Below are 72,089 nucleotides of genomic sequence, written 5' to 3' on the forward strand. Positions count from 1 at the left end.
AGGCAGGGGGCATTGTCAACAGTAATTTGGAAGGAGCGAGAGGCTTGGCATCTTTTTCACTCGCAGAATGGATGAACGCTGGTTTCAAAAGCAAGTTTAAGGATTACAACTCTGCTATCAGTAGCAACAACAATATCGGAACTGTAGATGAGCAGCTTGTGCATCTTGAAAAGGAGATTACAAAGTACAGGAAATTACAACTTGAAAATAATTACTTGCGTGAGTGTGTACGAAGGGAGCATATACCCAAGGGTTTGAGGACATGGCGATTCCCTACAGGTACTGTTTATGGCTCTGAATTTTACAATGACTTAATTGCCATGTTTAACAGACATGGTTGTGAACTAGTTGAATCATTAATGAAAGACAACGACAGAAAAATGAATGTGCTTAAAAAGACTATTGATGATTGTGATGCCATACTCAAAAGTGACTTGTGTTTTCCTTTAAAAATGGACAAGTATAGGGCAATGTTTGTTAATGTTGATAGGTATGTGGATGAGTTAGTTAACAAAAAAGGTAAAAAGTTGAACAGGGATAGAAAGGAATAGGAGTCTGGTAAGGCCTACCCCCTACCTAATGGTAATTATAGAGGACAACAGTTCAATGAAAGGGTTAATGTCAACCACGACGACTATGTCAGTCAAGAGGCCATGGGTGATGTGGACGACATTCACCCCGAGGTGTCAGTCCCTTTAGAGGTTCCCTTGAGGAGGTCAGAGCGCCTCCAGAATCGAACAAGGCAGTATACACATGACACGGAAGTGGAGAACAATGGGAACTACAGGAATTCGTTTTCCAACAGGGGTCATCCCTACAGAGGTCGAGGGAGGGGGGGAGAACAGGTGGTGAATGATTTGAACACTCAGATGTCAGCCAATATTATCACCAATAGTGATGGTGATTTCAAGATTTTTAACTTAAGTGATGCCAATGTGGATACACAATGGACTGAATTGTTTCAAAAAGGGCTTAATTTTGTTCCCACAAGGATACCCTCCATTGAAACTGCTTTATTGGAGTTAAAAATATTTGTGAGGAAACTCAATCTCAAAGTGTTTTTTGAGAATGAACTTAGTCCTACACAATGTATTCAATGTAAAAAATCTAGTATGTTTAATCCCCCCTTGTACCCTATATGCTGCAAGTTTTTGAAAATGTATGTGCTAACCAAATTAGAAAGTTGGTTAAGCGCAGGAAATATGAGTATATTTCCAATCTTACTAAAGAAGAAAATGATTTACTTAAGCAGATTTGTGACAACAAAAGCATTAGGGTAATGAAACCAGACAAGGGGGGGGTTGTGGTTATGGAACAAAGGGTCTATACAGAAAAAAATGTTGACACATTTATATAGTGAAAGCTATGAAGAGACATCAGTCAATGAGCTCAATATAGCATATAGAAACATTGACATCCCTTTGAATGACTTGTTAATGGATGGTCAAGTTACTATAAGTGAATTTAATTTTTTACAGCAAAAAACACCTCGGATACCGACAATATTCGTTATCCCTAAAATTCACAAAAATATTGTTGACCCCCCCCCCCCCCCTTTGAGACTGATTGTTGATGCCAAGGCATCAGAGACATTCAACTTGGCGAAGTTTGTTGATTTTCATTTAAAAAATGTGTGTTGGAAAAATATCAGCATGTCCTTAGGGACTCATGGGACTGTCTGAGTAAAATAAAAGACAATTTGTATAGTGAACGGTTGATTTTTGCAACCATCGATGTAAAGGATTTTTTTTACCGTTATTCCCCATGACACAAGTACATTGTGGTTCTACGATTTTTTATGTTCCAAAACCAATTTGGGGCATGATAGGATTTTAATGTCCAAAACGCTTATGGATTTAATTCTTGACAACAATTTCATTGTGTTTGATAACCAATATTTCAAACAAAAAGTTGGAGTAGCAATGGGGGCAGCGTGTGTCCCCTTATTTGCCAACATTGTTTTAACACAATGCGAATGTAATGTGGCGTTTAAAAACGATTTATTCAAGTTTTGTAAATTTTATGGCCGATTTTTGGATGACATCCTTATATTTTGGGAAAGTTCACAAGAAGGTTTAGATATGTTTTTCGACTTTCTGAATTAAAGTGCAACCTTCTTGTCCTTCACTATGGAGGCTTCTATTGATAATGTTTATTATTTAGATTTAAAAATCAAGAAGGGTGTTGTCAACAAATGCTTTACTTCCACCATCTATAGAAAACCCACTTTTTCTAATACCTTATTACATTTTGACAGTTGCCATCCCCCTCACCAGAAAAAAATCACTTGTGAAGGGACAGGCTGTGAGGTTGGCAAGGATGGTGAGTGTTTTTGAACAATTTACAGAGGAAATTGGGACACTGAAGTCTAGGTTATTAAGAAGGGGGTACCCCAATTAATTTATTGACCCTATATTACAGGAGGTCACCAGCAAAATAATGGAAGGGCATTTTTTTCCACTTTTGGGAACTAATGTGGAAGCCACAGTTCCTTATAATGCAATAAGTGTTGGTACCAACCAGGATTCAGAGGCGGTGGAAAGGGGTTTTAACCGGGCCATGATTATCACATTTAGTCCCTTATTTAAGGACATTAAGGAGGTTATCAACAACAACTGGTGTATATTAATGGATGATGAGGAACATAAAGAAAAAATGGGACATAAACCATTGGTTGTGTATAAAAGAAATAGTAACATCAAAAACATATTAGAAATTAATACTTAGAGGTGGGGAGGTAGTATGAAAAAATGTGGACATTGTTCACAATGCTGCCACATCATGGAAACAGACTCTATTAACATTGAGGGGTATGGTGAAGTAAAACTGAGACAAAAGTTCAACTGTCTGACCAAATGTTTAGTGTACATAGCAATTTGTCGGGAATGTGCAAGGTTTTATATTGGCAAAACCAAAAATGCTATCAACAAGCTGATATATCAACACATGTATGATATACGTAAAGTAAATTTGAGTAACGCTTTGGCTAGACATGTGTTTGAATGTAGTGGTCACTCTCTCAGATTTTCAGGTCTAGAACAAATTGTGGACAAAGATATGAGGGGTGGGCCAAAAGATATATTTTTGGAATATAGGGAATTAGTGTGGCAACTCCGTGTTAATGCCACGGCCAACCCCGGTCTTAATGAGACCATATCTATATCCAGCCTATTGAAATTAATATCTGAGTTTCAAATGTGACCATTTTTATAATATTTTTACACACTCAGGACATCGTCATGGTGTGTATATTTAATATACACACACGGATATACTTGTGCACATAAAAGTGAACCTGTTAAAATGAATAACAGTCCACCTTGGTTTTTATAGGGGCTGTACAGAGATTTAACCAGGCACTTAAAATTTATGTACATAAGCATTAATTCATGGTTATGTGTTTTATTACGCAAAGTCTTATTTACTATGGCATAATGCACAAGCTTAATCAAATGGGCATAAATGCTTTTATTTATATATTTATTTGTTTATTAACTATTCAGGTTATATATTGTTATAACAGTCTTATTTTATTTGATCCTGAGGTCAATAAAATGTTTTATTATTGGTGACGTTCACACTACATAAATTATATAAATTACATATGTATACCAGTTTTGTATTTTTAAACAATCTAACTCAATTCAATCAATTTTTTTTATTAATTAAGGGGAGTGGTATTGTGACCATGTGATATGGTGTATGGTATATAAGTATGTTACAGCTCTTTAATGGTGTTTCTGATGAAGTCTGAGGCTTAAGGCCGATGAAAGCACTTAATCAATAAACTGGTTGCTTTGTTTGTCTTTCTTGCTTCCATTTATCTGGATATCTACTTTGGAAGCTCAAAGTTTCAAAACCTTGAACTTCATATGGTTAAGACAATAAGATCGAAGTTTTGAAACTCTGAATGGTTTAAATGCAGATCCCCATACAGGAAATTTAACATTCTTGTCACTGTAGTGCAATCTCAACATTGGTATATTAGCAGGGGGTGTAAGGAGTGCAAGGGGGGGTGGTTGCTCCACTGCATAAACGTAAAAAAATTACACCTTAGTGATTTGCATTTCCATAAGGATAAAAGTGCTTTATTTAAGCATAGTTTAAAACATCATAATGCACAAGCTATTTTTATTCATATTTTTACTGATATAGATAAAGTTGATACAGTAGTATAAATACTACCTCGTGTCTCCCCTGAAAAGAGGCCACCAGCCTAGTGGGACTAAACGTGTTAAAGGATAAATAAAGCAGGCCCACTGGCAAACAACTGTAGATGGGAAGTAACTCAACAATTTCACTTGAGCAGTTATTTATTCGTAAATTATGAATGAACTTGGTTTTTACACTCAGTTTATGTTAATATTTTTGTCTGCATTTATTGATACAGCCACAAGATGTCACTGTTATTGTCTTTTTTCAGTATACATTTACTCTACCTTTTTATTTATTTATTTTATTTATTTTATTTTATTTTACATTTGTTGACCGGGCTAGTCTGGCTGGATACATGTCCATTTTCAGCAGAGGCCCGAGGAGAAAAGCTCCACTATGTACTAGTAAACACATTCAAAAAGGACAATAAAAGAAAACAAAAGAAACAAAAATTATAAGAATGTAAAGAACAAATTCAATGTAGTGTAGTTACATTTACAGTAGCACGTTAAGAAAGGTAAACAAAACAAAGGAGAAATACAAGAAGGGATCCATGATCCCATATTTTCATAACAGCTATAAGAATCAAAAATATTTACAATATTAAGAATTATGATAAACAATTAGTGCCTGGGCACTAGTTCTAGGAAACAGAAATTGCACAGCAGGGATGATTAATAGGTTTAAAAACAAGGTGAGATGACATGTTGCAGTAATATATCTTATAAAAGGAGAAAGTGACCTTGTAGAGAAAAAAGAAAGTCCATTTGAGAGATAGGCGAGCTACAGAAGGTTAGAATTGAGAGAAGAAGGAGAAGTAATGAAGAGAAGTATAAAGAAAGTTAGATGGGAGGTCAGTCTGGATTCAAGCAAGGGCATAGCCAGTGGGATTTGAGATAGTGTCTTAGTTGTTTCTTGAAAAGTTGTGATGAGCCCAAAGTAGTCAATTCTGTGGGGAGTTTATTCCAGTATGGGCCAATAGTATTGGTGAACAAGGAGTCGCCTGCCTTATTGTGTGACTTGAGAGTGGCTACTAGCAGTTTGTTTGCAGAGCGAAGGGAATAGAGATTCTTGTAGGGGGCCACAAGGTTATTGAGTATGGGTGTATTAGTAGGGTAATGGAGAATTTTATATGTGATGACTAATTGATGTAATAGAATAAGATGTTGAAGTTCAAGCCAATCAGCATTTTGAGATTAACACAATGATGTGTGCGAAATGGGGAACCTGTAGCAAACCTAGCAATGCTGTGGTAGGCCATGGCAAGTTTCTGAAGGTTAGATTTGGAGAGGTTGATAAAAGTTGGGGAGGCATATAGTAATGTGGAGATGAGATGAGTTTGGGCTAGGGACACTTTAGCAGTTGTTGTTAGAAAGGGCTTAAGTCTGTAGAGGGCTCCTATCTTTTTATTAACAGTTTTGATAGTAAGGTCAATATGGGCATCAAAGTTCAGTTGATTATCTATTATTACACCTAGTAGTTTAGTGGATAAATCAGGTGAGATGAAAGTACTGTTGGTAGATGTAATAGAAAAGGAGAGAGGGGCTGACTTAAGGGTTGGAGAGAATATGAGTAATTTGGTTTTTTTGGGATTAAGGAGGAGACAGATATGTTGGAACCAGTTTTCTGCTGCTGTGAAGACTTTTTGGGTGGAGGAATAAAGTTCAGCTGGAGATGCAGCAGAACAGACGAGAGTTGAATCATCTGTATACTGAATACATGTGGATGTTGGGAGAGAGGAGGACAGGTTATTTATAAATATAGAGAAGAGAAGGGGGCCTAAGATTGATCCTTGGGGGACCCCTATTAGGACTGGGAGCTGAGAAGATAGGTGGTTTTCCCAAAGGACTGCCTGTTTTCTTTCTGTTAGATATGAGTCAAACCAGCGCAAAGCTAGAGAGTCAAGAGCAAGAGATTGTAGAGTGTCTAGCAGAAGTTTATGATTCACCATATCAAAGGCTTTAGAGAGGTCAAGAAATAATGCTGAGGAGTAAAGGTTGTTATTGCGATTTTTGTTGATAGTGTCTGTGAAGGAGAGGAGAGCAGTAGAAGTACTATGAAAAGGTCTAAAACCATGTTGGGAGTCTGCAAGAAGGTTATTTAGTAGAAGGTGGTTAAGAAGTTGATGGTGAATACAGCGTTCCATAATTTTAGATAGTGGTGATAGTAAGGCTATAGGGCGGAAATTAGATAGTTCGTTAGTGTTACCGCCTTTGTGCAGTGGAATAATGTGAGAAACTTTCCAGAGGGAAGGAATAGTAGATTTGGTTATTGTTCTGTTGATTAAGATGGAGACCGGGTAAGCTAGTTCAGCAGCAGCTAGCTGGAGATAGTCAGCTGGAAGTTGGTCGGCAGAAGGAGTACATGGTTTGAGTTTTGAAAGTAGCTTATGTATATAGGTTGTGGAGACTGTGTCAAGTTTTAGAGTGGGGCTGTTGGTAAGAGGAGAGGTCTTTTGAAGGGAGGTTGGGGGAACCATAGTTTTTGCTAGTGAGGTGACTGTTTCAGAGAAGAAGTTGTTAAAAGTGTTGGCTATTGTAGTGGGAGGGGTCTGGGCTAGGTTAGCAGGAGTGGGTGTTTTGGTATTCCCTGGATGGAGCAGTTTATTGATACCTGTCCAGAAATTTTTGGGGTTATGATTTTGGTTTTGTTGATATTGAAGGTAGAAGTTTTTTTTATCAAGGAGGGTCAGTTTTTTTGCAGTATTTCTAAGCTGTCGGAAGTTTTGATGATCTATAGGGTTTTTAGTAGTTCTCCATTTTGTCCAGAGTTTATTTCTTAATAGCATAGTTTGCTTAGTTTCCTTAGAGAGCCATGGAGCAGCTTTGGACCTTATTCTAACTAAGCGTGAGGGGGCGTGATGCTCAAGAATTTGGAGGAATGTGTTGTTAAATAGAGTAACGGCCTCATCAAGTGGGAGGTATTTAAGAGCTGACCAGTTATATTCTTTGAGTTCATTGAGGAAACTTGGAAGGTTAAATCTTTTCTTGTTATGTATAGTACGATAGGTAGCCTGTTTGAGATTGTTGTTTTTTTGTTTAGTGATGTAAGTGAGAAGATGGTCGCTGATATTGTCAGGGAGTATTCCAGTTTTATATGAGGTGGGATTACTGTTGACCAATATCCAGTCCAAGATGGCCTGTTTATTGGTAGATTTGTGAATCCTGGTAGGGGTGTTTATGGTTTGTTGAAAGTTAAAGAGGTTGAGGTGTGTAGTGTGTTTGGGGGATATGCAGGAGTTCCAATCAATATTGAAGTCTCCTAAAATTATGGTTTCTTGTGGAACTTTGTCTAGTAATTTATCTAGATAAATTTTGTGGAAATTTATCTAGTATTCATACTTATCTAGCCAGGAATATGTATAAATACTATTTATTTTTAAAGTTATTAATTGCACTGAATTACATACGACTTCTGCAGAGCAACTTTGATTTAATATCATTTGGATGACATAAGTAAGTTTTAAACATTTTACTGTTGCTTTTCATTAGCATTCTTGGCTATATGCTGCTTTTCAAGTTCTTGTTTTGGGATGAACATATCTGCCCACTAATTATTCTTAAGGACTGTGCTTGCTTTTGGTTTACTAATCTGTTATGTTTTACTTAAATTAGTTCATATGAACTGTTGCTTAATTATACACTGAAGATGCTGCTTTTGCAGTGAAACCATGTTCTACTTTTTTGGATTTACTTGCTGAATAATAGTGTGTGTGATTATTACACATGGTGCTGGATTGTTTTGTTTTTCATTCATGTGTATAAGCTCGTAACTGGGTCTTGGGATTGGGCTGGCAGTCCACTGCGAGGTCAGCTACCGCCTTTCCCAGCCCCTGCCTATCGGCGCTCCCTCGATGCTCTTAACTGAGTGTCCCGGGGGTACAAAGTGTTTACTTTGAAAAAAGTACTGTGTTCAAAGCAGGCCAGTCACCTGAATACTTCAGCTAGGAATAATGGAATAGGACTCCGGTTCTACTTTGTTGGTTTTCGGATCCGAGGCCATGATTAAGAGGGACTCACACACACACACACACACACACACACACACACACACACACACACACACCTCACTGGGTCAAAAAATAGATCACTACACAAGCTTCATGAATCTATAATGCTGCCACATAAAGAATAATTGTGTAAAATAGAATAGTTGTGTAAAATCTTACCACCAACATATATGTCCTTCTCTTCCATGTTGCAGTATTCATAACATGAGGGAGATTCCACCTACGTGACCTGAACTTCCAGCCAGTATACCAAAAACTTAAGCTACTGCAAGGTAAGTGTGATGCTGCACATAATGCAGCTGAGCGTCAGCCATAAAAGTGACGTTTGCATGTACCATCTTCAGAACTGAATTCCCCAGTCAGAACATCAGCCCAAGGATGAGGCAAAAGTAAATAAAACAAGGCAAAATCCAAGGAAGAGCATGAACCAAGGGGGGAAAAGGGTGGGACAGTATACTGCAACACAGAAGAGAAGGACATCTATGGTTATTGTAAGATTTTACACAACTATTCTATGTCCCTCTATTTCTATGTTGCAATATTCTTAACATGAGGGAGAACACCAAAGCTCATGAGTGAGAAGGGGTGGGGGTAGGGGCACAAGAAATCTCCCCAAAGCCATGCAGGATTGCTCTAGCAAATCCTGCTCTGGATCTGAAAACAGAATCCAGTTTGTAGTGTTTTGTAAAGGTATGGACAGAGAACCAAGTAGCGGCTACTAATAAGACCGTCTTCAAAGTGCAAAATTTTAAGGAAGACGAAGCAGTAGGTTCTAAGGGGGCTTGTGTCAGTTTTTCCAAAACAAAATTTAGGTCCCAAGGAGGTGGAACAGGTTTCCTGGATGGCCTGATATGTAGGACGCCTTTTAAGAAAAGTTTGACCCCTAATCTAGAAGCTAAGGGGGGAGACAAAGGCAGACATGCAGAAATGGCTGACAGATGGGCTTTAACTGAAGAATACACCTGTCCAGCCTTGAGCAATTCACACACGTAAGAAAGGACTAGAGGAACAGCCAATGAAAACGGAACTGGTCTCTTACTAAGACACTGGATGGAGAACCTCTTCCATTTGAACAAGTAGGATTTCCTTGTAGTGGGTTTCCTGGCCTCCTGCAGGACAAGAAGCACGTCCTCAGGAAAAAGGTGTCTGAGAGGAATCAGAAGCTATCACCCATGAGAGCAGGTTCAGTGTTGACAAATGTGGGTGAAAGATAGATCCTTGTCTTGTGTGAGTACATCCACCCTGGGAGGTAATTTGTGATGATTGCCCTTGGCTAATTGCAGAAAAAGATTGAATCAATAAAACACAAGCAAAACGCTGAATTAAAAACAACAAAAAGCCACAGGTCTGCAGGTATCCAAAATGTAATAAAATTCTTAGCGCTTCGGCCAACACGCCTTCCAAGAGTGAAATTATTCCACTTACAACCAGCTTTAAATAATCAAGGAACACAATTAACAAGCAATTAAACAATCATTCAGTAACAAAAATAAAATCACATACTTCCAATTGCACTCTTTATTGAGCCCAAAAGGCTCCAAAGAACCATATTTTAAAATAAAAAGTGTTTCCTTCCTTAAAAGTTTTTCTTTTAAGCTGGTACACTCACCTATACATACCTCAACCTTTTCTAACACACAACCCCAAAGAAATTCAGGGTTAGAGTGGTGAAAAGACATAAAATGACTTCCAAGGGGGCTATCCAGTTTTTTGTTTCTTATATCTCTAGTATGTTCCTGCAGATGCACCCTAAAACTCCTAGAAGTCTCCCCAATATAATACAAATTACATGTACATTTTAAAGTGTAATTAATACGTTTAGACTTGCACATATATTCACCACTAACCATAAACCTAGAACCATTAATGAATGGAAAAAAATCAACCAATTGTTTACAAATAGAACATTTACCACAAGGTTTTGTTCCTCAACTGTGACAGTCCTGCTTATACTGACATCTGGTGGAATAAAGTGGTTATGAACAACCATGTCAGACAAATTTCTAGTTGTTTTTATAAGAGATATTCACATGAGTAGAGAACACTTCCCTCAAATTTCTATCCCGTAAAACCATAAGCCAAAATTGACGAACTTTCTTGACCACTAAATCTGTAATTATATTAAATGTGATCACAAAATAAATTTCATTTTTATCTTTTTTATCTCCCAAAATCTGTAGATAGATGGTCCTATTAGACATATTTTTAGTCCTCTTATCCCACCCCAACAAGTTGGAGAATTATTACCATTTCTCTGCGTAATATTAATATTTTTGTTCCTATATCTCATTTTGATGATTTTTTGCTTAGCCTCTGTTACAATATCTATGTCATAACCTCTACTAATGAACATCTGTTCTGCCTCCAATATTTCCTTATCAAATAAACAATCAGTACTACACAGCCTATTAATTCTCAATAACTCATTGTAAAGTAGTACAGAAATTAAATGATGGGGATGGTAACTATTCCCATACAAGAACAGATTTCTTTAATCAAATTTTCTGTGTATACCAGTCCCCAGACCATCGAGCTGAATGTCAAGGAAACTGACCCGGGAGCCTAGCTGCACTTCAATCCAATAATATGGGTCTTCAGTTTGATGTAAATCGTTAACAAAAAGCTGTGCATCCCTATTCACCCCTTTACAAAAGAAAATCAAATCATCTATAAATCTAAAGTATACAACTACCTTAGATCTATAGAAATAATGGGGATAGATATATTCTTCTTCAAATTTAGCCATCACCAGATTTGCGTACATGGGGGCAAAGGCTGCCCCCATTGCTGTACCCTGCAGTTGGTGAAAAATTTCCCCATTAAATGTAAAGAAATTATTCTTTAAACAAAAAAGAACCAGGTCCATTAGGAAGTGAGACAGATGAATCACCTAAAAAGTGAGATTAAGGTTGCATGCCTACATTGTGTCTTATATTAGCGTAAAGACTTTTGACGTCCATACAAAGCCAGTACATAGTATCATTCCAAACAATGCCCTTAATTTTATTCAAAAAATCCTGGCTATCTCTAATATAAGATGAGGTACTTAAAATATATTTTTTCAAATATTCATGCAACATAACAGAAACTTTTTCAAAAAATATTTTTATGCTGACACAATTGGCCTGCCACTCAAATTGTCAGTACCCGTACATGTTTTAGGTAAACAATAAAATACTGCTATATTTGTATTATCAACATTAAACTTTTTTTCTAGGTCACTGGCCGTAAAATAGCCTAACCTAAAAAGCCTTTCTTAAGTAACAGTTGGTATTCATCGATAGCCTTATAATATCTAGAAATGCACATTTCTCATACACATCTTCATTTCTGAGATGAACATAACATATATCCAGATACTGAGTGCAATACAAAATCACAATTTGATTAACCTTGTCAGATGGTTTTACCAACAGACTTCTATCCTTACAAAATTCAGAGAAGGCCAGCCACTGTTCCTTACTTAAATTATAACATATGTTTAATCTATTGTTCATGCATTATCAATATAACTGTTTAACCTCAAAATTCAAAGTAGCAATTTAGCTTTGAATATTATTAACAAAGGGTGGAATATAACGACTCTTCACATGAATTGTGCTAGTATTCAAATTACTATAAGCATTAACAACAACATCATCAGGTTTCTCCTGAAAAGAACAACAGGAGTAAAAAGAACCATCAGAACTCCCATTCAGGTCAGGTGGACCACCATTATCACATTTATTTTAAATAATCAGACAGATGTAACTTTCTACTAAGCAAGAATATTTCAGTCTTAAGCATATGTAATCTAGGTAAGGTTGTAGGTATAAATTTAAGTCCTAAATCCAATAAAGATAATACAACATCAGAAACTTCACATTTAGATGAATTAAGAACCAGAGAGTCATTCGAGGAGTTGCACCTGTTAGTTCCATCACTTTCTCTTCCCATTCTGGCCCCTTGAGTTTCTTCCTTAATTCTTGGATTGTCCCCCATCATTGCAGCCACGATTTCAGTTATTATTGTGGAAATTAGAGTTACTATTGCTCCGAAAATGTTTATTCGTGTCTGCAGGATCTTGGGCTTGTGGCAGAGCTAGAAATTGCTCCGTTTCCTCATCAGCCCTCAAATTAGCTTCTGCTTCTTCCAATGTAGCAAAAGAGACTGAGCTGGCAGAAGTGTTACTATAACCTTTGCCCCTCCCACGACTGGAAGAAGCTCTGTTATTTTTGCGTTTCCAAAGAAACACCTTGTCCAGATTATAATCTTTTATATCCTTATTAATTTTTACACTTTTCTGCTCTACCAACTCATTTTCTAAGTCCACTAACGTGGAATTCACATCTCAAAGCATTTCATCCAATTTAACAGAGGATAGATAGATGGAAGATTGAACCAATGTTGCCTTAGTCAAAAGGGGGTCACCAACAAGATTTTTGGTTTATCCTTCTGAATCTGGGGAAGGAGGGGAATGCATACAGAAACATCCCCTTCCATGAAAATGATAGGGCATCCATCTTCAAAACCAGAGGATGAGGGACCCTGGCACAGAACTTTGGAAGTTGTCTCTTCATAGGGGAGGCAAAGACATCTACTTGAGGAGTACCTCACTGGTGAAGAATGTCCAGAAACACATCCCTGTGGATCATCCATTCGTGGGACTGTATCATGTATCTGCTCAGTGTGTCTGCCTGAACATTTTGAGCTGATGGAATGTAAATAGCTGTCAAGGTTACCTTTGTTTGCAGAGGAATCTCCCAGGCTTGGATTGCAAATCTGCAAAGTAGATACAATTTTGTTCCCTCCTGTCTGTTCACATACCAGAGCACCGTGGTGTCGTCTGTGAACAGCTTCAAAGGACCTGGAAAAAGAAATATTTTGAAGGCTTGAAGGGCTAGAATCAGAGCCCTCATCTCTTTGATACTGATGTGTTGCTTCCTTATGGAGGGAGACCAAAGACCTTGTACTTTAAAGTTTTCCAAAGTTGCCCCTCAGCCCAGATCTGAAGCATCTGTGAACATTTATTTAACTGGAGGGAGTGGCTGCAGAGGAAGTCCTGGTTTCAGGGAAATTTGTTGAATCCACCAAAGCAATTCCTTCTTTAGGCAAAGCAGAAGTGGAAGGACAAATTCTAGAGGATGAGCATGCTATGACCACAGTGTTTTCAAGTATCACTGGAATTTTCGCATGTGAAGTCTGAATAGGGGTAGCATTGGCATAACCAAAGCAATGAACTGTAGCATCCTGAGGAATTCCCTGGCAGTCGGAGAGGCAGTGGAAGCAATTGTAGGAAGCAAGTCTGCAGAGACTGCATCTTTAGTGAGTGTAAGAAGGCCATCATAAGGTCTGTCTTTATCCTGCAACCTAGGAAAACCTGGTCCAGAGAGGAGATCAGGTAAGACTTGCTGTAGTTTAGGGTGAATCCCAAAATGAGGAGCAAGGAGATAGTGGTTTGAAGGTTCTGTTGCAAGGTGACTGGATATTCTGCTTGAATTAGCATGTCGTCCAGGTAAAGGTAAATGAGAATTCCCTGGAGTCTGCAAAAGACAATGACAGGAGCCAAGCACTTTGTGAATACCCTTGGAGCCATAAAGAGTTCAAAGGACGAAGCACAGTACTGAAAATAAGAGGAAGCAACAGAAAAATGTAAACATTTCCTGAAGAGAGGGTGGATGGGAATGTGAAGGTCTGCATTCTTTATGTCTAAGGAGACTAGGTAAGCTTGAGGTAGCAAGAATGAGAACAGAGTCTGCAGGGTAAGCATCCTGAAGGAGGGTACGTGAAGGAATAAATTGAGTTGGGACAAGTATAAAATTGGTCTCCAAGGGCCATCTTTCCTGGGAACTAGGAACATTCTGGAATAGAAGCCTTTTCTCCTTTCCAAAGCAAGAACCTCCTGTATGGTTCCTTGTGCTTTCAAGTTTTGAATGACTTGAGGGAAGAGGTGGATCTGATCTTTTGGTGGATCTGATCTTTTGGTGGTTGTGGAATGGTTTTCCAAGTCATGTAGTAACCTGTCTGTACAACAGACAGGACCCATTTGTCTGTGGTAATGCTTGTCCAATTTGAGAGCAAACAAGAAAGGCGCTGGGAAAGGGGGATTTCTGAAAGTGTTGCCAGGTAGACACAGACTACCTCACTTGTCTGGAAAGGGGATCTTCTAAGCAGAGGAAGACTGGGACATGGGAGGCGTCTGCCCGTGTGTGCTTCTTCTTGTGTTGTTGGGAAGGAGAACGGGTCCTCCTTAAAAAATTAGCTCTGGAGGGGTAGTGCCTATGAAATTTAGGCACTGGTGAGACAAAAAATGTGTTTTAGCTCCTGCATATTTTCCCTTTCTCTTGAAGGGATTTGAAAAGGGTTGCAGCATTAGAACCAAACAAGACAGTATTGTCCAAAGGTGCATCCATGATTTTTGCCTTGAAATCCTCAGGCAAAGGCTGCAATCTCAACAAGGAATATCTCCTCAGGACAGAACCAGGTGCTGCTAATCTTGCAGATACCTCTGCTGCATCACAGCTGCATTTAATGAAATGTCTAGTAACCTGGGATGAAACCCCCAAGAGAGAAGAGAGTTAGGTTTTTGCTGCAGAGTCTAGGAGATATGTCAGCAATTTGGATACCTGTAAAAGAACACCCAGAACATACTTGGACATATGTGTCTGATAGTTAATGGCCCTAAAAGCCAAAGTAGAGGAGGTGTAGACTTTTTTCCCAATTCTCTCCATCATTTTACTGTCCTTATCAGAGGGGAGGAGATTGATGGGGGGGGGGGGGTAGTAATTTGGAAGTTTTATCAGCAGACAAAGAGATCACAGTTGGGTCTGCAAGAGGGCATTTATACAAGTAAGTACGGTCCTCAAGAACCTTATAGAACCTGTCTGGCCTTTTGGGAGCAGGAGGTTGAGAATCGGGATGTTTAGATACAGCAATTAAGGCATCTTGAAAGGCTGGCAAGACAGACGGGGATGGCTGAAGGAGAAGGGGAGTCTATTTGCAAGAGGTCATCATACTTCTTTTGTACCTCAGAGACTTGTGAGCTTTCCCATTTGAAAAGGTCTGCCATTTTTGAGATAGTTTCTCCAAAGGTAATATCCTCTGCAGATGAGTCCCCACCATTGGAATCCACTTCAGGGGAGGCATATTCCAGGAGAGAGTCAATTTGATTGGCATAAGCTAGGGATTCATTTGAACAGGATTTATCTTCCTCAGATGCCTCTAGTTCAGCAGATGGCGGGGGGACCTACGAGATGCTGGTGTAGGAAGTGGCAAGGTAGAAGGCCTAAGTGCCAGGAAAGCATTCAAAATCCCTTAAGAAAAAGCTTGTCAGTCAGTGGAAGGCTCCTGACTGGAAGACGCATGCTTTTGTTTTTGTTTTCTCTTGACAGAAGGGGCTACCCTAGACTGGGAAGGAAGGGCCAACGTAGGCCTGGGATCTGGATCGGATGTCGGTAATAGCTCGATGGAAGGGGCAGAAGAGGTACTACATGGAACTTTGGAAGGGGCAAGCCGTGGTTCCCCCATACTGTCCAAACTGGATATCTGCAATACCTCTGTAGCCATGCTGTAGGAACCCTTCCCTAGCAGCTTCTAGATCAGTACCCGCAAAAGGAGGAGGACCCAAAACCATATGAGCCTCCAGGCCTTCACTGCCCTTGAGAGGGATGTCCGAGATCAGAGGTGTAGCCAAAGATTCAAGCCTTACCTTTTTAACCTTTTTCTTCAGAGGCTTACCTGACAAACCAGCAGTACCTTCCATACCTAATGCTAACCTCTTTAGTTTCTGGTTTTCTAGGTACATGTTAAGGGCAGACAGACGACTGCCCAGAGTTTTAGGGACAAATGCCTGACACATGGCGCAGGCCTTGTAGTCGTGATCAGACCCCAGACAAAAAAAGACACTGGTTGTGGTTGTCTTTGTTTGGAAACTGTCTTCCACAATGGCACTTGCCCTTCTTGGATGACATTAAACTCTAACAAGTATGCAGTAGCAAAAGTGTAAAAGAATTTCCCCAACGGGCCACTTATCTGAATAGAAAATAAATTTCCAGTGATCAGAAGAATGGCTAGAAGCTGTTATTTGGACTGGCAACAAAGAAGTTCTGAGGATGGTACGTGCAGACATCACTTTTATGGCCGATGCTCGGCTGCATTATGTGCAACATCGCACATACCTTCCAACACCTTAAGTCTTTGGTATACTGGCCAGACATTCAGGTCACCTAGGCAGACTCTCCCTTATGTTATCAATACTGCAAAATAAGAATAGAAGGACATCTTACCATAACCATAGATGTCCTTCTCTTCGATGTCGCAGTACTGTTTACATAACGGAACTCCTCTGCCCAAGCAACCTGACATCCGGCCAGCATACAGCTGCTTTTAGCTACTGCAGGTACGTGAAACATGGTACGTATGTGCTGACATCAGCCATAAAAGGACGTCCACACGTACAATTCTCAGAACGGAAATGCCCCAGTAGGAACACCAGTGCAAAGGACAAATAATCTGCCATCCAAGAAAAAAGCAGGGTATGGGGGGGAAGGAGGAAAGGATGGAATACTGCAACATGGAAGAGAAGGATATCTATGGTTATGGTAAGATTTTACACAACTATTCTATGTCATTCTATTCAATGTTGCAGTATTCTTTAGATATGGAAGAATGCCAATGCTTAGTAAGAACCCCGGGAGCAGGAAGGTACACAGGAGCTTTCTATAAAGCCATGGAGAATGGCTCTAGCAAACCCTGTCCTAGATCTAGACATGTTATACAACTTGTAATGTTTGGTGAAAGTATGAATAGAAGACCAAGTAGCAGCCTCTAAAATGATGTTAGTATCTAAGCCTTTAAAGAATGCACCTAAGGAAGCAACTGACCTAGTGGAGTGAGTCTTAACAGGAGCAGGAAGAGTCTTATCATGAAAGTCATAACAAAACAAAATTGCCTTATTAATCCAAGAAGAAATTGTCTGTTTAGAGGCAGGCAAACCCAGAGCCCTGGGATAAAAAAAAAACAAATAGCTGATCAGACTTCCTGATAGCCTTAGTCTTATCCAAATAAAATCTGAGCTGTCTATGCACATCCAAGGAGAAGGGAATAAAGTGGGCACTTGAAAAGATTGAGAGACAACTCATTTACCACCTTGGGTATAAAGGAGGGATTAGTACAGAAAGATGTCCTATCCTTGTGAAAAACAAGAAAAGGTGGAGAAGCTATCAAAGCTTGAATCTCAGAAACCCTCCTAGCAGAGGTTAAAGCTAGCAAAAGAACGGTTTTCCAGGTACAAAACTTTAAAGAAGCTGAGACTGCAGGTTCAAAAAAGGCTACAGTAAGCTTCTCTAAGACATAATTCAAATCCCAAGGTGGTGGAACTGGTTTCCTGGGACGCTTAATATGAAGGACACCTTTAAGAAAAAGCTTTACTTCCAATCTGGAAGCCAAAGGTAGAGATAAAGGCAGACATGCAGAAATGGCTGTCAAGTGAACTTTCACTAAAGAATAGAAAAAACCACTCTTGGGTAACTCACACAAGTAAGACAGAACTACTGGAACTTCTACTGAAAATGGATCCAGATTTCAAGAAAGCCACCAAACTGAAAATCTCTTCCATTTGAATAAGTAAGGTTTCCTAGTACTGGGTTTCCTGGCCTCCTGCAGAACCCTAAGCACATCCTCTCAAAACAAATGTCTGAAAGGAATCAACCATTTATCACCCACAAAGTCAGTTGTACCATTTATCACCCACAAAGTCAGTGGTAAGTTTGACAGATGTGGATAATGTAGAGATCCCTTGTCCAGTGTGAGAAGTCCACTCTGTGAGGTAACTTGTGATGAATGCTGTCTTGGCCAAAAGGGAGTCATCAGCAAGATGTTTAGTTTGCCCTGCTGAACTTGGAGCCGGACTTTTTGAATGACAGGAAAGGGGATGATGCATTGAGAAACTTCCCCTTCCATGAGAAAGAGAGGGCATCTACCTTCCAAGCCAGATGATGTGGGACTCTGGCACAAAATAGAGGAAGCTGTCTGTTCAGAAGACAAAAATATCCAGTATAGGAGTATCCCACAGATGGACGAAGTCCAGAAATACATCCCTGTGAAGCATCCATTCATGGGATTGAGTCGTGGACCTGCTTAGTGCATCTGGCACAATGTTTTGGGTGGATGGGCTGCAAACCTCTTGAAGAGTCGCATTGTACTGAACTGCCAAATCCCATGCCAAGAGAGCTAACCAGTAAAGAAGGTAAGACTGTTGACATACCAAAGGACTGTGGTGTTGTCTGCAAACACGTTCAGAGGGCCTGGATGAAAGAGAAGCTGAAAAGCCTGTAGAGCTAGAATAAGAGCCCTCATTTCCTTGATGTTGATATGTTCTTTTCTTTATGAAAGAGACCAAAGGCCATGCACCTTCTTTGACACAAACGTTTACCTCCAGCCTATGTCTGAGGCATCTGTGAACAACTCTTGAGTTAGCTGGGGCAGATGAAGATGAAGTCCTGGATTCAGAGAAAATTGCTGAACCCACCAAATGAGCTCGGATTTTAGGCATGAGAGAAGAGGGATCACAAACTCCAAAGAATGGGTATGCTGCATCCGAACTGATTTTAGGTACAGTAAACTCTCAGTTAACTGGAACTCAAGCAACCAGCAAAATATATTGAAGAAATACAGTACAATTTTCATGTGTTGCACTTTCTGCCCCCCCCCCCCCCCGCAGAAACATACCTTAAGTTTTTTTTAGAGTTTTAGTGTTTTAAAAAGGAAGATAGAATTAAATTCCTTCTCTCCCCAACCTGAGAACAAGTCAAACCAAACAAATTGTACAGGGTACAGTATTAGTCAGGCCTGTTTTTAATAGTAACTCTCAAGCCAGAAACTACAGTTATCCGGCATCTAACAATCCCCATGGGTGCTGGTTAACTGAGAGTTTACTGTACCACTGAAATTTCCTTATGTGGAGTTTTGGAAGGGGCAGCATAGGTATTATAGAAGCCATAAACCCTAGCAGTCTCAGAAACTCCCTGGCTGTAATGAAGGGAAGAGGCTGAATGCTTTCAAAGAAGGAAGTGAGGGACAGAAGTATTTTTCTGGTGGAAGAAAAACCATCATGAGGTCTGTTCTGAGCTTGCACCCCAGAAAGATGTCATCTTGTGACGGGGAAAGAAAAGATTTTTTGAAATTTATGGTGAACCCCAGAATTTGCAGGAGATAAATGGCAAACTGGAGATTTTGAATCAACTGTTCTGATTGAGGAGCCAGAAAAAGAAGATTGTCCAGGTATGGGTATACCTGAATTCCCTTCACCCTGAGGAAAGGAATCAAAGGGGCTAAACACTCTGTGAATACCCTTGGGACAGTTGAAAGTCCAAAAGGCAAGGCAGAGAACTGAAAGTACAAAGAAGCCACAGAGAAACATAAAAATTTCCTGCAAAGAGGATGGATAAGTATGTGAAGGTAGGCATCCTTGATGTCTAGAGAAGCCATGTAAGACTGAGGAGGAATCAAAGGAAACAAAGTAGGTATAGACAGCATGCAGAAAGTTGGTACTTCGAGGAAAGTGTTTAAGTGGGATAGGTCCAGAACTGGTCTCCAAGGACCATCCTTTCTGGGGACAAGAAACATTCTTGAGTAAAACCCCTGCCTTTTTAGTCCATTGGCACGTTGAATTGTGCCTTAAGAAAGTAATTCCCTTAGGACCTGTGGAGGCAAAGTCAACTGGTTTGTAGGGGCTGTGGAACACCCATGAAAGGAGGATGTTTTTTCCAAGTCATGAAATATCCTTGTTGGATCCTAAGTTATACTTGCCCAAGCTGGAAAAGAAAGGGACAGACATAGAGATAGAGGAGTAAGACTTGGAAGAGGTTGGTAGTCACAGAGTACTTGGCCTGGATGGAAAGGGATGCTGGGATGAAGGGCCAGAACCAAGTAGTCTTAGACTGTGGAGGTTTTTTTTGCAGTCTTTTTACATCTGGAAGAAGCAGAGGAAGAAGATGGGTGCATTTGTCTCCTAACAAAGGAAGTCTTAGTGTGAAAATTTCTGTGGAATTTTGGAACAGAGGGCTCAAAAAGGTGCTTCAAATTTTGAAGTCCCTTTCCCTTCTCTGGTAAGGACTTAAAAAAATCTGCAGCTGCAGAACCAAAACGAGCAGAGTTATCGAGAGGTGCATCCATCAATTTTGCGTTAATGTCATCTGGCAAAGGTTGACACCTCAACTAACAGTGCCTTCTAAGGACAGAGCCAGAAGCAGATGCTCTAAAGGATGCTCCAACTGCATCATAACTGCATTTAATAGAGTGTCTAGCCACTTGTGAAGAAGCTGCTAATAGAGACATAACCTAATTTCTTTAAGTCAGTGTCTGGAAGCTGTGAAAAAGCTTGAGAGGCCTGTGAAAGCAGGGTCAATGAATACTTGGACATGTGTGTTTGATTATAGCTCTGATAGCCAAAGTGGAAGAAGTATAAACACTCTTACCAAGTCTTTCCAAAATTTTACTCTCCTTCTCTGAAAGAAGAAGCTTTGAAGAAGGTGACAACCTACAGGACCTGTCTGAAGCCATGGGAACTACAGCTGGATCATGGATCATCTGAAGGACATTTATACAGGAATTTGCAGTTACCAGGCACCTTGTAGAACCTGTATGGCCTTTTAAGAGCAGAAGCCTGTGAATCAGGGGTCTTGAAAGTAGATGAAAAAGCACCCAAAAATTGCTGGCAAAACAGGAGACACAGCAGAAGGAGAAGGAGTTTCCATTTGTAAAAGGTTATAATACCTTTTTTGCTCTTCTGAGATCTGTGAGCAGTCCCACTAAAAAAAAAAAAAAAAAAAACTCTCTCATTCTGTTAATGGTGTCCCCAAAAGAAACAGGGAAATCTGCCCCATTGGACTCCTCCTCTGGAGAAGCATATTCTAAAGGGAAAGTAATTTTTGTAGAGTATGCCAAGAAATCCTCATCAGAGGAGAAATCATCATCATCAGGTAATTCTTGTTCCTTAACCCTTTTAACAGGAGAGGATGTGAAAGAAGAAACAGAAACAGAAGTGCAAGTCTTCAGAGTCATCAAAGCCTTAATCAGCCCCTGAGACAATGTATCCCAGTCAGGCTGTGGAGAGGAATGGGCCTAGGAATGTTTCGTTTTCTGTTTTTTCTTATTGATGAGTAAAGAAAGAACCCAATGTAGGCCTGGCTTCTGCGATGGACTCCGGAATCTGTTCCTTAGCTGGAATAAGAGGTACGTCCCTGGGACCTTCAAGCACAATAAGCCATTGTTCCCCCTTGTCCATTCGAAATGGACGTCTGCCTCTGAGAACATGCCAAGGTCGATTCTTTAACGGCTTCTGATGAAGTACCCGCCGATGAACGGGACCCAAGTTCCAAATATAACTCTGGATCTTCACTAACCTCATGGAATACGTCGGTGGATAGAGGCACTGACGAAGAGGATTCAGGTCTAGGTTTACTGACTTTCCTCTTCATAATCAGCTCATCTAAGTACCCAAGGAAACCTCCATAATGTCTTTAGCTAGTCTTTTAAGTTGTTGATTCTCTAAATAAAGATACAAAGCCAAAAGTCAATTTTGCAATGTCTTTGGGACAAAGGCCTGACAAATGGAACAAGAATGAATGTTGTGATTGGGGCCTAGACAGAAAAGACACAGATTGTGGCTGTCTTTATGTGGAATTTGCCTTCCACACCTACATTTGCCTTTCATGGATGACATGAACTACGTAAAGAAGGCAGTAGAAAAGAAATAAATCCCCAATGGGGCACTTATCTGAAACCTGGCAGCAACCAACAAAATCAGGCAGCAGACCGACATACGAGTCAAGCATTCGGAACGGTGGCAAAAAAGTTCTGAGGATTGTACATGCAGACATCCTTTTATGGCTGATGCTGCCAGCACATACATGTGACATCCTAAGCACCCGCACTAGCTAAAAGCTGTTGTATGCTGTCTGGACACCGGGTCTCTTGTGTGGAGGACTTCCCATGTGTAAAGAATACTGCAGCACTGAATAGAAGGACATCTTCTTTTCTCTTGCTTCAACAGTTTACGCAAGATCACGGTAAGCACTCTCAGGGTTTGTGCACGACATACGAGCACAACTGCTGCTCGTACTTCCCTTATGCCATACCACATTCCTACGAGCTCTTCCCACAGTCCCTGCTGCAAGCACATGCAAGATATTTAATGACCAGCTCACTGAATACACTTGCCTGTCTACATCCATTGTTAATGAGCAGAGAGTTTTGTCGTGAGCAGACACTAAATAGGAGCGGTAGTCACAATCACAGCCACAGTGTTTCTGCATCCCAGGATATGTTATTACTCTCCCTGCAAATGTAATATTCGGTAAACAAAATCCTTTGTACTATTTAACTAAAAACTCTTTTTCTTTCTTTCTCTGGTTTATGTCAAATAAGATACAGTTATTTTTCCTTAGCATCCTAAACACTTTATTAAACCTGGATGTAAAGTTTTCAATTATGACTTTCAAATTAGTCAAGTGAGTGCAAACGGGTCTATATTACAACGTCGAACTCACAAGTGTTCGAACATTGTAATATCGAACCCAATAGTCTGAAATATGAAAATAGCGAGGCCACGGCACACCGATTTTTTTCCCAGGGAAAAAAAAAATTGGTGGGCAGTTTTCGGGGCTTTGCTATTTCCTCCACTGTGGTGCGATCTCAGAGTTGGTATATTTAAGTAGGTGGTTGTGGGTGGGCACAGCTCCCCCATGTTGTGGGGTGTGGGGGCGCAAAGCCCCCCACATTAGTTTAAGTTTAAAGTGTATGTTTTATTTATTTTTTGTAACGAACAGCGATTTTTTTCCCTGGGGGAAAAAAAAAATCGCTGTTCTGTGTTTTCGTTGTTACTAAGTTTTGAATTGTACGGTTCAACATTATAACGTTTGAACTCCTGTGAGTTCGACGTTGTAATACAGACCCAGTGCAAGCACAGAACATAACCAAAGCAAATAAGGCAAACAATAAGATGGACCCCTAAACTTGCCTGTTGCAAAGTTATGTTATCATGTATAATACTAAATTGCTTCAATTCCTCATTTTATGACTTTCCAAATTCTCTGAACATATAGCCAAACAACTGAAAAAAATATATGCAAAATATTGGCAACCTCTGCGACACAAAAACTTTTAGTTATGTACTCACCATAACTTCAGATGTTTGGGATCCATCTCGCCTACATTCTGACTGATGGGTTCGGAGCCGATCCCTCGGCTCCGACTATGCCAAAGAGCGAAGTCTCTTATTGGCTGAGCTTACTATATCCCAGGATGCACCACTACCAGTCCCCCAGATCTAGTTTGTCCGCATACATGCACACATGCACGCCCTGCTTATATAACATCGTCAGATGAAACAAGATAAAACAGTAGAACTCAAAACCGCTCAATCTCTTCTGATCTCCAAGGCAGGGGAAGGAGGGTGGGTATTAGGAATGTAGATGGATCCCAAACATCTGAAGTTATGGTGAGTACATAACTAAAAGATGTTATGTGATCCTATCTCGCCTACATTCTGACTGATGGGACAGCGTCCCTAGCACCTGAATCCTGGGTGGCTCACTGGAAAACACTCCTGAGTACCGTGGAACCAAATGATGCTCGTCCTTTAGATGCCACATCCAATTTGTAGTGGGAAATGAAAGTGGGATTGGACCAAGTAGCCGCAGCACAAATCTCCGATATAGCGAGCTTGGAATGAAAAGCTATAGAAGTAGCCATAGCCCTGGTAGAATGAGCTTTAATAGATGTTGTAAGTTGCTTATTCAAGAAGAATAAGCCTGAGTTATGCAATCTCTAATCCATTTGGAAATAGTAGCTTTTGTGATGCTGTCGTCCAATTTATTATCTGAGAAGGACACAAACAACTGGTCTGACTTACGAAGTTGCTGAGTCCTGTCTAAATAGAAGCGTAATTGCCTGTGAACATCCAATTTATGGAAAGTATATTCTGCTTCATTGGAGAAATTTGGGAAGAAAACTGGTAGCTCTAGAGACTGTTGGAGACAAAGATTAGAACAGACCTTAGGGACAAAGGCTGGATTAGGCCTAAGAGATACTCTGTCCTTGTGGAAAATCAAGTACGGTGGTTTAATGGACAGGGCTTGAAGCTCTGAAACTCTTCTTGCAGAAGTAATTGCAACTAAGAAAGCAGTTTTCCAAGACAGATATTTTAACTCACATGTAGCAGCCGGTTCGAACGGGAAGATGTCAATGCACGAAGCACTAAATCTAGATCCCACGGAGGCAGGATGATAAACTGGGGGTCTCAACAGACCCGCACCTTTAATGAATGTTTTGCACAGTCTGCAGCTCATCAATGGAGGATCCATGGACTCGTGAAATTTAGAGATTGCCGCTAGTTGGACTTTAATAGTAGAGACAGAAGATCCCTGATTAAATAGGGATGTTAAAATTTCAAAACCTCTGGGATAGGAGCAGTGATAGGGTCTAAGCCCTTGAGTTGAGCCCAGATAGCAAACCTCTTCCACTTACTGAGGTACAATTTGTTAGTGGTGGGTTTGTGGGCGAAGATAAAATGTGAACAACTTCGGGTCTAGTGTGTGACTTCTGGCTAAAGTCGGAAGTGGAGGAGCCAAGCTGTCAACTTCAAAGATCGAAGGGACTGATGCTGTTGTCCCGACTGATGAATTAGCAGGTCCGGAATTAGGTCTAAAGTCCACGGACCGTCCACGCATGTTTCTTCAGGTAAGGAAACCATACCTGACGAGGCCAGTATGGGGCAATCAGTATCATTGGACCCCAATTGGGAAGCTTTTGAATGACTTTGGAGAAGTGGAATCGGAGGAAAGGCATAAAGTAGCCCTGTTGGCCAAGGTTGTGCTAGAGCATCCATAGCTGGTACTCCCTGATGTGGAGTCAAGGAGAAAAACCTTTGCACTTGGTGTTCAGTGGAGTTGCAAAAGGTCGCAGCAATCGGGGCCCCATCTCCTGAAAACCTCAGCTGCTACTGTTTGTTTAGGGACCACTCGTGAGGAGAGAGAATTGTCCTGCTCAATTTGTCCGCCAATATATTTGATTTCCGAATGTGGGTCGCTACCAAAAGCGGTTGGTAGCTACAGCCCATTCCCACACCCTCATGGCCTCTCTGCAAAGGGGTAAGATCTGGTCCCTCCTTGTTTGTTCAGGTACCAGACCACCGACATGTTGTCTGTGTGGATGGCGATGATGCCCTGAGGAAGAAACTCGTAAGGCCTGTAGGGATAGAAGTACAGCCCTCATCTCCAACACATTGATGTGGAGAAGAGCTTGTCTGGAAGCCAGGGGCCCTGAACCAACCTGCCCAGACAATGCCCCCCCCACCCTATCTGGGAGGCATCTGTCGTCAGGGTAACCACTGGAGAGGGAATAACAAAGGGGCTTCCTTGATTTAGATTGGATGTCTGAAGCCACCAGCGAAGGTCCCGTTTGCATGTTTCCGTAATCATGATGTGATGATTGAGGGGAAGATCCTGAAAGGACCATTGAGTTGACAATAGCCACTTGAAGAATCCTCATGTGCAATCTTGCCAGAGGAACTAAAAGAACCGTGGCAGACATTGAACCTAAAACTTGTAGAACCATCCTGGCTGGGGCTTTGGATCTCGAGATCAGAGCTTGAACTTGGCCTGTAAAGTTTGGATCCTTTCGGCAGGAAGAAAGACGCGCATCAATTTTGAGTCTATCTCTGCTCCTATGAACCTTATGCGCTGAGAGGGCAGCAAGACAGACTTTGACCAATTGAATGTAATCCCAGGGTAGCACCCAGGAGATGGTGGCTTTGAGGTTGTCCATTAGTAGATGCCTGGTGGTGGCAGTCAGGAGCCAGTCGTCCAGATAGGGAAACACTTGGAATCCAAGACTTCTCAGGTGAGCCGTCACTACTGCCAAACACTTGGTGAACACCCTGGGGCTGTGGTGAGACCAAAGGGCAGAGCACAAAATTGGTAATGACTGACTCCCAGGCTGAAGCGCAGATACCTCCTGGACGCCTGATGTATCGGTATGTGATAATAGGCGTCCTTGAGGTCTATGGAGCACATCCAAACATCCTTTTCCAACAATGGGAGAATGGATTGTAACGTGACCATTCGGAATTTGGATTTCGTGACGGATTGGTTCAGTCTGCTGAGATCCAATATTGGTCTCAGGTCCCCTGTCTTTTGGCACTAAAAGAACCTGGAGTAATTTCCTGATCCGATCTGGTCTGTGGGGACGGTTGGATGACTCCTTTTTCTAGCAGCTTTAAAGCTTCTGCGGCTGCCATTTCCCTTTGACTGGGTGGTGGGTCCGGGATTTTTTTTGCACGGTGGGGGTGAGTATGTGAATGGGATGGTGTAACCTCCGGCAATGATCCGAAGCACCCATCTGTCCTGAGTGATTGACTCCCAGGCTTTTAGGTGCTTGGCAAAACGACACCCGACTGGCTCGAGCAGCACAGCCGGGCAATCCCTCATGATGTGTGGGAGGCTGAAGAGCCACGAAAGGACTCGGGTCTCCAGAATTGCGGGGCCCTCTGCCGCCTCTGGGACGGCGTCTCCCAGAAAAATTTCCCGTCCTCTGCCTCTGGAAGGGAATCTCCCTGCTGTTGGGGAAAAACTTAGATTTGGAACCACATCTTCCCCCTTTAGCCTTGGGTAAGGCCGAAAGGGAGTGGAATAACGGGCACCTACGGCAGATAAAGTTTTTCCCTCTTGCTCACAGCGGTAAGGGTGTCTTTAACCTTCGGTCCAAACAAAGAGGACCCATCAAAGGGAGCGTCGAAGGAAGACTTGAAGGCCTCCGAACTGACACAAGCGGAGCCAGGCTTGTCTCCGTAGAGCCACGCCTGTGCCTGCCGCTCTACCCGCCGCATAGGAAATGAGCCTCATGGACGAGTTAGAAATTGACGGGATAGCCAACTGAGAGCTAACCGACTGGGCTAGCTGCTCAGGTAGGTTACCTGAGAGGAATCTGACAACTCCTTGACCAGATCCCTCTGAAGCCTGGTAAAATGTGCCAAATAATTCAGAGACCTTAAAGTAAAGGCCGCTGAAGTCAGGGTGCGCTTCACCTGTCCATGCTCCTAGACTCCTTATTAGGAGGATGGACGGACGTTGAAGCCTCTGCCACGCCTGTTGTGTAGCAGATGCCACCACCATGGCATCTACAGCCACGCCTTTAGTGAGGAACTCCTTCTCGGGGGGAGCAGACAAAAATTTATTTGGACGAGAAGGGACTGGTTCCACGGTATCTGGATGTTCCCACGCCCTCCGACAAACTAAATCCAGAAGCTCGTCGGGCGGAGACACCCAGGAGGCGGAGGGCTGAGCCCCAAAGGCCTTGAGGAGCACTGACTCATCAGCAGAGGGGGGTTTGGATATCCAGCCGCCTCGTTGTTTGAGGATCTCTAAGATGTCTGCAAATGAGACATCATCCGAGGACGACTTCGGGGACCCCTCTGCATCATCCAGATCAGTGTCCGATGTAATAGACTCAGGGGAGTCCACGTGCTTCCTCTTGCACGATCTCTTCCTAGGGGGTTCCTCTGAAGACAACTCAAGAACCCTCAGGAGGAGGGGAACCCCAATGGGGGTAACCTCAGGCCCAGGGGCTCCGCTGCCTACGGACAGGGGAACTGCCAAAGACCCAGTCTCCACGCCCAGGGAAGGTGCCGGTAAAGCCGGAGAGATGGCCGAAGACTTGGCCAAGGCACTCCTCATGGCTCCGAAAGAATCCTGGGAGTGTCCGGTCCCCATAGCCATGATAGCCGACGGAAGTCCCGCAGCCGAAGCACCGAGAGGGAGGCTCGGAACCGAAGCATCGGTCCCAAACACCACCCGGGGTCCAGCCGAAGAAGTCCGTGTACCAAACTCGGACCCGAAGGCCCGGGTTGGAGTAAGGGTCGGAGCCGACCCTAAGATCTCCACCGGCTCCAACAGCACCTGCTCACGGAGCCAAGCAGTCGGAGGAGGAATGGCAATGGGTGGGCTATCGGCTCCGAAGCCAACTGGGTCGGAACAAACAAATTTTTGGAAGACTGGGGACTGGAATAGTCTTTGGAGCACCCTGTCTATATCTGAATCCGACATCCTCGAGACCGAGAGGAAACTGAACGGGTTCGAGGCCTCTCCAACGGCCCCAAAGGGCTAGGGGACCGGCTCGAGGCGACTCGATGACTATCGGCCGAAGGAATACACACACTAGATTCCATCGGTGCCGAGGTGGACTTGGCGCCGAGGAGGAAGTGTCTGGCCGGGCGACCCTTGTCGGCTCCGCGGCCAGTGAAGCCGACGAAGGTGACCCCCCTCTCGGTGCCCCTGCCATCGGCTCGAAGCCAGAGGAGTCGAGACTGGTGGCATCGAGGCAGACCGTTCATCCTCGGCTCCAAGTCCTTGGAGCCGAAGGAGGCCTGCCTATGTCTCTTGGCGGTCGGATCCGACGGACTGGTCGGAACCGACGCCCTTTTCTTTTTAGCCGGAGAAGGAGAGGATGCCAAGGCTTCTTCAAAAGAAGGTTTAATTAACCCCTTAAGAATTAATTTATTTTTCCTCTCCTGGAGGACCCTTGAGGAAAAAGCGTGACACACGCTGCATGACTCCTGTAAGTGTTTTGCACCCAAACAATACACACAGAGCGAGTGATCGTCTGTGATGGACATTTTAAAACTGCATTTGGTGCATTTTTTAAAGGCCGAAGGCCTAGGATTTTGAGACATTATGGAAAAGTGATTTTGACAGAAAAAATACAACTGACTTTCTGTTTAACACTACCTAATAATAGGTTACAGTTATCGCTTTGCAAATAACAAGGGTATTTTGAAACCCTGTAAGTTTTTAAGGGAGGTTGACTGACCTGGAAGGCCCTAAGATGAAGGAGGCCTACCAAACTCAACCCAATCACACAACAAGTCTTTAACCAACTCCAAACACACACAAAAGTGAAAATTAGCCGTTAAAACAGCTTTTTGTGAATAGAACAAGAAATTCCTGACAGAAAAAGTTAGTAAAATTACTACTTAGCTCAGCCAGCTCGAGACCACGTCTTCGCAGATTAGCGGCAAACGAGATCTGGGGGACTGGTAGTGGTGCATCCTGGGATATAGTAAGCTCAGCCAATAAGAGACTTCGCTCTTTGGCATAAGCGTGCCGAGTCGGAGCCGAGGGATCGGCTCCGAACCCATCAGTCAGAATGTAGGCGAGATAGGATCACATAACATCTACACTTAATTGTGAAATAGGCTGTGTCAGTCATGAAAAGGTAGCATACTCACCTTTGATGCAGGAAGCTGTGGGTTCTATTTCTACATCAAGGAAAATCAATTGCGGACACTGCGATGCAGCATAAGGGGGATGCTGCACTTCAGAGTGTGCCATCCTTTTGGATGAGATGTTAAAAGAGAGGCCCCATTTTCTTGAGTTGGTGACAGCTCAGATGGTTGTAAAAGATCCCATAGCACCTGTCAAAAAAGAGCAGGGCAAGTTCCCTGATGCCTTGACCAAAGTTCCACTAGAAGTATAAATACTACCTTGGGCCTCCCCTGAAAAGAGGCTACTAGCCTAGTGGGACTAAACCGATACACAAATGATAAATAAAAAAATAGGCTATTTTTTTTTTTTTTTAAAGAATCATATAAGCATTGCGATACACCATATATGATGTACAAAAGACATTAATAAATATAACATTTTCTGCAAACAGCTTCAAACGAGGAGTCAAAAACTGCCGAAATTTTAGAATGAAAAAAGCATTTTGTCAAATTAGATTTTTACAATTAAAGCATTAGTCAGCCAGCTCTAGTGGCATAGAAGGATAAAGCCCTGACTATGGCCCAGATGACACAAGACTGATTAGCAGCTTGGGCTCTGGGAGGAGCTGGCAGGGAAGAATAAGCATTCCCATCCGGGGGGGGTGCAAAGCCAGCCATACATTGCCATAATCCTTCGGCAGAGGAGCAGTGATGTAAATGCCACCCAAGGGGAGTGCACAGAAGCATATACTCACATGGAGAAGGCATTGTGGGCCTCTACTGTAATACAATTCACATGTTCCCCGACTCATGGTATGGGCCAGGACATTAAAAAAAAATGCTCTCTGTTACTGGGGTGCCAGTTACGGCACAGATCACCCCATGGCAGCCTGACTGACAGCCCACTCCAGACAGCTCTTACCCCAATGCCAGGTAAAAGTAAAATTCCCAAGTAAGGTACCAAATGGGCTGTATCTAACTGGGGGAGGCTTAATGTCAGACTGCAAGGGAGCAAAATTCACACAGGGGAAAATAAGCATATGTCTTAGAAACTGAATTAATCAAGAGCGGTCCTTATTTTAACATTTGATACGGTATATATTCTATTTGAATGAAAACTGATCATTTCTACTCAAAATTGATACAAATTAACTTACACAGTACAACTTCTTGGTAATTTATGACTATCACAAACTTCTTTTGGTAGATATAAAATCTTTTAAAGCAAAATCATATACAATCAAGTTTTCAGACATGGGAAACTTGTCAAAGATTTTCTGATTTACAAGCAAAATACCAAATTTCTTTATTACAGGTTATTTTATTTCCATTTAGTAGCTGGGTGGGTGAACTATTCCATTATCCTTTTTCAGTCACAACTCAGGTACCACAAGTGGTAAAAAACATAAAATAAACAATACAAGGTATGAAGACAGAGTACACAGGTAAATAAGGCTATATGGTTAAATACATGTAGTCCAAAAGTGTATAATTAATTATTACAATAAAACATTAGTAAATTTATTTACAGATGTATAAACATTTAAGTTCCTTGTGACCAAAAACACAGTATATACTAAGGTAAGATGTGCAAGCAGTAAAGTATATACAAATAAGGTATCTATAGAGCTAATAGGTATTTACTTTAGCAATATTGCCACTGTCTTAAAAACATTTGCAAGCAGATTCAGAGTGTAGGCATTAAGGGCTTTTTAAAAGGTTTCAGTGGAATCTTGATTTTTGACATCTGAAGAAAAATGTTTTCAGGTTGCTTGCTGGTCCTAATCTTGAAAAGGCCATGTTGCCTATTGTGGTTTTTGAAAATGTGTGTAGAATGGATAAGCGGTTATCCTGTAAGTTTCATAGTTTATATACAATCTCATAAACTGGACGTTTCCTCTTTAAATGGTGGCGATATGCTTATTTTAGAACTTTGAAGATCAATGAGCTGAGAAGAAAGATAGCCCTATTATTCACCGTGAGCCAGTCAGCGCTTTCCAGAAGTTTACACTGATGGAGTAAAGGGGGTGGGGTACCAGTATAGCTCTATAGATTTTATTCTCTACCATTTGTATTATGGTGGAATTATAGGCTAAAGACCAGAAAGGGAAGCCCATATTCTAATTTAGGTTAATAGCACAATTTTGGAAACTGAAATGTGTGCCTTAAGATAGAGAGGATGAGTGATTTGCTACAAAATTTGAAATGAGCAAGGACTTTGTTGACAGTAATGTCTGTTTGTAAAGGACAGAATTGGGTCTAAATTTAAGCCTAGATATTTCTGTTCATTTGTGCTGGGTACACTGTTACCCATGAAATCTGTTACAAGAATGGGAGGAATATTAGGTAACTTTTTGGATTTACAGAAAACCATGCAATTTGTCGTCTTCTTTTTCTGCTAAACAAACACTATATCACTCTGGGACTACTTGCATAAGTGGGTGAAGTCCATTTGTAGCTCACTTTTGATGTTACTGTGGTTATTGCTGGTTTGTAGGGGAAGTATGTTATCTGCTGTCATAGTCAGTTTTAGGTACGACAGTTCAAGGGGAAGGTAAATGACAAATGGGAAGAATAACAGTGGTCCAAGAACCAATCCATGAGGTACACCCATACCAAATAGTATGACAGAGGAAAAAGTATTGTTCAAACAAACCTGGAATATCTGTTCTGGAGGTTGCTTCTGAATCACTGGATTGTGTTTTTACCAAAGCTTAATACTTCTAGCTTCTTGAGAAGGATGTTACGGTTTATATTTTCAAAGGCCCTGGTCATGACCAAGAACAGGCCTGCAGCTTAGGTCAGAATACAGGTAATATTTGAGTAAGATACAAAAGTTTGATAAGGTTATTAAAAACAGAGACATATATTAGGCCAAGCTGTTGCTCACTCCTTGATAGTAGAGGCATTCTCAAGTGCTTGAAAATTCTGGCTAATACAGTTAGTAAGACATAAGTATCAGTCCAAGCCAAATAATTAGTACTAAGTTGTTGTGGTGCCGCTGAACCAAATAATTTGTACCAAGCTACTATTGTAGCACCTGACCCAAACAACTTGTACCAAGCTGCTGTTTGTAGCACCTGACCCAAACCACTTGTACCAAGCTGCTGTTGTAGCACCTGACCCAAACCACTTGTACCAAGCTACTGTTGTAGCACCTGACCCAAACCAGTTGTACCAAGCTGCTGTTGTAGCACCTGACCCAAACCACTTGTACCAAGCTGCTGTTGTAGCACCTGACCCAAACCACTTGTACGAAGCTGCTGTTGTAGCACCTGACCCAAACCACTTGTACCAAGCTGCTGTTGTGTCAATAAGCCAAGTTGGTAATCACTGCTTCAAAAATCCGTTACTTATTGCATCAATTTTACTGACCTTTGTACCCCTCATTTACTAATACTGTACACACATAGTTGTAACACTGATGCTTTAACTCATTGTTTATCTTAGTATTCTATGATATAGACCCTTCCTACAAATTCATTTCATTACCACTCATTAGTACTCACTAATTCACATGAACAAATTATCATGAAGTTACACTTTACCTCACTGTCATGATGGCAGCCAGATTGCAATAGGAGCATTGAGTCAGTGCAAGAACTAATTCATGCTCACTCTATACTGTTTGATTCCTCCTAAAACGATCCCATATGGAAGAAGTACAAGTACCCACTAACCTTGGAGGCCAACCTCTCTCCAAGGATCCTAGACTGTAACCAGCATGATGCCATTTTCAACAATCACCTCACATAGCCATGCCCACCATTTCCTAGACAAATGAATAAGCTAAGACTTCTTAAGCTCAAATATTTAAGTCCCTACCCTAAATCACAAAGGCCTCCAAGACAATGGTTTGGTATATGGGACACTAAGCACCACACTAAAGTACAGTTTTGTACCTACCATAAATGTAGATGTTCGAGTGTTCACACTGCTGCAGTCATCACACTTGGGTTATCCTGCCATCAGGTGGTCCCGCAGTCGGCCCGAGTTCCAAAGTCTTGGTCTGGCGTCAGTTGCTATCGCTTCTTCCCTGACGTCAGTGCACCAGGGGTATATAAGAGGCATCCGACGCCATTTTCTTCAGTTTTTCTTGCCCCAGATGTCAGGTGCCCCCTAGTAGGTGGGCAATACATATTGCCAATGAAACAAGTACAGAAAATACAAATAATACCTTCAGTTATAAGCAAGTACACCACAAAGGTTGTATCAGATAGAAAGGTATAGAAAAGTTCAGCTAGTCCAGAGGGGATGGAGGGAGGGTAACCTGGACTGCAGCAGTGTGAACACTCGAACATCTACATTTAAGGTAGGTACAAAAGTGTACTATGTTCATCGTGTTACACTGCTGCAGTCATCACACTTGGGTTGAATCCCAAAGCTAAGGATGGGTGGTGGAGTTAAACAGGGTTTGGAGAAGCTAGTAGGCCCTGCAGAACTGCAGTGGCAAAACCAGCTCTAGTCTTAGAGTACAGGGGTAAGGGATAGTGCTTGGTGAAGGTGTGCACTGAACTCCAAGTTGCAGCTTCCAAAACATCCTTGGTTGGTACCCCACTGAGAAAGGCTGTTGATGTAGCAGTAGCCCTGGTGGAGTGGGACTTAATGCTAGCAGGTACCCATGATGTGTGTAACAGAAACGTATACAATGCCCTATCCATTTTGAAATGGTCTGTTTTGAGATAGCTTTTTCTTGTGACCCTGTAGCATAGGATACAAAGAGCTGATCAGATTTTCTGAAAGCCTTAGTTTTATCCAAGTAGTAGCATAATTGCCTGTGAATGTCCAAAGAGTGCAGGAATCTTTCTCCTTTGTACTGAGGGTTTGGGAAAAAGGTGGGCAAATGAATGGTTTGGTTTAGGGCCACACTGGATGCCACCTTTGGCATAAAGGAAGGGTTAGTCCGTAGAGCGACTCTGTTTTGATGAAAAATGAGGAAAGGCTCCACTGCCATTAGGGCCTGTAGCTCTGAGACTCTTCTAGCTGAAGTTATTGCTAGTAGCAGGGCAGTTTTCCATGATAGAAACTTTATCTCGGCTGAAATAGCTGGTTCAAAGGGCGGTAGTGTAAGCTTTTCCAGAACAAAGTTGAGATCCCAAGTTGGTGTTGGTGCTCTCCTGGGTGGTCTTATGTTCTTAGCCCCTCTGAGATACTGTCTTAGGAGTGGATGTGAAAATAAAGGAGGATCCGTGTTGTAGTGAGCTGAAATCGCTGAGGCGTGGATCTTAATAGATGAAAAAGAAAGTCCTTTGTGCAACATCTCAGTTAAGTATCGCAGAATCTGAGGAATGTTTGGAACAAGGGGATTTTGGCCTTTAGCCTGGTTCCAGGCGTAAAATCTTTTCCATTTGTCTGAATAGGCTTTCCTGGTGCTGGGCCTCCTGGCCTCCAGAATGACATCCATAACAGCTTTAGATAGAGGTGTTGGCTGGTTGTTTAGGTAATTTGCCATGCAGCCAGATTTAAAGTCTTGAGCTGGCTGTGTAGAATCTGATTGTTTTGCTGAGTGAGCAGGTGAGGAATTTGGGGTAAAATCCATGGTGGGCCATGGGCCATGTTCCTTAGTATTGGATACCAGTGTTGGCGTGGCCAGTCTGGAGCAATGAGTATCATTTGTGGTCTCTCTAATCTGACTTTCAGCAGCACCTTTGCTAGAAGAGGCAGTGGAGGAAAAGCTGTTAATGTTTTCCAAATGAATGAGAGGGCGTCCACCTTCCAAGCTAGTGGGTGGAATGTCCTTGTGCAAAATTTTCGAAGTTGGTAGTTTTGGGGGTTGGCAAACAGATCTATGTCTGGGTGTCCCCATTTTTGAGTTATCATTGCAAATACTTGTGGATCCAGTTTCCACTCGTGGGGATCCATGATGTTTCTGCTTAGGTCATCTGCCAATGTGTTTTTCTGTCCTGGCAGGAATTGTGCTTGAAGATGAACTTGGTAGGTCAGTGCTGTGTTCCACAAGGTCATTGCTTGCCTGCATAGGGGGTAGGAGTGTGTGCCCCCTTGCTTGTTTATGTACCACATAACTGTGGTATTGTCCGTCTTTATTAGAAGTTGTCCTGGATGTAAGAGGTCCTTGAAAGCTGTTAGGGCATTCTGTACAGCTAGCATTTCTTTTTGATTGATATGCAGATGCCTTTGATCTATGTTCCATTTGCCCTGAATGCACTGTCCTGCCATGTGTGCTCCCCAGGCATAGTCCGATGCATCTGTTGTTATAGTTTGCCTGGTTGTGGGCAAGGTGAAAGGCTGACCCTTGTTGAGGTGACATGCCTGTGCCCACCATAGGAACTCCTGTTGAAGGCAGGGAATGAATGGAATCATTGTTTCCAAGCTGTGGCTGTGCTGTGTCCATACGCTCTTCAGGTACCATTGTAATTTCCTCATATGCAGTTTTGCAAACGGTATTAGGAGTATTAAAGATGCCATGAATCCCAAGGCCTGCAGAATTTTTCTTGCAGGGAGTTGGGTCTTTGTTGCCATCATTTTGAAATATTGAGTCAGCTGTTGTTGCCTGTCTGGCGTGAGATAAGCCATCTGGGCCGTTGTATTCAAGCTGGCACCCAGGAATGTTATGTTCTGTGAGGGCACTAGTTTTGATTTCTTTTCGTTTACTGTGTACCCTAGGCAACTTAAAAGGTGTTTGACAAACGCCAGATGCTTTAAAAGAATGTCCTTGCTTTCTGCTTGAATAAGGCAGTCGTCCAGGTATGGGTATATCTGAATTCCTCTTTGTCTGCAGTATGCAATTACTGGTGCCAGGCATTTTGTGAAGACCCTGGGCACAGTAGATAAGCCAAAGGGCAGTGCAGAGAATTGATAATGAGTTGAACCTGCAATGAAGCGGAGCTATCTTCTGCAATTTTGTCTGATAGGGACATGCAGGTATGCCTCCTTGAGATCCAACGTTACTAGCCAAGCCTTTTTGCCCACCATGGGAAGAAGCTGCTGTAGTGTTAGCTTCTTGAATTTGGGTACTTGGAGATAGGTGTTTAGAAATTAAAGGTCCAGAATGGGTCTCCAGGCTTTGCCCTTTCTGGGGACTAGAAAGACTCTTGAGTAAAATCCTTGTCCTTTCTCCTGTGTAGGTACCTGTTGAATGGCTCTCATGTCCATGAGAGCTGTAATTTGTTTTTGTGCCTCTGCCCATTGATTTCGTGGCAGGTTTGGCATTCCTTTTATCCTTGGCAAGGTGTGAAAGTGGAGTCTGTATCCTTGTGAAACAATGTTTAGGACCCATTTTTCTTTTGTAATGATGTGCCAGTTGTCTGCAAAAAGTGATAATTTTCCTCCCAAGGGAGCTGCAAAGAGAGATTTGCTTGGCAGTCTGAGGGTTAAGTCATTGTGTTTGTCTTCTGTTAGCTTGGGGCCTGTCTTCTCCTCCTTTCTGGGTAGCGGCACCCCATTGGCGAGGTTTGTAAGGGCCTTGTGGCTGACCTCTGCCCCTTGGGCATCTGTATTTGCCCCTCTGTGGTCTGTCAGATGCTGGAAAGGACCAGTTTTTTGTTGGCCAGTTTCTGCTGAACCGAGGGGGTTGAACCTGTAAAAAATCCTTGACCGTCTGCATAGATTTTGTCTTATCCTCCATTTTCTTTAAAACCTCTTCTGCCTTCACACCAAATAAAACATCCTGCTGTAAAGGTGCATTCAATAACTTTGCTTTAACATGATCAGGCAGGGTTTGTTCTTTTAACCAAGCATGTCTGCGTATGACAGACCCAGTCACTGCTGCTCTACAGGAAGCTTCCAATGAATCAAATCCACATTGTAAAGTATGTTTGCCCACCTGTTCAGCTGCATGTAACAGATCCTGCATTTCCTTGAAATCAGGCTGCTCTGAATGTGTGCTCATTTTTTGTTTTAATTGAGACATTAAGGATTGTTGATATTTTAGCATGTGAAACTGGCAATTTAAGGCTCTCATAGCTAGAGTAGCTGAGGTGTATACCTTCTTTCCCCATCTATCTAGTGCTCTGGAATCCCGTTCAGAGGGTACAGGATTTTTAGCAATGGAGGCCTTAACCCCTTTGGGACCCTGGGAAATTGTTTCTGGGTCAGCAACAGGGCTTTTATATAGGAATTTGTGTGAGTCGGGGACTCTGTAGTATATCTGTCTGGTTTGGCTGGAGCAGGAGGTAGAGAGTCTGGGTTAAGACTAGATTCTAGGTAAACATCATCCACAATGTCTAACACAGGAGGGATAGCAAGTGGTTTGTGATGGGGAAGTAAAAGGAACTCTCAGAGCCTTTTCTTAGAATCAGAATAATTCTGGCCTTCCCAGTGGAAATGTTCCGTCATAGTATGTAAAGTTTCCCCAGAGGAGTAGTCTTCTGGAGGAGATGCTGAGGGAATAGACCCTTCAGTATCAGAGTCTTCATAAGGGGGAAAAGAGTATTGCTGTTCCTCAGAAGAATCTGAGGAAATTGAAACCTGGTCAGAGGAAGCATAATCCTCCTCTTGTCTTGGCCTTTTTTCAGGAGGGGGATGGGAACCCCTGATTAGGGTAATTAAATCTTCAGCCATCTTAAGCATCTGTTTCTTAGGCATGGGGCCTTGTACTGGAGACTGATGTACAGTCTTTTTAGATTTTAATGGAGTTTTAAGCTTAGCATAAGATTTAATAGTGAGTGTAGTCGGTCTGAAGACACCTTCTGCAACCGAAGGCATTTCTACTGCACCGGAATCTCCTTCTGCTATGGAGTCGGAAGGGCCTAAAGAAGAAGGCTGCGCCGGCCTAGTACTCTCCGCTTGTGAATCAGAAGCCATCTGGGGTTCTAATTCAGCGGTCGTCAGGGGCTGCGTAGGAGCCTCACTGAAAACCGTAGAACCGGCAACAGGCCCTGCAGAGACCTCGGAGTCTGGTTTAGGTCTAGGCTGCCTATCCTTATCCTTGCCTTTTTTATGCATGCCGGTTGTCGGTTGCTCCGACGGCATGGTATAATTAAATTTCCTATCAAAGTAATGTCGGGCGAAATCGAACAGACGTTTGATAGTTCGTTTATTAAACCTAGCACAAAACCGACAACCTGAGACATTGTGGTCTGGGCCTAGGCAAGGAATACAGTAGGAATGAAGTCCTTATGAGGTATCTGCTTCCCACAAGAAGTGCAATTGTTAACTTTTTCTGACATCGGACTGAGGCAAGAAAAGGTTCCCCAACGGGGTACTTAGCTTTACTGAAGACTTTGGTCTGAAAATCTCAGGAGACGGCCGACCGGCACTTGCGAACTGCTTCTGCTTCGGGCACCGCGCGGCAAGAAAGACTAAAGAAAATGGCATCAGATGCCTCTTATATACCCCTGGCACACTGACGTCAGGGAAGAAGCAACAGCAACCGATGCTGGACCAAGACTTTGGAACTCGGGCCGACTGTGGGACCGCCTGACGGCAGGATAACCCAAGTGTGATGACTGCAGCAGTGTAACACAATGAACATCAGGCAAGCAAAATACACAGATACTACAGAAAGCACAATTAAAAAAGGGGGTCTCTCAACTGGCAGCTTAAAGCCCTTAAGGCAGCAAAGCCAAGACAATGCTTCTGTAATGTCTTGGTCATAGGTGACTCCATAGTCAGATGTACAGATGCACCACTGAACAGGCTGAGCAAGGACAGAAAGTACAGTTGTGTAAGTAAACTTACCATAACAGTAGATACTCGAATAATCACTGCTGCAGTAGCCTGAGCAATATGGGTTATATCCTGACAAGAATATAACAGCCAGCTAGCATCCAAAAGTTTCAGGACACCTTCCACGCACCACAACTCAAGCAGCTCAACCTGAGCTGACTAAAAGACATGTTTAGGTGAAAAACCCTTCACAGATTTCCCTGTCAACAGGGAGAGGGAGGCTGAGCCCTCAAAAGGCAAAGCCAAGAACAAAAAATAAATGTCCACACCCTGGCATAAAAAGCACACTTAAAAACAAGGGTAGTGGAGGGAAGGAGTGGCTACTGCAGCAGTGATCATTCAAGCATCTACTGTTATGTTAAGTTCATAGGTAGGTACTAGGCTATCTGGTCGAAGGCATTTATAAGCCTAGCTGGAATGTGTTGGCTTTCGCCGCCCCCTTAGATTAGTTCCCTGTGCCTCTGTCCAGCAGAGCCATTGAAGTGATCCCTGGGGTAAACTTTCTGTTTCCCATCCACTCATCAAGGTTTCTCCTGAAGAGGGTTAGTGAGGAGCTCTGCCTAATGTAGATTGGAATCTTGTTCCAGAGCATGGAAAGTCTCTGGGACAGGAACCTATCCCTCCAGCACATCCTATTTATTGTTGTGGTGAGGTTTAGATCCTCGGAACGTGTGGCTCGAGGGGATATGGTTTTCTTTAGGTGGAGCATGTCCATTAATTCTGGGTTGGACATGACCTTGTATTTCAGGCAGAGATCCCCTCTGAGTAGGCGGTATGCAACAGAGTACAGCTGGAGTTTCTTCAGTTGAGCTGCATAGGGCATCTTCTTGAGGCCAGTGATCCTCTTGGTGAGGTACGTCTGTGGTCTTTCCAGTTGTTGCAGGTGTCTTGTAAGGTACATACCAAATGGGGCACTGTACTCTATGATGGGTCTGATAAGTGATGCGTTGAGGGGTCCAATGACCTCTTTCGATCTGGATTCAAACCCTTTTGTGATTAGGTGGGCCACATAGAAGGATTTTCTAACCACTTTGGCAATGTGATTATCAAAGGAGAGGTTACTATCTACTTGGGTCCCCAGATCCCTTATTACATTTTCCGTATTTAGGAGGCTACCACCTATGTGGTAGTTTGTGGGTACTTTGTTTTTTCCAAAGGGGATGACTATGCACTTTTTGGCATTTAGCTTGAGGCCATGGTTTTGAAAACATGGTATCTGTCTCAGTGAGACCCTTTTGGAGGATGTCTGTGTCAGCCTGAGAGTCAATTATAGCCCCTAGTTTGCAGTCGTCTGCGAACTTGGTCAGCCATAGTCCTCCTGTGCTTGTCTGTACCTCTGAGAAGTATATGCCAAACAGGAGGGGTCCTAGGACTGAGCCCTGGGGAACGCCACTTTGTAACCGGTTTAGAGTCAGACCTAGCTCCCGCAACTCTTACCATGCCGGTTCTGTCCGTGAGCCAGTTGGCAACCCATCTCGTGACGTAGGGGTTTATGTTCAGGCTGGTGAGCTTGTCTATAATACCTGAGAGGGGAATGGAGTCGAAGACCTTTGCAAGGTCTAGGTAGGCTGTGTGGACAACCTTTACCTCGTCTAGAGCCTTGGTAACTGTGTCAAAGAAGTCCACCAGGTTTAGGAGGCATGATCTGCCCTTAAAGCCGGACTGGGTAGGGTCCAGTATTTGGAGGTTTCCAATGTCTCTGTTAATGAGATCTATGATGATGCGCTTCACAGCTTTGCAGACCAAGCTAGTTAGGCTTATAGGGCGATAGTTCCCGGGGTCCACTGTGGCACCACCTTTGTGGAGTGGAATAACTGTTGCTGTGCGCCACTCTGTGGGCACGTAGCCTGTGGAGAGGCTGAGTTTAAACAGTGTGTTTAGGTGAGGGGTTAGTTCATCTTTGAGCTCATGTAGGACACAGCCTGGGACACCGTCCGGTGCCATTGATGCTGTGTTTTTGGCTTCGGAGAGGGCTGTTTTAACCTGAGTGTCTGTGACTTCAGGAGCACTGCATTCTTCTGGTATAGTTATGGACCCTTTTTGGGGTGAGAGGGGGGTGAAGTTTGCACTGAACCTGTCTTCCAGGATGTTGGCTATATCGGTCGGTTCAGTGTATTTTGTGCTATTCAGCACTAACTATGAGCAGATCTGAGAATTGCCACTTAGATTCTTGACATAGCTAAAGAATGCCTTGTGGTTATCTTTGGAGTCCATGGCTCTTTGGAGTCCATGGCAATTTTTCTTTCAAAGCTAGCCTTGGATGATTTTATGAGGGAATGTAGTTTCTTGCTGATACTGATGAGGGATGTCTTCCCTTCTTGGGACTTTACTATTTTCTGTACTAGTTTCCTCCTTCTATTGTATAGCTTGTTTATGGCAGGGGTCCTCCAGACTGGATTCCTTTTCTTGGAGGAGTGAGTCTTGGTTTTGTTTGGGATAGCACGATCCATGCATTCTTGTAGGTGCCCGTAGAGTGCATTAGTACAGGATTTTGCAGCTTGGATAGCATTATCCTTTAGCATAGGGGCTTTCAAACTTCCCACCTCGGTCTTAAGTAACATGAAGTTTGCTTTTGAAAAGTTTTTCACGGTGGTTTCTTTGACCGGGGGTGGTGGCGGAATGTGGATATCCAGAGTGATTAGTTTATGGTCAGATCTAACCAGCAAGGGGCTGACCTCCGGTGTGGAACAACGGTCGCCCATGTTGGTGATGACCACATCCAATATGTTGTCACCCCTGGTGGGGGTGTTGACCAGTTGATCCAGGGCGTTTGAGTTTATACATTCTAGGAAATGTTGAGCAAGTTATTGCAATTATTCAATGACATTATTTAAGAAAAGAAATCATTACTTTTCTTAAATAATGGCATTGTATAATGCCTCTTTGCTGCCCTTCCGCAGCTGTCTGGTATTCCGCGGCAGTACTGATGTACTGCGCATGCCAACGCAGTACATCAGAGCTGTGGGCAAAAGCAACGGAAAACGCAAGATCTCCATTGCTTTTTACTGTTTCGCTATGTTAAATGGGTTTAACATAGCGAGACAACTTTAAAATAAGCAACAGAGATCTCCGTTACTTATTTTAAAGCTGTCTCGCTATGTTAAACCCATTTAATATAGCGAGGCAGGTTTAAAGCAACGGAGATCGCAAGATCTCCGTTGCTTTTTACACACTGTGTCGCTATGTTAAAGGAGTTTAACATAGCGAGACAGCTTTAAAAAAAACAACGGAGATCTGCATTGCTTTTTTTAAACCTGTGTCGCTATGTTAAACTCTTTTAACATAGCGAGATTAGTTTATACTAACGGAAAAGTCCGGCGACGGACCTTTTTCCGTTAGTATATTGAGGGATTTACAACGGGCACGCTGGTTGGGCTGGCCAATCAGCGTGCACGTTTTAGAGGAAGAATTGTATAATCATTATTTACATACTGCTTTGGTTCATCATTTACGATGATATTTATGTGTATTCTGATTCTGACCACCAGATGGGAGTATTGCCTATTAAAAAATATCTTCGTGAATCATTAGTTTAAATTCCTTTCATATATATTTATTTATTTTTTTCTCCAAGAATACAATAATAGGTTTTTTCATTAAATGTCATTCAACTTTCACAACATTTAAAATACTGGGTTGTATTTAAATGTATTCATGCTGTTGAGAATCTATTTTGATTTCATGTATGTTAGGTATTATGGATTCATTTATATTTATGAGTATTGTTTAGTAAGATTTTTATTGGTTAGTTTAAATGATTGGTCAGCATATATATATATGTGTCAATTAGTGTTTGTATTTGTCTGATGAAGTCTAACTGTTATGTGACGAAAAATGTGGTGATTGTCAAACGTTTAACGTTTAATAAAAGTGTTTGGTAGTTCTCTCGGCTGTCCGGTGCGGATTTGTCCTTACACAGCGCTATTTTTGGTTTACTAGTTTACTGCTTGCAATGTGCCTCATTTTTGAAGTTTATTGCCTCAAAATGCCCAGATTCACCAGTTGGACCAGAGAGTACACCTGAAACTGCCCTTTGGACATGCCTGGATAGGTACAGTGAACTGTTTTACTGATTGGCAGGTAAGGTCGAATAGAGAGCCTTGTCCTTCTCTACAGTATGGGGGGGGTCTAGTGCTAAGCTGACTTACACAACTGTACTATGTTCATCATATTGATCACTGCTGCAGTAGCCTTAGCTGTATGGGTAGATTACCTTAGCTAACTACATTTGACAGATATAAGGAGAAGAGTCCAGGAGACCCTGGAGAATTGTCCTGGCAAAGTCTGACCTGGACCTAAAAAAGCAGTCAGGCTTATATGGCTTTGTAAAAGAATGTACAGAGGACCAAGTAGCAGCTTCTAGAATACTTCTAGAATCCAACACGGATCTGCTGGAGAATGGACCTAGCAAAGCCTGCCCTAGACCTGCAAAAGGAGACTAGTTTGTAATGCTTTGTAAATGTATGAACAGAGAACCAAGTTTCTGTCTCTAAAATATTTCTAGAGTCCACCACTTTCCAAAAAGCCACTGATGTCAAGGCCCTAGAACAACGTGCCTTGTCCTTGCATGGAATTGGACTGTTATGATGGGAAAAACAAAAGGAAATAGCACGGGACACCATTTAGAAACTGTCCGCTTTGACACTGGTTGTCCGTTCTTAACATCATAAGAAACGAATAACTGATCATTATTTGTGAAGGATTCAGTTCATTCAAGATAGTATCTGAGTTCCAAAGTATGAACAATTCTTAACTCCTCACTTTGAAGGTTCTGAAAAGAAGAAAGGAAGATGGATACTTTGGCTCAAGTTAACCTCAAATACCACTTTAGGCATAAATGAAGGATTTGTTCTCAAAGGAACCCAATCTCTGTGGAAAATGAGATAAGGATGACCCATCATAAGAGCTTGCAACTCAGACACTCTTCTTGCAGAGGTGAGAGCAATCAGCAAAATGTTTTTCCCTGTTAAGAAGCTCAAATCAGCCAGATGAGTTGGTTAAAATTGAGCAAGAGTTAATTTTTCCAAAACAAAATTAAGATCCCAAAGAGAAGCCACCTGCTTTCTAGGTGGATAGGTATGCAGAACCCCTTTCAAAAATATCTCAACACTGGAGTGGATTGAAAGATGGGGATCCATGGGCAGAGATGATGAAATAGCTGAAAAATCGACCTTGACAGAAGAATATGAAAGGCTGGAGGATAATAACTCACACAAATACTGAAGAACCATACAAATGCTAGTCTTAAAAAGGTCTTGACTGATAGAGTGGTACCAGCTTGAAAATCTTTTCCTTTATGATTTCCTAGTAGCAGTTTTCTTTGCCTCCTTTGAGACCTGCTGCACATCCTCAGAAAACAGGTGCCTAAAAAGTATTAGAATTCTATCATCTAGGCAGTAAGCTGAAGTGGATTCAAGCTGGGTATCTCAAAAAACTCCTGTTTTTGTGTGAGTAGGTCCAGTCTGCAAGGATGCTTGTAGCAACTCCCCTTGGCCATTTCTAAAAGAAGTGAGAAAGTACAGTTGTGTAAAATTTTACCATAACAGTAGATTCCCCTCTCCTCACTGTTGCAGTATTCTTAACTTTAGGGATCTCCAACCCAGGGCAGGCCAATGTTCAGCCAGTATACTAAAGCCTAATAATCTTGTATGTGCCATACATCACACATATGTTTCCCACATAGAATGTAGGGCATAAAAGTGACATACGGATGTAGCTACAGAAAAATGAATTGCTCCAGAAGAGAAAAGTCTCCACAGGATAAAGGAAACTATGTACATCCAAAAGGAAAAAATGCATAAGAAAAAGGGGAAGCCCTCAGCCGGAACTGAATCCAAAACAAAAAAAAACAGAACAAACAGAGGGTTGGAGGGAGGGAGCGAATACTTTAACAGTGAAGAGAAGGATATCTACTGTTATAGTAAGATTTTACACAACTGTACTATGTCCTATGATATCACTGTTGCAGTTTTCTTAACATTAGGGAGAGAAACAGAATGAGAGGTGGAAGCCTGAGAAGATCCCTCAGCAACCCATATAAATTGGTTCTATCAAGACCTGCTCTGACCCTAGAAGCCATATCCAACTTATAATGCTTAGCAAAGGTATCCATTGAAGACCAAGTAGCAGCTTCAAGGATGGAGTTGGTGTCCAACCCCTTGAAGAAAGCACCAGAAGAGGCAACAGCCCTAGTGGAATGAGCTCTAACAGAAGTAGACAAAGATTTGCCATGAAAAGAACTACAAAAAGAAATGCCTTTAGATATCCAGGAGGAGATGATTTCCTTAGAAACAGTCAAACCCTATGTCCTGGGATGAAAGGAAACAAAAGGCTGGAGAGACTTACGACTGACCTTAGTTTTATCCAAATAGTACCTGAGCTGTCTGTGAAAATCCAACGTATGCAAGACCATCTCACTAGCAGACTAAGAAGAAGGAAAAAAGGAAGGGAGTTGTACTGACTGATTCAAGGACAACTCATTTATTACCTTGGTCTTAAAAGATGGATTAGTACGAAGGGACACCCTGTTCCTGTAAAAAAAACAGAAAAAAGAGGAATGGCCATAAGGGCCTGGAGCTCAGAAACCCTCAAAGCAGATGCAAGAGCTAGCGACAAAAAGTATAGTTGTGTACACTTACTATAAATGTAGATGTTCGAGTATATTCACTGTTGCAGTCATTACATGTGTATCTGCTTGCAGGTAGCCCTCAGTCGGCCTGATTAACAAAGTCTCTTGGGTCCTGCATCGGTTGCTGTCCCTTCTTCCATGACGTCAGGTCGTCAGGGGTATAAAACATGCAGCCGACGCCATTACATCAGGTTTTTTTGCCCCAGATGTCAGGTGCCCCCCTAATGGGAAGCAATTAAATATAAAAATGATATACCTCCAACAAAAAAGCAAATACACCAAAAAGCTTTTAAGCATAGTAAAGGAAAGTAGAGTTATAGCAAAAAGAAGTTAGGGGGCTGGAAGGAGGGTAACCAGGACTGCAACAGTGAATACACTCGAACATCTACATTTATGGTAAGTGTACACAACTGTACTATGTTCTTCGTGTTCCACTGTTGCAGTCATTACATTTGGGTAGATTCCCAAAGCTAAGGTTGGGAGGAGGAATTTAGATAGCATTAGGACCAGCTATAAGGCCCTGCAAGACTGAAGTGGCAAAGCCAGCACTGGATTTAGAGAAAATTGGCAAATGATAATGCTTGGTGAAAGTATGTACAGAACTCCAGGTAGCAGCTTCAAGGATGTCCCTGGTAGGGACTCCTCTGAGAAAGGCTGTAGAGGTAGATGCAGCCCTGGTGGAGTGAGGTCTGATCCCCTGTGGGATGGGTTTTCCATGGTGCTTATAGCAGAAATGAATGCTAGAAATGGTTTGCTTTGAAATAGCCTTCCTCTCTGCCCCTGCAGCAAATGCCACCAGCAGTTGTTCAGATTTCCCTTGAGGTTTTGTCCTGTCCAAGTAGAATCTAAGTTGTCTGTGCACATCTAAGGAATGCAGTATCCGTTCCCCTTTCTTCTGTGGATTGGGAAAGAAGGTTGGCAAATGAATGGACTGATTAAGAGCCACACTGGATACCACCTTGGGCATGAAGGATGGATTGGTTCTGAGGGACACCCTGTCCGCATGAAAGATGATGAAAGGCTCCACTGCCATAAGGGCCTGTAATTCAGATACCCTTCTTGCTAAAGTGATTGATAAAAGGAAAGCTGTTTTCCAAGAAAGAAATTTTAAGTCTGCAGTAGCAGCTGGCTCGAAAAGAGGTAGAGTGAGTTTCTCCAAAACAAAGAAAAGGTCCCAGGCTGGGGTTGGAGCTCTCCTGGGTGTTCTCAAATTTTTTGCCCCTCTGAGGAACTGCTTGAGCAGTGGATGAGAGAAGAGGGGAGGTTCTGTGTTATAATGAGCTGAAATGGCTGAGGCGTGAATTTTGATGGAGGAAAACGACAGGCCCGTGTGAAGCATCTCAGTTAAGTATTGTAAAATCTGAGGTAAATTGGGCGCTGCTGTGCACATCCCTTTAGATTGGTTCCAGGCACATAAACTTTTCCATTTTTAAGATTTTCTAGTACTAGGCCTCCTTGCCTCTAAAATGATATCCATCACAGGTTTACTGAGGGATGGTACAGGAGGGATTGGGTAATTAGCCAGGCTGCTAGGTTCAGTGTTAGAAGCTGAGGGTGCAGAATCTGGTTCTCCTGCTGAGACAACAGGGAAGGAGTCTGAGGCAGGTGCCATGGGGATAACCATGACACACTGCGCAGGAGGGGTACCAGTGTTGGCATGGCCAGTCTGGAGCAATCAAAATCATCCTTGGTTTGTCCTGTTTGATTTTTAGTAGTATTTTGGAGAGCACAGGTAGAGGGGGGAAGGCATAGACTGATAGGTTTTTCCAGCTGAAGGACAGAGCATCCACTTTCCAGGCTTGTTTGTGGGGAGTCCTTGTGCAAAATTTGTCCAATTGCTAGTTCTGAGGAGAGGCAAACAGGTCTATATCTGGGCTCCTCCATTTGCTTGTCAACAGTTGAAAATCCTTGGTTCCAGTTTCCACTCGTGTGGGTCCAAGAGGTTTCTGCTTAGTCAGTCTGCCAGTGTATTTAATTTTCCTGGCAGGAATTGAGCTTGTAGGTGTACTTGGTAGCTCAAGGCTGTGTTCCACAATGCCATGGCTAGTCTGCAGAGGGGGTAAGAATGTGTACCCTCCTGCTTGTTTATGTACCACATAACAGTGGTGTTGTCCTGGAAGAATGTGGTCCTTGAAGGCTGTCAGAGCATTCTGTACAGCTAACATTTCTTTTTGATTGATATGCAGGCGCATTTGACGTGGGTTCCATTTGCCCTGAATGCACTTCCCTGCCAAGTGAGCCCCCCATGCATAGTCTGATGCATCTGTTGTTAGGGTTTGGGCGGCAGGGGGTGGTGTGAAAGGTAGTCCCTTGTTTTGATGGCAGGCCTCTGCCCACCAAAGGAACTCTAGGCATAGGCAAGGTATGATAGGAATCATTACTTCTAGATCCTGAGAATGTTGACACCATAGGCTTTTTAGATACCACTGTAGTTTCCTCATATGCAGTCTTGCATATGGAATTAGAAGAATGCATGAGGCCATGAACTCCAAGGCTTACAGTACTTGTCTTGCAGATAGCAGGGTTTTTGTAGCCACTTGTTTAAAGTAGGTTGTCAAACGAATTTATTTCTCTAGCACGAGGAAGTTGTATTCAAGCTTACTCCCAGGAATATAATTTGTTGACAGGGTACCGAATGTGATTTCTTTTCGTTTATGGTGTACCCCAGACAAGTTAGAACCCTTTGTACAAAGGCCAGAATATTCAAAAGTATGCCCTGGCTTTCTGCCTAAATTAGACAATCGTCCAGGTATGGGTATATTTGAATATTTCTTTGCCTGCAAAATGCAATAACTGGAGCTAGGCAATTTGTGAATATCCTGGGCGCCGTAGATAAGCCAAAGGGCAGTGCAGAGAACTGATAGTGCGTGTAGCCTGCTTTGAAGCATAGGTATCTTCTGCAAGATTCCCTGATTGGGATGTGCAGGTATGCTTCTTTTAAATCTAGTGTTGCCAACCAAGCATCTTTGCCTAGCATAGGAAGCAACTGGTGAAGAGTCAGCATCTTGAATTTTGGAATCTCCAAAAAGGTGTTTATAGAGTAGACAGGTCCAGGATAGGATGCCATGAATTGTCTTTTCTGGGTACCAGGAATAGTGTAGAGTAGAAACCTTGTCCCTTTTCCTCTTCTGGTACCAGCTGAATAGCCTCCATGCTTAAGAGAGAAAGTACTTGTTTTTGGGCCTCTGCCCACTGATTTGGGGGTAGGTCTGGCCACCCGCTTGGTGTTGGCAACATGTGGAAGTGAAATCTGCATCCCTGGGACACTATATTTAAAACTCATTTGTCCTGGGTAATGAGTTCCCAGTTCTTTGCATGAAGAGCAATCTTTCCCCCCAAAGGAGCAGTCAGTTGATAAGTGCTTGGAAATTTTAAAAGGAAGTCATTGAGACAGCTTACCATACGGGGGAGTCTTATTACTCCCAGATTTGGAAGTGAAGGCCCCCCACTGCTTAGTCCTCTGCGTACCCTGGGACTGCAGCCTGGGAGCTCTGCTGGATCTGGGTTTGGACTGAGAAGGTCTGGAAGAGGCAGGAAAGGACCAATTCTTGGAAGGCCAATACCTACTAAATCTTGGAGGTTGTACTTGTAAGAAATTTTTAACAGTTTGCATAGATTTAGCTTTTTCTTCCATCTTTTTAAGAACTTCTTCTGCCTTGTTACCAAACAGGCAGTCCTGGTTTAGGGGAGCATCCAGTAATTTTGCTTTAACATGATCTGGTAGGGATTGCTCCTTAAGCCAAGCATGCCTTCTAAGTACAGACCCATTTACAGCAGCCCTGCAAGATGCCTCTAGAGAGTCAAAACCACATTGCAAAGTATGTTTTCCAACCTGTTCAGCTGAATGCAATAAATTCTGCAAATCCTTATTTTCAGCACAATCAGGAAACATCATTTTCTGTTTATGCAATCCAATAATATGCTGCTGATACTTCAACATATGAAACTGGCAGTTTAAGGCCCTAATTGCTAAAGATGCAGAAGTGCATACCTTCTTACCCCACCTATCCAGCGCCCTGGATTCTCTATCAGAGGGGGTAGGATTTTTGGCAATAGTAGCTTTAATGCCCTTAGGCCCCTGTGAAATGGTCTCAGGATCTGCAGTAGGATTCTTGAAAAGGAACTTGTGAGAGTCAGGGACCCTGTAATATCTATCAGGTTTCCTGGGAGCAGGAGGTAGAGAGTCAAGGGCCAAGCTAGATTCTGCAAATGCATCTTCAACAATGTCTAATACAGGAGGTATGGCTAAAGGCCTGTGCTGGGGCAGAAGTAAGAAATCCCTAAGCCTCTTTTTAGAATCAGAGAAATCCTGACTTTCCCAAAGAAAATGCTCCCTGAAAGTATGCAAGGTTTCACCAAAAGAGAAATCCTGGGGGGGGGGGCAGAGGGAATGGAATCCTCAGCATCAGAATCCTCATAGGTAGATAAGGGTAAATCCTAGTCATCAGAGGAAACAGAAAATTCAGAATCCTGGTCAGAAGTATCAGAAACAAACTCAGTCCTAGGTCTCTTAGAGGGGGAAGGCTGGCTTCCCCTGATTAAAGTAATAAGGTCCTCAGCCATTCTTATGATCTGTTTTTTAGGCATAGAGGCCTGACCATGCAGTCTGGGCGTCAGTTTTTTAGGCATGATTTGAGATTTAGGCCTTGAAAAGAAGATGGCGTTGGTTTAATACGCAAGTCAGTAGGCCTGAACGCACCCTCAGAAGCCAGTGCCTGCACAGCGGCTCCGGACCCATCCAAGGTAGAGACATCCGCAGGTTCCACAGCTGAAGCATCTCGCGGCATACCAGACTCCGAATGGGCTCAGTAGAGGCCTGCGAATCAGGAGTAGTGGGTATCAGGGGCTGTGAAAGCACCTCACTGAGTACCGGCGAACTGGCGACTGGCTTAGGAGAAGTGTCGTCGGCAGCTTTGGACCTAAGCGGCCTGTCTCTGTCTTTATCTTTGTGTTTTTTCGGAATGTCGGTAGTCGGATAGCTGACCAAAGACATATCAGGATAATTGAACCGAGCACCAAAATATTTAGAAGCGTAAATATACCGACGACGGATAGTTCGTGGTTTAAATAAGGCAAAAAACCGACAGTGAGGTACGTCGTGGTCTGGGCCTAGGCAAGGAATACAGAACAAATTAAAATCTTTATGAGGTATTTGCTTTCCACAAGTAATGCAATTATTTACTTTTACTGACATCGGTTAAGAGCAAGAAAAAGTTTCCCCAATGGGGTACTTAGCTTTTAGTTGAAGACTTCGGTTCTGAAACTCGAAAACAAAAATTTCAGGAGTCGGCCGACCGGCACTTGCAAACTGCTTCTGCTTCGGGCACTGCATGGCAAGAAAGACTGATGTAATGGCATCGGCTGCATGTTTTATACCCCTGACGACCTGACGTCATGGAAGAAGGGACAGCAACCGACACAGGATCCAAGACTTTCTTAATCAGGCTGACTGAGGGCTACCTGCAAGCAGTTAACCCAAATGTAATGACTGCAACAGTGAAACATGACGAATATCAGTCTTCCAGGTACAATGTTGCAAAGAAGCAGAATCTGCAGGCTCAAAAGGAGCCCGAGTTAATTTTTCCAAAACAAAATTATGGTCCCCAAGGAGGAAGAGAAATAGGTTTCCTTGGAGGCCTCAGATGCAGGATGCCTTTAAGAAATTGTCTGACCTCAAAACAAGAAGCCAAGGGAAGATTCAAGGATGGACAAGCAAAAATGGCTGACAAACGGGCCTTCACAGAAGAACAGGCCATGCCAGATAGGAACAACTCACCCAAATAAGAAAAAGAAAAAAGGTATCACCACTAAAAAAGGGTCCTGATTTCGACCATGGCACCTGACAGAAAATCTTTTCTATTCGGACATGTAAGATGTTCTGGTTAAGGGTTTCTTGCCTCCTGTAAAACCATGAGCACATCCTCATTAAAGAGGTGCCTGAAAGAGATCAAAACCCTATCACCCACAGTTTCAGCTGAAGAGTGGACAAGTGAGGATGGATGAGAGAGACCCCATGTCCTGTCAGAGGAGGTCCAACTAGTGAGGTCATTTGTGGTGATTGCCCCTGGCCAGGTACATTAAGAGGGGAACCAGTGCTGTCTTGGCAAAAAGGGAGTCATTAGTAAGATTTTTGGGAGTCCAGCAAATCTTTTGCAGGACTCTTGGAAGTAGAGGAAGGGAAAGCATAAAGAAATATCCCATTACAAGGAAAAGAAAGGGCATCCGCCTTGCACGCCAGATGGCATGGAACTCTGTAACAGAAGACAGGGAAGTGCCCGTTCAGAGGAGAGGCAAAAAGATCTACCTGAGGAAACCCCACTGATGGACAATGTCCAGAAATACATTTCTGCAAAGCATTCCATTTGTGAGCCTGTGTTTTGAACCTGCTCAGAGAGTCTGCCACTAGATTGTGCTCTGAAGGAATGTATACTGCCTAAAGAGTTAACTGATAACCAGAAGCCACCTCCCAAGCCTGAAGATTCATCCTGCAGAGGAGGTAAGCTTTTGTTCCTACCTCTTTACTGACATATCTCATCACTGTAGTGTTGCTTGTGTACACCTTCAAGGGGCCTGGACTGAACATGGGCTTGAATGCCCAGAATCAGAGCTCTCATCTCTTTGATGTTGATATGGTCTGACATCTGATGGGTTGTGAACTTTCAGGTGACCAAACGAAGCCCACCAGTCCATGTCTGAGGCATCGATGAACAGTTCTTGAGAGGGATTGAAGGCTGAATGGGTAGGCCTGGGTTGACAGCAACTGTTGAAATCCACCACTCAAATTCCATCTTTAGAGAAGGAAGAAGAGGTACACTGAAATCCAGACAGTAGCAATACTGCAATCAAACTGAATTGAGGTACCATTGAAGCTATCCCATATGCAGTCTGGCAAGAGGGAGCAATGGAATAAAAGGGGCCATGAATCCTGGAACCCAAAGAAACTCTCTGGCTGGCACAGCAGTCAGAGGAAGTGGACACTGAAAAAAGACCATCAATGACAAAACTTTTGGAGGTGGAAGAGAGACCAACATTGGCACTGTCTGAATCCTGCATCCCTGATACATATATTCCTGACAGGGAGTCAGGATGGACTTTTGGAAGTTGATTGTGATCCCCAGACTTTTAAGAGATGGTGATCTCCAGGTACTGACTGTAACAAGAGACTGGGAGAAGGTAACTGAAGCAACAGGTTGTCTAGATAAAGAAAAATCTGAATGCCTTGGAGCCTGCAGAAAGTAATCACAGTAGCTAGGCATTTTGTGAATACCTTTGGGCAGTAGAGCAGCCAAGGGGCAAAGCAGAGAACAGAAAATGAAAGGAAGAAATAGAACCACAAGAACTTCCTGAAAACAGGGTGAACAGAGATATCAAGGTAAGCATCCTTCAGATCCAAAGGCAACAGAAAAGCCCCGGGTAGTAAAAAAGGAAACAGGGTTTGAAGAGTAAGCACCTGAAAAGAAGGGAGTTTGAGAAAGGTGTTGAGCAGGAAGAAATCCAGAAAAGCCCTCCTTTTGAGGAACCAAGAACATCCTGGAATAAAAACCCTTGAGAAGGGGAAATGTGTTGAATGATTCCATGGTTCAACAGGGACCCTAGGGCCTCCTGCAATTGAGGAAGTCACTCTAGAGGAGGTTAAGGAATCCCTGTAAAAGGAGGGAGAGACTTCCATACCATGAAGTAACACTGACAGATGACAGAAAGGACCCAAGAGCCTGAAGTGATAAGAAGCAATTTGGAAGTCAAAGGGAAAGCCAAAGGGACAAAGGAACCTGGTCTAAGAGAAGGGGGAGCAAACTGTCAAAGAGAAGCAGATTTATCAGATAAAGGAGGCTTCTGGGTCACATAAATCTGAGAAGCCTTAGCAGAGGGGGCTCGCCTATTCTCCTTCCTGCCCTTGGAGGCATGTCAAGGTTGACTGAGAACAAAAGCAGATCTAGAAGGATAATTCCTCTGGAACGTAGGGATAGGAGAGACAAAAATATGTTTAAGGTCCTGTAAGGAGTTGCCTTTCTGTTGAAGAGACTTAAATAGGTCAGCAGTAGCAGTCTCAAAAGGATGTGTATTATCCAGAGGAGCATCCAAAAACTTGGCCTTAATGTCCTTAGGCAAAAACCAGAGACAAAATCAAGAATAATGCCTCATGACAGACCCAAAAGCTGCAGCCCTGGAAGAAGCATCAGCAGTATCATAGCTACACTTAACAGAGTGGAGAGCAACCTGAGAAGCAGTACCTAAAATAGATAAGGTAGAGGATTTGCCTTCAGAATCAGGGAGGTCAGAAATAACCTGGCAAGCCTGAGCAATCAGGGCCACAGCATACCTAGTCATGTGGGTGTGGTAATTAATAGCCCTAAAGATCAAAGTCGAAACAATGTAAACTATCTTACCAATCCTCTCTATTGCCCTACTATCCTCATCAGAAGGCAAAAGTTTGAAGAGGACAAGAGCTTGGTGACACCACAGCAAGATCAGCAGAAGAACATTTAAATAAAATTGACAAACCTCATGAACCTTATAGAACCTATCAGGTTTCTTAGGAACAGGAGGCTAAAAATTAGGAGACTTGCACACAGCAATGAAAGTGTATAACAAGGCAGCCAACACAGAAGAAACTCCAGATGGTTTAGGAGTATCTACATGAAGCAACTCATATCATCTCCTCTGAATATTAGGCACTTGAGAAGAATCCCACAAAGTATTTCATCATCTTAGCAATTGTTTCCCCAAAGGACAATTCCTCAAAAGAAGACAAACGGTTAACAGACTCTTCATCATCAGAGCCATAAGCCAAAGGTGAAGGCATCTGTGAAGAATAGGACTAAGAATCCTCATCAGACTCTGAATCCTCATCCAAGGAATCCAGTTCCCTAAGCCATTTAGGAGGGCTAGAGGTCCAAGGAGGAACAGGCACCGAAACCCCTTGAGGAGGCTTTGAGGATATCAAGGCAGAAAATAAACCCTGAGTAAACTCTTGCCATTCCTTTTGAGGATATGCAAGATGGATCTAAACATGCTTTGTGTTTTGTCTTTATTTAGAAGGGACATCAGCCCTAACAAATACAGATGTTCCGACTCTTAGCGAGATTCAATAAGAGAACCTGGAACCTCCTCCCTGAGCAATATCTGCTGAATCCCTTTAGGACCCTCCAAAATAATCAACCGTGGCTCCCTCTTGACATTTGTAGCAGATGCCTACAAAGCCTCAGAGGACGTGTGAAAAGATGGATCCATGCCGGCCTCTGATGGGGTCCACCTCAGAGGAATCCGATGTAGACATCAAATGACCTATCCACTTCTAGAGGAGATCCCGAAACTTAACAATACTGCAACAGTGATACAGAAGGGCATCCATTGTTGCATGGTCCAGGAGGGAGTCACCACAATGATCCTTCAGGAGTCCAGACAAATCTTCAGAATGACCCTGGGTATCACTGGAAATGATTACATAAACATTCCTGCCCAAGAAAATGAGACTGCATCTGTTTTCCAGTAATGCTTACAAAAGGAGTCCTGAAACAGAATTTTGTCAAATGTTTGTTACAAATGGAAGCAAATAGATTTATCTGATGTGCTCCCCACAGCTGGGTCAAATCCTGGTATACCCCTTGATTCAGTTGCCATTTGTGAGAATCTGTCCTGGTCCTGATCAGCTTTGTCTGCCACAATATTTTGCTCTGGCAGAATGTAAGATGCCTGTAAAGTGAGAGTGTGCTGAATTGCTATATCCCAGGCTAGCATGGCTAATATGCATAAGGGTATGATCTGGACCACCCCACCCCCTGCTTATGTAATGCATCACTCTGGTGTTGTCTGTGATCACTTGTAGAGGTCCAGGGGATGACATATGATTGAGAGAGTTGAATACATTTATATCTTTCAACATCTCTTTGACGTTTGTGTGTTTTGGTCTGCCTTTGCTCTTTGAAAGACCCCGCATGACACAGCCTCCTCAAGCAAAGTCAGGGGGGTATCTGTTGTTAGATTTGGTGCTGGAAGGGAGAATGGGAGACCTGGATTCAGATAAAAATGGTCTCCCCAAAAAAGCAGTTTCGTTTTTATACATCCCAAAACTAGAATTCAAAAAGTGAGGGAGTGTTGATGCTAGGCCCCACAGATTTTAGGTACCACTGAATCGTTTTCATGTGAAGGCTGGCTATTGAAATCATAAGAACCATAGATGCCATGAATCCTAAAATTCTAAGAAATTTCCTTGCTGAAATCCTGGACCAAGTATAAAAACTTAAGAATAGATCTAGATTTAGGCATTTTTTTCCTGTGGAAGAAAAGTTATTTGAACTGATGTATCTAGGAGACGTGCCAAGAATGCAATCCTGTAGAATAGAGTAAGACAAGATTTTTGAATGTTGTCTGGGAAACCCAGTTTCTGAAGATGTCTTACACAAGTGAAAGAGATTCCCGACGCTTTGAAAAAGACTCTGCAAAGATAAGAGAGTCATCTAAATAAGGAAAATATGAACACTTTTCAGTCCCAAAATAGGTTAGCACTGGAGCTACATATTGCTGTCCAGTTGTGTAAAATCTTACCATAACAGTAGATGTCCCTCTCTTCACTGTTGCAGTATTCTTTACATAAGGGATTTCCTGCCAAGGGCAGGCTATAGTCTTGCCAGTATACCAAAGTCTTAAGAATATACAGATGACATACATCACACACATGCTCCCTGCTCAAGGCATAGGGCATAAAGGTGATGCAAGAATGTACATACCTCAGAAATGAAAAGCCCCAGGAGGAACAAATATTCCAAGGAACTAGGAGGAATATGTGCATCCAGAAGGAGAAAAAAAAGAATCCCAGGCCAGGAAGATAAAAGGAATCGGGCAGAGCACTAGGAGGAGAAGGGAAGGAGCAGATACTGCCACACTGAAGAGAAGGATACCAACTGTTACTGTTATGGTAAGAGTTTACACAACTGTACTATGTCCTTCCATATCACTTTTGCAGTATTCTTTACATAAGGGGGGAGTACAAAAGCTCAAGAGGAAAATTGGGAGGATGAAGACACAGAGGAGCCCCTTAGAAACCCATGCAGGATAGCTCTGGCAAAGCCAGTTCTTGCTCAGGAAACAACATCCAACTTGTAATACTTAGTGAAGATAAGAAAAGAAGTCCAAGTAACAGCCTCAAGGATGTAACTGGTATCCAATACTTAGAAAAAAAGCACCAGATGAAGCAACAGCTCTAGCAGAATGAGCCTTAACAGAGTTGGAAAGACGTTTACCATGAAATGAATAACAAAAAGAAATGGCCTTAGAGATCCAACAATATATAGTTTCCTTAGAAACAGCCAAACCTAGAGACGTGGGATGAAAGAAAAAGTTGCTCAGATTTGTGAATACCCTTGGTCTTATCCAAAAAATATCTGAGCTGTCTGTGCAAATCCAAAGTGTGAAGAACATTCTCACTAGCAGATTGTGGAGAAGGAAAAAGGGAGGGCAAATTAACAGATTGATTAAGAGGCAATTCATTAACCACCATGGGCATAAAAGAAGGATTAGTAGGAAGAGACACCCTGTTCCTATGAAACATCAAGATAGGAGAAACAGCCATAAGAGCTTGGAGTTCAAATATTCTCTTAGATGAAGTAAGGGCCAAAAGAAGAACAGTCTCACAAGTACAAAGTTGCAAGGAAGCTGAAGCTGCAGGCTCAAAAGGAGCCTGAGTCAACTTTCACGTACACAATGGAGGTCCCAGGAGGGTGGAATAGGCTTCCTGGGAGGCCTGATATAAAGGACTCCTTTAAGAAATTGTTTGACTTCAAATCTAGAGGCAAGAGGAGCAGTCAATGGAAGATGAGCAGAAATAGTTGAAAGGTGAGCTTTTATTGAAGAATATGCTAACCCAGCATGGAGCAATTCACACAAATAAAGACAGAACAAGACATATCCCCACAAAAAATGGATCCTAGTTATGAGAAAGGCGCCAGTCAAAAAATATCTTCCATTCGGATAAATACAATTTCCTGGGAGTGGGTTTCTTGGCCTCCTACAGAACCCTAAGCATGTCCTCAGAAAAAAAAAAGTTGACTGAAAGGGATCAAAGCTCTATCTATAACCTACAGTGTCAACTGAAGAGTGGACAAGTGAGGATGGATCACAGACCCCTTGTCATGTGTGAGAAGGTTCACCCAGTGAGGTAACCTGTGGTGATTGCCCCTGGCAAGGTGAAAGGGAACCAATGCTGTCTAGGTCAAAAGGGAGTCAGCAGCAAGATTTTGGGGGAGTCTTGCTTGTTCTCGAGCAGGACTTTTGGAATCAGAAGAAAGGGAGGGAAGGCATGGAGAAACATCCCCTTATAAGCCCAAGACAAGGTTTCCAACTTCCAAGCCAGAGGCCTTGGGACTCACAAAAAAGAGGAAGGTGTCTGTTCATAGAGGAGGCAAAAAGACCCACTTGTGGAGTACCCCACTGATGGGAAATGTCCAGAAACACACTCATCCATTCATGAGCCTGTGTACTGGATCTGCTCAAGTAGTCTGCCACTATATTTTCTTCTGAAGGAATGTAGACAGCCCGAAGAGTCACTTGATAGTACAGCTAGATCCCACACCTGAAGGGCAAGTCTGAAAAGAAGGTAGGACTCTGCCCCCCCCCTTGCTTGTTGATATACCACGTCACTGTGGTGTTGTCTGTGAGGATTTTGAGAGGCCCTGGAAGACAGACAGAATGAAAAGTCTAAAGAGCTAAAAGGATAGCGCACATCTCCTTCATGTTGATATGATGTGACCTTTGATGAGGAGACCATGGACCTTGAGGGAACCAAAGGTAGCTACCCACTCCCTGTCCCAGGCATTTGAAAAAAGTTCCTGAGATGGAACTGGGGGTTGAAAAGGAAGTCCTGGCTTGAGAGAAAGTTGATGAATCCACTTCTGAACCTAGAGTTTCATGCATGAAAGGAAAGGAACTAGAAAATTCAGTGGATAACAGTGTGAAGCCATACTGACTTTAGAAACCATTGTAGTTTTCTCATATGGGGTTTGGCTAGTAGTAGTATAGGAATGGTGGAGGCCATGAATCCTAGAACCCTGAGAAAATCCCTGGCTGTGACTGAAGCCAGAGAAAGCAGAGACTGATAAAAGGTTGTTACAGAGAGAGCCTTGGGTGGAGGCAGGGATGCCAGTATGGGAATGGTCTGGATCCTGAAACCGAGAAAAACATGATCCTGAGAAGCAGCCAGGACTGATTTTTGAAAGTTTATGCAAACCCCAAGCTTTGTAAGAGACAAATCATGAACTGATGGTGCTGAAGCAAGACTTTAGCTTGAATCAGCAGGTCTTCCAGATAAGGAAATATTTTAACCCCTCTCCTCCTGCAAAAGGCAATGAAAGGACTGAGGCATTTGGTGAATACCTTTGGGGCAGTAGAAATGTCAAAGGGAAAAGCAGAGAACTGAAAATGCAAAGAAGAGACAGAGAAATGTAAAAACTTCCTGAAAAGGGGATAAATTGGGATGTGAAGATAAGCATCCTTGAGGTCCAGGGATACTTAGAAAGCCTGGGGAGGAAGAAGAGAGAACAGGGTTTGAAGGGACAACATCCAAAAAGAAGGGACCTTCAGAAAGGTGGTGAGCTGAGAAAGATCCAGAATGGGTCTCCAGGTGCCTTCCTTCCTGGGAACCAGAAACATTTTGGAATAAAACCCCTTCCCTTTCTGGGCAGGGAACATGACTTGAATGGTGACCTATGCCAAAAAGCCCTGAAGCAGTTCTGTAAAGAAAGGAAGCTGTTCCTCATGAGGTTGAGGGATTTCCAGAAAAGGAGGAAGGGATTTCCACACCATAAAGTATCCCTGGAGAATGATGGACAGAACCCAGTAGTCTTAATTGTTTCTTAACCAGTTCAGAAGGGATAGGGAAAGACACAGGGATGCGGGAAACTGATCCGAGGAAAGGGAAAGCAAACTGTCAGACAGACCCTGCTTTGTCTTGAAAGGGAGGCTTCTGAGAAGTAGGAGTCTGTGTAGACTTCACAGGAGGTACACGTCTAGAACCCATCTTACCTTTAGGAGAAGGGCAAGGCTGTCTACCTACAAAAGCAAATTTACATGGATAATTTCTCTGGAATGTAGGGATAATGGATAAAAAATATGCTTCAATTCCTGCAAGACCTTGCCTTTATCCTAGAGGGACTTAAAAAGCTCAGCTGCAGCAACACTAAAAAGGTTCTTATTATCAAGAGAAGCATCCAACAATTTAGCCTTAATATCAGCAGGTAAGGCCTGGAGATGAAGTCAAGAATAACGTCTCAAAACAGAACAGAAAGACAGCAGCCCTAGAGGAGGCATCAGCTGCATCATAACTACATTTAAGAGAGTGGCAAGTGACTTGAGAGGGTCAAGACCTTATCTTCTAAATCAGATAGATCAGAGATAGCCTTAGAAGCTTGAGAAAGAAGGGCTAAAACATACCTGGTTATAAAGGTTTGGTAATTAATAGCCTGAAAAGCCAGGATTTCAACAGTATATATTTTGCTTAAACATTCCATAGTTCTTCTGTCCTTTGACTGAAGGGCGCAGAAGGTTTGTCAGATGAGATAGATACTACAGAAGGATCAGCAGACGTACATTTGTACAAGAACTTACAATCATTAGGCAACTTATAAAATCTATCAGGTTTCTTAGGGGCTGGTGGTTGAGAATCAGGGGCCACAGAGACTGCCGAAAAGGTATGTATATCTTTCAACATCTCTTTGATTGAATGTACAGCAGAGGGCTTAGGAGACTTCATCTGGAGGAGTTCATAATACCTCTTTTGAATATCAGAAACCTGAGAATAGTACCATTTGAAATATTCAGTCATGCAAGAAATAGTATCTTCATAGAAATGTTCTTCCAGGGGAGAGTCTGGACTAATAGAATCTTCCTCCAGAGATCCATAATCCAAGAGAGAAGAGATTTCAGAGGAACATGTCAAAGACTCTTCTCCAAAATCCAAATCCTCTTTAGAGGATTCCTGCTTTCTGGGCTTCTTAACAGGAGTAGATTACCAAGGAGGAACAGGCACAGAAACTCCTTGGGGGGACTTTAAGGCCATTAAACAACCTGTGGTTAAAATCCTGCCATTCACACTGGGAATCGTATAGTAGCAGTGGAAACATGTTTTTTTCTTCTTCTTCTTTTGAAGGAAGTCTGTTCTAAAAGCCCTAGGAGGTTCGAGCCCTTGCATACACTTAACCAACATAGTAGGAATCGTCTCTTGACCTAAGATTTGCAGTATCCCACTCAGTCCTTCTGAAATAATAAGCAGAGGTTCCCCCTCAACATCCGGAGTGGACATCTTCCGAGCCTCTGAAGATGTGCAAGAAGTTGGATCCATGTTCGCCTACACCAAGGTCGCAGCACAGGAATCTGAGACCACAACCAGGCAAGCATCTGGGCTTTCACCAGCCTCGAGAAAGTCATCTGAGGGAGGCAGCTGAATCACACCTGTGTGTTTTGGACTTTTCCTTGGCAGGCGGCTGACCTTTGGGAAGATTCCACAATAGCACCTTTTACCAACAATTTAAGACATTTCTTCCCCAGGTAAACAGACAAGGAAGAGAGATGACTACCTAGAGTCTTAGGGACAACTGCTTAGAAGACAGAACACTGAGTGTGATCATGAGAAGCACCCAAGCAGAAGGGACACTGCTTGTGACTATCTTTAGGGGGAAAATGCCTCCCACACTGACATTTTCCTTTTTCTGGATGACAAGTAAACTCACAAAAACTAAAAGTGAAAATAGATAAGGAACCCCAATGGGGCAATTATCTGAAACACAGCTCTCTAACCAGCACAGAAGAAGGAGCATTCAGACCGACATCAATGGTGGCTGTCAGACTGGCAGCAAAGACGTTCTAGGGAATGTACGTCCGTGCATCACCTTTATGCCCTGTGCCTTCAGCGGGAAGCATACTGTGACATACAATGTCCTATAATATACTAAGACTTTGGTATATTGGCCGGACATTGGGCTGCCCTTGACAGGGAATCTCTAATGTAAAGAATACTGCAACAGTGATATGGAAGGACATCTGAAAATATAATCCAGACAAAGAAAAATGTAAACATCCTTTAAATCTAAAATTAACAAAAAAAATGAAAGAGGGAATAAGAACCATTTTGAATTTTGGAAATTTCACAAACTGGTTGAGAAAGGAAAGATCCAGGACTCTTCTCCACGAAGCTTCTTTCTTTGATACCAGAAACATTCCTGGATAAATATCTTTCCCTGCCAGGGACAGAGAGACAGGTTTTATTACCTCTTGAGTCAGCAGACACTGAATGACAGTAAGAAATTAAGTCTGATCTTGTAGATGAAGTGTAATCCATTGAAAAAGGAGGAATGGAATTCCATTGCCATTTGTATCCCTGATGTATAACCATCAAGACCCATTTTTCTCAGATTATCTACTAAAAAACAGAAAAATGGAGAGCAAGATTTGGGGGAGGAGTAAAGCATTGCCAAAGTGTGGGGAAGGGGTGGTTATAATTAGCAAATAGTCATTCAGACTTGTTGAACTGTCCTTACTGCAGAGAGGCTCCCCCTTCTATTTAGAGTCTCCTTGGCATTGTGCTTTGAACATATAGCTTAAACAATCCCTTCATTTATCTTGATCTGTGGATGTCATTGTCCGCCTTTACTCAGTCCTCATTAGGCCATTCACTGAATATAATTTCCCCCTTTGGCATGTAACTATCCAGATACATACAACTGGAACATTCACACACATACCTGACTGAAAGGCTACAGGACCTAAACAATATGTCCTAGAGGACTGATTCAAAGCCGCGTCCCTATACTTGTTATCCTACAGACTGCTAAGAGTCGACTTACGACTGACATACAAGGCATCCTCCAATCCATTACTGATGGATTTACTCCATGTCAGCAAGTCAAATGGCATTAGAAATAATTGGTCTAGAGATCTAAACCTCTTCTACAACATCACTAGAACAGTCTGGTGACACAGGAATATTCGCAGAGGATATCACTGCTATGGAACAGACTCCCCATCCACATAAAACAAAGTTCATCCCTGTACATTTTCAAATACAACTTAGATCTATGGATCGGAAACAAAAAATTTACTCCAGGACTGTCCCCTGTACTACTAATGGACAGATGTAGCTCCTAAATGCTTTAGCCCATCCATGGGTCCTTTCAAGTTATCTACGGTATGAGCCAAATTATTCTCATTAGGGTTAAATTTATAATTATCGACCATGGGATAGGTAAGGCCGATGTATAAAAAAATGAGATAGGGTACTTCTAGCACAAAGAGGGAAATTGGCTAGGCTTAAAATGGCCTGCAAGGGCAGCTAGCCTAGTACTTACCTATGATTCTATGAATATTTGCTTGCTTAAATACTGCTGATTTTAATTATTTTGAAAAATGGAGAACCAGATTTGGGAGAGGAATTAAAGGATTGCCATGGTGGGAGGATTATAACATAGTTATTCAGACTTGTTGAACTGTTCTTGCTTCTGGGAGGCTCCTCCTTCTTTTTAGAGCCACCTTGACATTGTTTTTTTGAACATATGCTTTACTAAATGTTGCTGATTTTAACTATTTTGCTTTTTATAAAATGGTCCTGAGTTAGGGATGAAACCTTTAACAAACTTGAAAAAGGAAGGCTGAAAAATCTGAGTCAACCCTTGAATCAGTTTCCCTTTCGCACTGCATTTTGTTCAGCAGCAGATGGTCTAAATACAACCTTCTTATCGAGGGACACATTCAAAATTAAATCTTTTACAACTTCAGGAAAATTTTGAGAATATAATTACACAAAACTTCTCATCACAGACTGAGAAAGTGTTGCTATGGAAGAAGCCTCAGCTGAGTCATTAGAACACTTCCAAGAATGTTTGGTTACTTGAGAAGCAGAAGCAATGGGAGTAGTTAATAAAGATTTACCTTCAGAAGAAGGAAAAGTGCAGTAATGTTCCTCATATTTACAAAAGATGCAAGCAAAAACTTTAACATGTGAAACTTACAATTTAGAATTCTGAACAAAGACTGGCAGCAGAATACACTCTTTTTCCAAATCTATAAAAAGCTTGTCCATCCTTGTCATGGGGGGGTGGGGGGGGGGTTAGCATTTACTAAATGTTTAGCTGCAGAAGGATTTAATGAGGAAATCATTGCAGAGTCGGATTTGAGATTAAAAAACTATGTATTTGTAAGACTGAGGAATCTTATACAATCTAGCTGCCTTCTTAGGGACTGCTGGCTGGCTGTTGAGCATCTTGTAGGCTGTAATAAAAACACCCTCCAAATAAGAAAGAACAGGAGGAACAGCAGTATACTCAGAAAATTCCAGGTGTAACAAATCATATTTTTTTCAAAGAAACTGGAACATCATTTTCTTTCCACTGAAAAAATGGTTAACTCTAGGGGTCTACTTTGTTTCGTTGAATCTCATTTCACAATTTCATCCCAACCACTTCGCTGAAAACTCAAATTACTGAAAACTCATTTCACTGAATCTCATTTCACTGAACTGCAGTTAGTATTTATGGCACTGTGTAGAGCACTGTAAGGCAATTAAAAGGTATATGCCCTTTTCCCCACTTTAGTGTGATCTTGGAATTGATATATATAGTTAGAGGGGTGTGGGGGGCATAACCCCCACTTAGTCTGGAGAGAGTTAGTCATTTGTGTTGCAACTATACATTTCTACTGTTTAAAATGTATTGTTTTGAAGTTTTTGGTAAAATACAATATAAGACAAGGTGGGGGGGGGCTACACTCCCCACACCCTCCAATGTGGGGAGGTTGTGCCCCCCCAACTGCCCCTAACTATATATACTGACTCCAGGATGGCACTACAGTGGAGAAAAGGGCATATACCTTTTACTTGCCTTCCAATACTCTACACAGTGCCATATATACTAAGTTCAGTTCAGTGAAATGAGTTTTCTGTGTTTTCAGCGAACTGGTCGAAGTGAAATGAAATTCAGTGAAATGAGATTCAAAGAAACAAAGTAGACCCAACTCTAGATATGGTTTCAGAAAAGGAAAATTCTTCCAAGGGAAAAAAAGACATACTCTCTTCAGAATCTGTTGCCTGAGCAGAAAAAAGAAGTTGTCTTACCATAACATTCCATCTGTGTTGTTGATCTTCTTTCATTCATCACTGATGGGGTTCGGTTCCGAGCCCTCAGAACCAAGTCAGCCTAATACCAAGCTCGTGCCAGCCAAAAACTGTTGAGCTAAGCTTCTACCCACAATGCTCTTCTTGTTACCTCAGATCGAGTTTGCCTATGTTATACAAGTAAAGCAGAGACCATTTCTGCACAAATCCCCCAAGACACCACTTGGACCCAAAATATCCCCAAGGAGCCTTTGGTGGGGAAAGGAGGGTGGGAAGTGATGAATGAAAGAAGATCAACAACACAGATGGAACATTATGGTAAGACATAACTTCTTTATCTGATGTTGTTAATCTTCTTTCCATTCATCAGTGATGGAACAGAATCCCCAGCTACCTTGAGATCCTTGGGCAGCCCTTGTGGAAGAACGTTCCAGAGTACCACTGAGCCGAAGGCAGCTCTCCCTCTGGGGACCACATCCAATTTGTAATGATTGATTAAAGTGTGGGGTTTAGCCCAAGTGGCTGCTGTGCAAATATCATCCATAGAAGCCCTGGAATGGAAGGCAACACATGTTGCCATAGATCTAGTGGAATGGGCTTTAATATTCTGTGGCATAGGTTCTTTTGCAAATGAATAAGTGAAACATATGCATTCCCTTAGCCATTTTGATAAAGTGACCTTAGAAACAGAATTTCCCATTCTAGGCCCAAAAAAGGAAATTAACACATATTGTTTTAGTTCTGTCTAAATAAAATCTCAATTGCCTGTGTACATCCAAGGAAAGTAGGCAGTATTCTCTTTTACTAGAAAAATTTGGGAAAAATACTGGAAGGTCAATAGACTGATTGATGGAAAAGTCAGAAACAACTCTGGGGAGAAAGGATGGGTTCGCCCGGAGTGCTACTCTGTCCTTGTGGAAGATTAGATAGGGTCTTTTGGTGCACAATGCCTGAAGCTCCAAAATTCGTCTGGCTGATGTGATGGCTACCAAGAAGAGAGATTTCCATGACAAGAATTTGAGATCACATTTTCCTGCGGGTTCAAAGGGGGTTGAGTCAAAGACTGTAGAACTAACGTGAGGTGCCATGGCTCTATAGGCTGTCTTGATTGGGGGTCTAATGTGAGAAACTCCTTTGAGAAAAGTTTTACATAAACGCAGTGATATGAGAGGAGTACCATCCAGCCCATTATGATAATTTGAAATTGCCGCCAGATGTACTTGTATGGTAGAGGCTGTAGCTCCATCTCCGAAAAACTTAGACAGATATTGTAAAACCGCTGTGACTGGAGCCGAAGACAGATCTAGCATCTTTTCCTTTGACCAAATAGAGAACCTTTTCCATCTGTCCTGATATAGTCTGGTGGATGGTTTATGAGAGGCCAGAATAATGTCATGAACAGGTGAGGTGAAATCATCCTGCCTGGCAACTAACGGAAGTGGAGAAACCAAGCTGTCAGCTTGAGACCAGACAGATTGGGGGTGACTCAACCCTTGGGGGTGAGAAATCAGGTCTGGAAGAGGGTCCAGAATCCAGGGTGGATATAACAGATGAGGCCAAAGAAAGGGGAACCAAACTTGTCGAGGCCAAAAGGGGGCTATGAGGATCATTTTGCATTTCAACCGAATAGCTTTGTTTATGAATTGTGGAATCAGAGAAAAGGGGGGATAGGCATAAAGTAGTCCCGTGGGCTAATCGTGAACCAGAGCATCCCTCGGGGCCTTCCCTTCTGGGGGAATTGGGCAAAATAGCTGCTGCATTTGTTGTTTGATGGGGAGGTGAAGAGGTCGCAGCAAGGCTAGCCCCAATAGCTGAAAACTTCTCCCGCTACTTCGGGATTGAGAGACCACTCATGGGGCAAGAGAATACATCTGCTCAACTTGTCTGCAATCACGTTAGTGCTCCTCGGGATGTGTGCTGCCTGCTATTAGAAAGCAGTTGGAAGCTATCGCCCACTGCCAAATTCTCCTGGCCTCTCGACACAGGGGGTAGGACTTGGTTCCTCCTTGCTTGTTGATAAGCCAGACTACTGACATATTGTCTGACTGAATTGCAATCGTTCCAGAAGGAAGAACTGGTTGGAATTCTTGCAACGCTAACAGAACCACTCTCAGTTCTAGAACATTGATATGCAGGTCGGCCTCCAACGTGGACCATGTGCCTTGGACTATCTTTCCCTGGAAATGCCTCCCCCCACCCTATCAGGGAAGCATCTGTGGTCACAATGGCCTTGGGCTGTGGGACTGGAGTGGGCGACTCCAAAATTCTGTGTCTGGCCTCATCCACCAAAGAAGGTCCTGCTTGCAAGAGTTGGTTATCTGAATCTGTAAACATAGAGGATGAAGGTTCGGGAACCACTGGGAGAGAAGTAGCCATTGGAGAATTCACATGTGCAGTTTCGCAAGAGGCACTATTGGTATGGAAGCTGCCATGGATCCTAGGACCTGAAGAACCTCTCTCGCAGAGACTTTGTTTCAACAGAGTATCACCCAGAGCTGAAGCCTCAATCTCTGGAGTCTGAGCTCGGAGCAACACCAGACAGGATTGGGTGTCAAAGACTGCTCTGATGAATTCTATCTGCTGGACCAGAGTAAGATTGGAAAGCCTGCAGAAGTGCGGACTCTTCAGAAGAAGGGTTAGTGGGCTTCCAGTCACCCCTCTGTTTCAGCATTTCAAAGATGTCTCCGAAGAAGACATCAGGGGGTGACCATTGGGACCCTTCACTGTCATCGAAATCCATGTCCTCTGTTAGAGACCCCTCAGGCGAGTCTACGCGCTTCCTCTTGCATGATCTCTTCCGTGGGGGCTTCTGAGGAGGACTCGGAAGAGTGGGTACACTGTAACGAGGGTTCCTGCGGCTTCCCTGTCCAGTATTCCGGGAGGTGGCCTGTCGCAGCTGTAGCTCAGGGGGAGAAATCTGGGGGTCCGACTTCAGCGGAATGCTTCAAGAAGCAAGTGCCCTCTCCATGGCATGAAAAGCAGGTCTGCCCAAAGAGGGATGGGAGCCCAGAACCAAGAAGGACAACCTAAGAACCAGGATCACACCCCGCTCTGTCGAACCCGCTCCTGAGGATGGAGCCTCAAGCAGGATCAGTGCAGACAAAGCTCCCGGCTCTGAGGATGGAACCAAAGGAAACACTTGGAACAGTGCCACAAACCGAAGAGCCTGCAGCCCAATCACAGGGTTAAGGAAGGACTGGTTCAGCAGGAACCGAGGACAAATGGGACAGTCCCGGAGCCTCAGTGAGGTCGACTACAGGTGCCAAGACGGGGGTTTTCAAAAAAGACGTCAGAGCAGAAGGCTTTGGAACCGGAATGGTCAAAGGAGGAGAATAGGATGGAGTCCATGGAGAAGCCAACCCAAGTTCTGCAGGAAGATGGGTCCTGGAAGGAGTGGGTATCCCCCTGGCTGCCAACAGCTGATCCACAAGACGCACCACATCAAGCTCTGAAAGGTTCCTGATGGATATAGGGGATACTCCCAATGGGGGAGTCAGGTCGATCTAGGAACGGGCTATACACTTTGCCTAGAAACAGGTCTATGGATGGAGAGTATCGGGTCCATGGTGTGGAATCTACCAGCACCAATGTCTCAAGTTTAGAGACAGGAAGCAGTGGGGTCAAATCTGTTCTTGTCGGGCCTGTAAAAGAGTTGGTGCCGAATGGGCACTCAAAGCCGATATGGAAGGTTCAGTTGTCATTGCAGAAATAGGCATCGAAGGCGTGCACTGTGCCAAAGTCGTAGCAGGCAAGGCGAGGTCTATAGTCAGTGCCAGAGACAGTATCAGACCTGAAGCTGGCCCTGATATAGTAACAGTTATAGTAGCTGGAGCAGATGAGGTCGGTGCCGACGAGGCAGACTTATGCTCCAAAGATAGTTTTTGCTCTTTAGGTTTTACAGACTTACCCTGGTCACCAGAGGCTGAAGAGGGAACCAAATGGGGCCTTTTCTTATCCTTAATAGGAGGGGTTGAGACCTCCGTCGCAGAAAGGGCCTCTGAAAAGGGCGAGTTAAGTAGGCCCTTCAGTATTAACTTATTCTTGCACTCGTTCAGAGTGCTCTGACTGAAACTTTGACAAATCACACAGGGAGGTTGCACCAAAAGATGGGGCACCCCCAAACAATAAACACAATCATCATGAGGGTCATTATTCGGAAGTTTACCGTTACACGAAGTAAAATGTTTGAAACCAGATGTACCGTTCTTATCAGAAATCATGAAAAACTAAACACAACAATCAAGGCTTCAGAGAAAAATGTAAATTCTACTTTCTCTCTGTCTATACCTATCTAAATACACACACTATCTATCAAAAGAGTCAAAAACATACAACTAGACAGAAAATGGAAAGAGAGAAGAAATACCAGCGATAGTATTCAAGGAATACTACAGGGGTAAAGAGAGAAGGCTGTACCACCAGTGGTACTTAAAAGATTACCAGATCAGGTAGAAGTAGAAGTGAAAAGTCTAAATCCAACTGTAAATATAGAGAGTTATGAATATAAATCACAATCGAGAGGAAAAAAGGCAACATTTTCCACAAAATATCAAAAAGTTTCCACTTAGCTGAGACCTCGGCTGAAACATGGCTTTACGGCTACGCGGCAAACGAGATCTGAGGTAACAGGGAGAAGGGCATTGTCAGTAGAAGCTTAGCTCAAGAGTTTTTGGCTGGCGCGAGCTTGGTATTAGGCCAACTTGGTTCCGAGGGCTCAGAACCGAACCCCATCAGTGATGAATGGAAAGAAGATTAACAACATCAGATTAACTGAATTTGTTCCCTCAGTTTCAATTTTCTGTTCATCATAGTGGGAATCAGCAGAAACTGAAAATTTCTTTTCTCTTACCAGTATATCTAGAATGTGAAGGATTAAGATCCTGAAATAAGCCCAGAGCTAAGCCCAATAAATCTTCCCTATCTAGGGTAACAGAGACAGAAGATAATAGCTTAACTTTCCTCTTCTTTTTGACAGGAATATCCACAGAAGCAAATTGACTCATGTCAGGGACATCACCCCAGCAAACAGGCAGAGAAGCATTCCTGCTCTTTCTTCAGCTGAAATGGCCACTGCAGTGTAATCTATCTGTAACTGAGGCAAGGAGGCAGCCTACTGAAGTGAACTGTCCTATTTTTTTTTTTTTTTTGTGACCGGAAGAAGAAAGAAATGAGCAGCCAGTAAACTGCTCCACAACTAAGCAGAGAAACAAGCCTGAAGCACGGGAAGCAATATCACTAGCAGCAGCCAGCAAAGACTAAGTGTCAAGAAAGGGTTTTCACCAAAATTACACTGCGACAAGCACAAAACACACTTGCCCCAGCCCCTAAAATTAATTCATTATAAATTAACGAAAAAGAAAGTTTACACTAAAAAAAAAGTAAAAGAACCGCACTTCAACTGACAGAAATGTCATGCGACAGTCCAAAAATCTTTAAATTGTGGACAAAAAACAAACAGTTCTTTAAAATAAAGTACTACTTTAGTCAGAATATTAAATGTGGAAGTTTTTTCCCTGAAGGAAATGTATCTGCCCAGCTATGGAGAAATGTTTGCCAACCACTGATTCTCAAAAGGCTGCAAACGTAGCACTCTTTGGTAGCAGGAAAGCTATGAAGGGCTTGGTGCCCACACTGCTGATTGTCCCCCTGCTTAGCTCAATCTATCAACAGTCTGTGCAAATGGAAGGTGCCCTTAAGGTTTGGAAGCTGGCCGGCTGTCATATCCTAGGCAGGATATAACTTGTACAGATAAGGCTACTGCAGATGTGATCAAATGCTGAACATAGAGTAGCTAACAGCAGTAACCTCCAGGGAACAGTTCTAGGACAACTTCTCTTTAGTATTTACTTCTTTGATATCAAGACAGACATCAACAGCCTGTGGCTGACCAAGTTTGCATACAACTGCAAACTTGGAGTGATCATTAACTTCCCATCTGACTTCCACATTCTTCAGGAAAGACTAACATGAATCAATAAGTGGTGCTTGGACCACTGCCAAAGGCCATCAGGAGGCATATTCACTGTATGCACATCCGTACAGCATTTGTTTTTTGTCTACAATTTAAAGATTTTTGGACTGTCGCGTGACATTTCTGTCAGCTGAAGTGCGGTTCTTTTACTTTTTTTTTTTAGTGTAATCTTTCTTTTTCGTTAATTTATAATAAATTAATTTTAGGGGCTGGGGCAAGTGTGTTTTGTGCACCGGGCAAGCAGTAAGACCCAGATGTAGAAGAGTAAATGCTAAATAATTAAATAAAATAAAACAAGTCATGTAGCAGATGCAAATGCCTTGATTGAGACTGCATAGTAATTTTCAGCTCAGCTTATCAGGCATTTGCATGTTTAGCACTGGTTTCACCCTAGTCAGTTGATGGGGAATAACTGCCCATTTAACTCTGTGTGAAGGTAGTGGAAAGCCATGTGAAATTTAGCCTGCTTCCGAATTCTTTCATGCGGCTTTCTTTTCAACCTTTAGCAGATACTCTGCATGGGGAGTGGGGGAGGTATGTCAGTGACGTCAGGAGCTGCAAATCTGCCTGTAAATATAGGGAGTTGTTGGTAACCGGCTTGATTTCTCTAAGATTTAAAAAATATATATACTTCAGCAGCAACAGCCTTTTACAAAATGAACATATTACATATACATACTGGTTGGTGGTGCTGAATTGTTCACAAGACTTTTTTTTTTCATTTACTTATTTATTATCGGGATTGGTTATTTGCAAATCTCACTGTCTGAGTATTAACTGATGTGGCTAGTTCTGCTGCTGCGTAACTGCAGGTGATGGTTCTTGCAGTATGACTTGGCTCCTTGTTATTAAAAAGAAAAAAAAAAAACATTTTGTTTTCCTTCTTTATAGTGAGGAGTGTGCTGCATCAGTTCTTCTGTTCAGGCAACAATAGTGAACAGCAAGAAGTTTCTGCAAGAAAAAACAAAATAAAATAAAAACAAGTTTTACTGGACTGCCTGGGGGTTCCTTTTGTTCACTTATTTAACTAGGGGAGTTAACTGTTCTTTTTCAGGTAAGGTCAGAAAACAGGGTAAGTGATATAACTGTTAATGTTTAATTTTTTTATCACAAGTTGGTAAAAAAACACGTAAGAACCATTTCTTTTTTCTTTTTTGTTTAATAACTTGGGGATAGCAAGTTATGTAGTAAAGAAACACAGGCTTCCCATCCATGTAAAACAGAGTTCATCCTTGAACTTATTCAAATGAAACCTTTACAAATAAATCGAAAATCGCTACCCCCAGTCTGGCTGCCATGTCTTTTATGGCCAGAGACAGTCAATAAGAAAAGTATCATCCTAACTAACACCCTATAAATCCCTTAGAT

This window comes from Protopterus annectens, chromosome 17.part0 (assembly GCF_019279795.1).
Source record: "Protopterus annectens isolate FY-2018-M chromosome 17.part0, PAN1.0, whole genome shotgun sequence".
NCBI lineage: Eukaryota > Metazoa > Chordata > Ceratodontiformes > Protopteridae > Protopterus > Protopterus annectens.